A 72089-nucleotide genomic window follows, 5' to 3' on the forward strand; every position below is an offset into this window, starting at 1 on the left:
TTTACATATATGTTTTAAAGCACTCTCTGTAATGCATTGAAAAATAATGGGTCAAGAATGTAGTTTAGCCATCGAGGAGAGACTGCCTCCTTCTTGCAGATTTTGCCCCTGAATCCAAAACCACTAGCTCACTACAATCACTACCTCTGGAGACCATTATTCTTGGGACCTCTCAACCACAGTCCCTCTTATTTCTCGTACAACTATGGATAAAGGATTAAGTGGACTGAGGCAGCTATTTATTTTTATTTATTTTTTAATATCAATTTCACAGTTATGCATTTTCCTTATGGTTTCAGTAAGTTTCTTGTTTTCCTTGTCTTTTCTGCTTTTCTGTTTGTTTTACTTTCCTGTTCTTTTCTAATCTAATCTTATTATGTTATGATATATAGTCATTTAAAATGTTGTCTTGGCCTGCATCTTCTTATTTATCAATTGTCATTGCTCATTTTATCAGATTTTTAAACAATTTTCTAAAATACGGGTATTATCTATAAGTGGTATTACAAGCATTTCCAAGTTTCTCATTGCCAATTATATTACCCAAATAAACGAAAGAATGTACAACCTGGCTTGGAATGTCCCTTTAAAGGGACACTATTGTCACCAGAACAACTACAGCTTATTGAACTTATTCTGGTGAGTAGAATCATTACCTTCGGGCTTTTTGCTGTAAACACTGTCTTTTCAGAGAAAAAGCAGTGTTTACATTACAGCCTAGTGATAACTTCACTGGCCACTCCTCAGATGGCTGTTAGAGATCCTTCTTGGGTCATGGCTGCCTAAAATGCATCCAAACATTCAGTATCTCCTCCCTCTGCATGCAGACACTGAACTTTCCTCATAGAGATTAATTGATTCAATGTATCTCTATGAGGAGATGCTGATTGGCCAGGGCTGTGTTTGAATCATGCTGGCTCTGCCCCTGATCTGCCTCCTTGTCAGTCTCAGCCAATCCTATGGGGAAGCATTGTGATTGGATCAGGTCACCACTTCTTATGATGTCAGCAGACTGCTTGTTTTTCACAGCACGCAGAGTTACAGCTTCAGGCTTCAATACAGTAAGATTATGGTATATTTATGGAGGCATTAGGGGCCCAGGGGGGCTAGATGGTGGTTTTAACACTATAGGGTCAGGAATACATGTTTGTGTTCCTGACCCTATAGTGATCCTTTAAAAATGCTCAGGAACAAATAGACTTTTTCTATTACCCTTATTACTTTATTCCATTCAGAACCTGTGGTACCCCATCACAATTCTAACTATCTTAAAATATAAATCTATACCCATATCTACTCTATAGATTTTGACCATAAAATAAAATTAGTGTTGGTTAATAACTTACTGGTCACGGTGAGATTATATCGCTGATCACATCGGTATACCTGTTTCTTGACAAACAGATCTGCATTGTAGATTATTTGGTCTTTCATTGTCAGTTTAGCAATGACCAAGGATCCATCTTGTGTACTAGAAAGTCTTCCATTATAAACCGGATCTAGAACCTCTACAGGTTTCCCAGGGTAAGTATTGGCAAAAAAGTTTCTTTCTCCAACACAAACTTCCCAAGTCACAAACGTGATTCCCGTCAGATCCAGCTCCAAAGTAACATTTTCTCCCTCTACTCCTGTCACTTGTCTGCTTCTACAAGGCTCAGCGTTTAAATCGACTTATAAAAAAAAAAATACAAATAATTACATCGATACATTTATAAAAAATAAAAAAAAATACTTTCAGTGTTTGACTGAAAAGTTGATCTAATTTCTCTAGTTGCATTTTTTTTTTAGCAAAAGCATAAAAATGTAAAATTAAGGATAGATTTTTCTTGGCAGTGAGGCTGTGTTTGTTTACGGGGAAATAGTGATAGCTGACATGCTTCAGACGGTCTACCATACGGAGATGTGAAAAGACTTAGAAGTTTTCTTGCCAAATTCGTAATTCCAGCTTCTATTTGAGGATAGTTGTGCAGCTGACATTTGTCACACTATTTTGCACAAAAATTCAAGGTATTTGGGGAAATTGCTAGGCAGGGGAAGACACGGTCAACTGTTACCTAGCTACAACCATCACAGTCAACACATTCGTGTCACATGTAAGAAGGAAGCTACAATCTTGTCCATAATGTTTGCATGGCATTGAATTAAATAATCTCTGCACAAATACAATATGACAGGGAGCTAACCACCTTGGTATCAAATGTAGATTGCTTCTCCCCTCATTTAATAGTACGGGATATGTCATAGCTAATTAGGAAGGAGGAGAAAAATAGAGAGAATTACTGTCGATAAGGAAATTGATAATCATGTGGCCATTAAAAGAATACTACAAAAAATAAAAAATAGTAGATATAGCCAAAATAAAACAATGTAATTTCTTTTGCATGTTTTCTTTGGATATATGAAATCTTGGCTTGTAATAGCTGCAGATCTAGTATCTGCAGCTGCTGCATATCCTCCCCCCCTTTTCACAAATCATAGGCTCATGTAATACAGCTCATTGAGAAGTCTTTCAAAGGCCAGCAATCTGGGCAAGCACAAGCCTTTTTAGTTTAGTGAATACGGATATTGTTTTCAGTTGTGTCTATGGGATTTATGATTTTGTTATTTTAGAAAGTATAGATCATTACCAAATGTTTTAGCGGGACATGGTATATCAGCATATACTGTCTGTTCTGTACCGGGTTTGGATATCATGTCACGGATACTTTGATCTGCAAAACAAAAGAAAAGCGGTTACCTGGGATCATGTACAACATAGGAAAATGTGAATAAAATTCTCACTGTGACAGAAAGAACAATGCCAAACACTAAATATTACGTACACTGTATATTCTGTATTATACTATTAGCAACAACAAACAAACAAACTAGTCACTACAAACAGAAATCTAGCTCAAGGCATCCAGTTTTTTGTGGAATTTTCTGCATGTAATAAAGGTACTGTCAATAACTTTATCTACAACACAATATTATAATAATGTAAAATAAGTATTACTGATTACGGTGAGGTTATATCGCTGTTCACAGCGATATACCTGATTGACGAACATGTCTGTGTTGTAGACGTTTTGGTCTTCCTGGGTAAGTTTAGAAATAACCAAAGATCCATCCGGTGTACTAGAGAGTCTTCCGTTATACCGGCGATCTTGAATATTCAGAGTTTTCTCAGAGAATGTGGTCGCTATAATATTTCTCTCTCCAGTACATAGTTCCCATGTGGCGTGTGTGATCCCAGACTGATCCAATGGCAGAGTTACACTTTTCCCCTCCACACCCGTCACATGTCTGCTTCTACATGGCCTTGACTTCAAATTCTCTAAAACGGAACAATTGCAAATAATAATTATAAGAAATATAAGCATTTATACTTTTTTAAAAATTCTTTATTTTATTGTGCAGTTGGTGTACAGAATACGTTTGCCACGCCACGACAGCGGGAAAAAGCAAATTATAGCATACATTTTATGACAATGACATGGCATTCAAATTTCTTGCACATTTTTTGTTATTTACGCAATGGAACAGCATCAGTCGCTAAACATTTAAGAGTAAAACTAAGCAACCTTTCGAATAAACAGTACGATTATTGGAGTGTGGAGATTGTAGTAGCTGAAGTTTAGCATGCCTATATGACTGCTAAGTGGGTTCAGAGGTAATATGGCACTCAAGCCTGAGTACCTGCGGTATATGATTAGTGGTGATTATATTAGGTTGTAGAATACAAGTTGGATACAGGTATTCAATTAGTATCACCGATTGTAGTTGCATAAAAGAATAGTGTAAAAAAACAAAAACAAAAACAAACATGGTAGTGAACAAAAGGGCACGTGATCATGCGGTGGTTCGCAACGAAAGTAACCACGACATAGGTGTCAACCTGCTCTATATATGCTATTTTTTGAGAGTCACCATTAGAGTGTTGGAAGCAGCGCACATTATACTTAGGGCGGATCAGGTGACAATAAGAGTAAGCTAATGAGTACGCCCTATTTCATGAACTAAGGCTAATAAGCAGAGCCTGCACGAAGTGTTCGAGGGCTGCGTATTGATAGCCAGACGTCAGTTACGTGTATTAAGTGCTTACAGAGCTCGTGTATAGGCTCTCCATGGAGCCGACTAATGGGTGCCATCAGACATGGTTAGCTGTCTGGATGTGTGAGCATAGGCTCACGATGGCAACCAAACTGAAAAAGGGAGCATAAAATATAAAAAACGTATCCATAACAAATACAAAGAAAAAAGGCATAAAATATATCACAATATAAACAGTACACATACTTTTGAATGTGCCTTGTGTCCTGATCTAGGTCTTATATGTAGGGCCTGCATGTAGTGTGTGAGGGCTATATATTGATAGCAAGATGCCAGGTATATGTAATAAATGCGAAGATATCTAGTGCATAGACTTGCAATAGGGCCGACTGGTTGGTGTCAGCTGACACAACCATAACACAAGGATACATCTATAACAGATATAAAGAAAAAGGCACATCAAACTTAGAAGAATATGAAAAGTTTACATACCTATGAATGTGCCCTGTGTCATAATCTAGGTCTGATAAGCAGAGCCTGCATGTAGTGTGTGAGGGTTACGTATTGATAGTAAAATGCCAATTATGTATAGTAAGTGTTTGTAGAGCTAGTGCATAGACTCTCAATGAAGCCGGCTGGGTGTTGTCATCAGACAGAGCTAGCTGTCTGGCTGTGTGAGCATAGGCCCGCGGTGGTAACAAAAATGTAAGAGATAACAAAAAATATCAAAATACGTATCTAAAAATTACAAGGAACAACGGAGACTGAAATGTATAAAAATATAAGAAGTTCTCAAAACGTAGATTAGTTCCATATCATGCATAAGCGTGAGGAAACTTAACGTTACATGCATGCCTGGGTCCTCAGGTCATCGGGAGGTTTGTACGGTGTTGTGCAGTACGGTACTTTAGACCTACAGGGTATGTCTAGCTTCAGGTTGTGACCGTGGCATAGGGGTCTGCGGGTGGTCCCCGGGGTACAAACTCTGGGGCTTCAGCCGAGTATTTTCCTGGTGGGTGCAATTGGCTCGTTGGTCGCGTCGGCTGAGCCAGTGCATTCAAGGGGAGGCCAAGTAAACCCAGCTTCTCAGTGGCCTCTTGTATGTCGTGGATTGCATGCCTGTTGCCCCCAGCTTCTACCGTAAGGGTGCGCCCCGGTCCCCACCGGTACCGGATTTGTTGGAGGCCCAGGAGAGCTGTATATGGACTCATATGTCTCCTCCACGCCAGTGTACTGCCCGTTAAGTCCGCGTAGAATGAGATAGTCATTCCCTCAAAGGGGTATGTAGACTGACCTTTAACGACATCCAGGACCGCTTTTTTGTCCCTGAACGACTGGAATTGGAGAATCAGGTCCCCTGTTGCATTTGGTGGGGCAGTTGCTGGACGCGGTACGCGGAATATTCTTTCCAGGGTGGTTGCTTTTGCTGCCTTGGGCGTTAATAACGCTGTGAGTAGTCTCCTGACAAAATGTGGCAGTTCAGCCTCTGGGACGGTGTCTGCAACCCCACGTAGCTTTAAATTGTTTCGTCGGTTTTTATCTTCATGGGCGGCAATTTGTTGCTTGTGTTGCCGGTTCTTTTGTTGTAGGTCTCGGATCGCCGCCTGGAGGTCTGCAATCTGTTTCGCGTGGTCAGTGGAGGTGGCTTCCACTGCGTCCAGCCTGTTGGTGATGCCCTTAAAGCGGCACTGTCATGCCGAACTTACCTTTCCTCAATCTCTTCCTCTTCTCCCCCTCTCTCAGGATCTGTTATTCTTTTCTTCCTGTCTTCTTTAGTTTTCTTTAAAACCATAAGACAAAGTAGGGACTCTTTGTCTTATGGGATTCCTCCGCTTGACCAGCTCTGACCAGCGGAGGAGCAAAGTGTGCTTCATTTCCGCTGGTCAGAGCAATTTTCCCATGATCCCTAGCTTTCCTCCCAGTTCCCACAATGCTTCCTGTCAGTATTGCCGAACGTCCTGTCACTTAGACAGAACGCCGGCAAAACTGCCGAATTGCATCCTAACAGAATGAGAAGAGTTTCTCCATTGGTGTTAGGATGCAATTCGGTACTTTGTTCGGATCGGAATTTCATTCAAATGAATGAAACTCCGATGCTATTCATTGCTGTGGCTGCATCTTGCAGCCGCTTAGTAGATAACTCCCTAATTCCCACGGTATCAGGGAGCTATCTACTAAAAGGCTGAAAGACCTAAATTGGTCTTTCAGCCAAATTTACTAACACCAAGTAAAAATGACTTGGTATTAGTAAATAATATGCCCCTACTCGCTATACCGCGAGTAGGGGCATGTCTAGTAAGCAGTGAGCAGCCTGTGGCTGCTCACTGTAGAAAAAAAATAAAAAAAATATTGCCCCCCACCCCTAAATGACGGGTGGGGGCCGTAAAGTAAAATAAGGGAGGGAGACCTATTGTCCCCCCCCCCCCGCCCCCACCCCTGAGCGGTGGGTGGGGGCCATAAAGATAATGAGGGGGGGGGACCTACTGTCCTCCCCCCCGGCCCCCACCCCTGGGCGGCGGGTGGGGGCCATAATAGTAGTAGGGGGGGGGACCTACTGTCCCCCCCCCCGGCCCCCACCCCTGGCCGGCGGGTGGGGGCCATAATAGTAATAAAGGGGGGGTGGACCTACTGTCCTCCCCCCCGGCCCCCACCCCTGGGCGGCGGGTGGGGGCCATAATAGTAATAAGGGGGGGGGACCTACTGTCCTCCCCCCCGGCCCCCACCCCTGGGCGGCGGGTGGGGGCCATAATAGTAGTAGGGGGGGGGGGGGACCTACTGTCCTCCCCCCCCGGCCCCCACCCCTGGCCGGCGGGTGGGGGCCATAATAGTAATAAAGGGGGGGGGGGACCTACTGTCCACCCCCCCGGCCCCCACCCCTGGGCGGCGGGTGGGGGCCATAATAGTAATAAGGGGGGGGGGACCTACTGTCCTCCACCCCCCGGCCCCCACCCCTGGGCGGCGGGTGGGGGCCATAATAGTAATAGGGGGGGGGGGACCTACTGTCCTCCCCCCCCGGCCCCCACCCCTGGGCGGCGGGTGGGGGCCATAATAGTAATAAGGGGGGGGACCTACTGTCCTCCAGCCCCCGGCCCCCACCCCTGGGCGGCGGGTGGGGGCCCTAATGGAAAAAAGGGGGGGGGGACCTACTGTCCTCCCCCCCGGCCCCCACCCCTGGGCGGCGGGTGGGGGCCATAATAGTAATAAGGGGGGGGGGATCTACTGTCCTCCCCCCCCCCCGGCCCCCACCCCTGGGCGGCGGGTGGGGGCCATAACGATAATGGGGGGGGGACCTACTGTCCTCCCCCCGCCCCCACCCCTGGGCGGCGGGTGGGGGCACTAAGTAAATTCCCCCCCCCCCCCCCCCATCAAGGTGACTAGGGGTGCCCAAGCCCCTAGTCACCCACCCCCCACCCAAATAAAAAATGCCCCTACCTACCCCCCTCACCATAAAAAATAGTGAGGGGGGAATAAAATTGCTAACCTGTAAAGTAAAATTAAACTTACCATTCGACGTCTTCTTTTTTCTAAAATCTTCATTTTTCAGCCCCAAAAAAGGCCAAATAAAAAACCATCATAGCCGTCGAACTAAAAATAAAATAAAAAACCCGAGCGCAAAAAAAAAAACCCGACGAAAAGAAAAAACCCGAGCGCACAAAAAAATAATCCATCTTCACCCATGGAGGGCTCCGCGCAGACTGAGCTCCGCAGGGCGGGGCAAGGCTTATAAAGCCTTGCCCCGCCCTGCAATTAGCCTAAGAACACTCTGATTGGTGGGTTTAAGCCAATCAGAGTGCTCTGTCATTTTACAAGCGTGGGAAAGTTCTTTGGAATTTTCCCACGCTTGTAAAATGACACAGAGCACTGTGATTGGATGGCTTGAAAGCCATCCAATCACAGTGCTCTGTGTCATTTTACAAGCGTGGGAAAATTCCAAAGAACTTTCCCACGCTTGTAAAATGACACAGAGCACTGTGATTGGATGGCTTGAAATCCATCCAATCACAGTGCTCTGTGTCATTTTACAAGCGTGGGAAAATTCCAAAGAACTTTCCCACGCTTGTAAAATGACACAGAGCACTGTGATTGGATGGCTTGAAATCCATCCAATCACAGTGCTCTGTGTCATTTTACAAGCGTGGGAAAATTCCAAAGAACTTTCCCACGCTTGTAAAATGACACAGAGCACTGTGATTGGATGGCTTGAAATCCATCCAATCACAGTGCTCTGTGTCATTTTACAAGCGTGGGAAAATTCCAAAGAACTTTCCCACGCTTGTAAAATGACACAGAGCACTGTGATTGGATGGATTTCAAGCCATCCAATCACAGTGCTCTGTGACATTTTACAAGCGTGGGAAAATTCCAAATAACTTTCCCACGCTTGTAAAATGACAAAGAGCACTCTGATTGGCTTAAACCCACCAATCAGAGTGTTCTTAGGCTAATTGCAGGGCGGGGCAAGGCTTTATAAGCCTTGCCCCGCCCTGCGGAGCTCAGTCTGCGCGGAGCCCTCCATGGGTGAAGATGGATTATTTTTTTGTGCGCTCGGGTTTTTTCTTTTTCGTCGGGTTTTTTTTTTGCGCTCGGGTTTTTTATTTTATTTTTAGTTCGACGGCTATGATGGTTTTTTACTTGGCCTTTTTTGGGGCTGAAAAATGAAGATTTTAGAAAAAAGAAGACGTCGAATGGTAAGTTTAATTTTACTTTACAGGTTAGCAATTTTATTCCCCCCTCACTATTTTTTAGGGTGAGGGGGGTAGGTAGGGGCATTTTTTATTTGGGTGGGGGGTGGGTGACTAGGGGCTTGGGCACCCCTAGTCACCTTGATGGGGGGGGGGGGGGAATTTACTTAGTGCCCCCACCCGCCGCCCAGGGGTGGGGGCGGGGGGAGGACAGTAGGTCCCCCCCCATTATCGTTATGGCCCCCACCCGCCGCCCAGGGGTGGGGGCCGGGGGGGGGGGTAAGGACAGTAGATCCCCCCCCCCCTTATTACTATTATGGCCCCCACCCGCCGCCCAGGGGTGGGGGCCGGGGGGAGGACAGTAGGTCCCCCCCCCTTTTTTCCATTAGGGCCCCCACCCGCCGCCCAGGGGTGGGGGCCGGGGGCTGGAGGACAGTAGGTCCCCCCCCTTATTACTATTATGGCCCCCACCCGCCGCCCAGGGGTGGGGGCCGGGGGGGAGGACAGTAGGTCCCCCCCCCCCCTTTTTTCCATTAGGGCCCCCACCCGCCGCCCAGGGGTGGGGGCCGGGGGCTGGAGGACAGTAGGTCCCCCCCCTTATTACTATTATGGCCCCCACCCGCCGCCCAGGGGTGGGGGCCTGAGGGGAGGACAGTAGGTCCCCCCTCATTCCCATTATGGCCCCCACCCGCCGTCCAGGGGTGGGGGCCGGCGGGGGAGGACAGTAGGCCCCCCGTCCCCCCCTTATTACCCTTTTTTTTTTTTTTTTTTTTTTTTTTACAGTGAGCAGCCACAGGCTGCTCACTGTTTAGTGGACATGCCCCTACTCGCGATATAGCGAGTAGGGGCATTGGGGAGATTTTAATCTCCCTTGTGCTATTATGGGGGTCATATTGACCCCCATAGAGTGAGGGGGGGACCTGGGGGGCTTATGAAGTGGTGGGGAGCTCTGCTCCCTGCCGCTTCTATAGTTACATATTACAAGGAGGGAGCTGCACGCCGGTAGCTCCCTTCTTGTAATAAACTGAACGAACAAACTAACACTGATACACAGTGTTAGTTTGTTCGTCTGATTTTTTCTATTCATTCATTCGTCTGTCTGATGAATGAATGAATAGGTGAAATTCCCGTTCGCATGTCCAGGTGTTTCACTGGGCATGTGCGGGAATCTCACAGTCTGTGTAGTGTGGGTAGATGACGTGTCCCATAGGGACTTCACCTACCCACACAAAGATGGCGGCGCCCTGAATAAAGATCGGGCAGAAAATAAAGAATAAAAAATAGGTAATGTGGGGGACATAGGGGCATTTGGGGATGACTAGGGGGTCGATTGGATGTAGTTGAGGCGGGAGGGGGGTTAAAAAAAAAACGGAATTCGGCATGACAGTGCCGCTTTAATGTCCCCTCTAAGCAGGGCCACATCGTCCGCTATTTTTTTATGGTGATCAGCCATGAGGGCCCCAATTGCTTCCATGGTCACTGGGGTATGGGGTTTCGTGAGTGGCTGTGTCCGTGATGGTGTCGGGGTCGGCATAGACAGCATAAGGTCTCCCTCATCTTCGTCCGACGACCTGTCTGTGAAATCGGAGCAGCCGCCGTGCAGAGATGCCATTTTGGCTCCTGCAGCATCGTGAGCTTGCCGCCATAATTCCCCGATATCCATGCCCTGGCGGGGCTTGTCAGGTTTCGCCTTTTTAGCTTTCCTGCCCATCGTGTTTGTGGGGTCTCAGGGTCTCCCCGTGCGAGGTTTGGCGTGAGTTTAGATGCGGGTATTAAGGTTTATTTCGCTTCTTGGTCAGGAGCTACACGGCCATGCGACCGTCCGCTTCAGACGCTAGCAGCATTTATACTTTTAATTAAAGAGGTGGTGATTAGTTTCAAGAAACTATGGGTAAGTTAATGAAGCTGCAGGTCTTTGATGCTGCAATGGTTGGAAAATAGATAGGTCAATTGTGTTACTGTTTATCTGCATTTGCAAACAGCCTGTCATACAGATTTATCATACATTTGGAGCTTATATTAATTCTCATATATGGCTTTTCAAACTCAACGTTAAAGGGACACTATAGTCATTAAAACAACTTTAGCTGAAAGGGACACTATAGTCACCCCGACCACTTCAGCTCAATGAAGTGGTCTGGGTGCCAGGTCCCTCAGGTTTTAATCCTTCAGATGCAAACATAGCAGTTTCAGAGAAACTGCTATGTTTACATTTGGGGGTTAAGCCAGCCTCTAATGGCTGTCTCCCGGACAGAATTTACAATAAAGTGTAAACATTAGATGACTCTTTACAGGAAGTCTTTGCGAGTCACATGCAGGGAGGTGTGGCTAGCGCTGCATAAACAAAGTGATTTGACTCTTAAATGGCAGAGAAGTGAGCAGGGAGACTGAAGGGGCATGATCTTAACACCAAAACTACTTAATTAAGCTAATGTTGGTTTAGTGACTATATAGTGCCTCTTTAAGAGAGCTGTGCCCATGCAATAGTACAGTACAGCATCAAGTCATTTAAAGTGTTCTGGAAGATCTCTGTCCCTGACTGCACCTCCAAACATGCTCCCTAAAATGAGTGTCCCTTTTTGGTCATCTGAAAAGTTGGTAGGCATAGTTTCAGGTTCAGCGTAAATTTCTTATGTTAAAGGGACACTATAGTCAGAACAACTACAGCTTATTGAATTTGTTCTGGTGAGTAGAATCATTACCTTCAGGATTTTTGCTGTAAATACGGTCTTTTCAGAGAAAATGCAGTGTTTACATTACAGCCTAGTGATAACTTCACTGGTCACTCCTCAGATGGCTGTTAGAGATCCTTCCTGGGTCATGGCTGCCTAAAATGCATCCAAACATTCAGTATCTCCTCCCTCTGCATGCAGACACTGAACTTTCCCTATAGAGATTAATTGATTCAATTCATCTCTATGAGGAGATGCTGATTGGCCAGGGCTGTGCTTAAATTGTGCTGACTGTGCCCCTGATCTGCCTCTTTGTCAGTCTCAGCCAATCCTATGGGGAAGTACTGTGTTTGGATCAGGCTACCACTTCTGATGATTGTGTTCCTGACCCTATAGTGATCCTTTAACGTTTGCTTATATCTTAGCAAAGAAGCGATATACACCAGTGACTACACCAAGGCTGTAGATTGGGACTGTCCTGCCAATTCTGAGACTGCTGATAGGTATGAAATTATGAATGTTTAGTATTACTTTAAATAAAATTGTATACTATAAAATATCAAAATTTGAAAGTGTAATGTCTAGTAAATGTATGAAAACGCACCTAATTCCAGATATTTAACAAAGTATACACCATTACCAAATGCTTTAGCTTTAGAGATACATGGCAGGTTGGCATATAATGTCTTCCGTCTTGTATCAGGTTTGACCTTGTCATCATTTTCACTTTGATCTGCAAGAAAGAAATATGATAACATGTACAGTCACAATAGCAAACAATTCATTCTCGATGAAAACATTACATTAAATACCGCAACAAATACAAAGGGAAAATAAATGCATAACCCTGGACGTAACAAAAAACAAAACAAAAACTAAGGCAATTCATCCAGGCTGCAAACCTGTATAAAATTATTTGCATTAAAATTTTGTAAATATTCTAATATTTTTTTTAGTGAATTATTATTAATTTTTTAAATAGGAATGTTAAGCTAATGTTTAATTTGTTGCATATATATTTTGTATAATGAAGATTTTCACGTAGTTTGCATAGAGTTTACATAGAATTACATAAAAAGCAAAAAAAAACAACAATGTTTGCTTATATGAAAATGGTTTTATAATTCAACATTAGTGCAGAGAACTTACTGTTAACAGTGAGATTATAACGCTGGTCACATTGATAAACCCCTTCCCTGGGGGGCGGAGCCAACCGGCAACCTGAACGGCCGCACACTGCATGAGCTCCTGTGCTGCAGGGTCCAAATTCGACGATTAATGAAAAACTACCTGCTGGAAATTTTCACAAGTGCGATATCTGAACGGGTGAAACCAATACGGACATGCCGACATCAATCACGACACCCAACTCAGCCGGGTACCGCAGCAGCCACATGAGGCCTATCGGAGGCATGGGGGTAGGATGGCCACCTTCCCGCCAAACGCTTCCCGCACGGAACGAGAGTTATGCACTCACCCCCCCCCCGAGGACCGATGGGGGTTATCACGGTCTCCGCCGGACGGGGTACCCCGTGCACCGCATCAAGCGACGGACACCATAGACCCCCAACATGGAACGGAGCAAGGGGTCACCAAGATGGCGGTTCACTCTGACACGAGAGTGTCGGACAAGCGCTGGAAACAGCTTACTACAACAGGAACTATAGACCACACAAAGGACTCTATAGCATTAATCTTTGACCACTTCTGGGCCAAGTTGGAGGCATACCTACAGCCTGAGACACCGAACCGGACCCCACCCGCGCAGGTCAGAGCCGTCAGCAGTAGGGGGAAGGGGGTTACTCTAAAACCACGCGCCAAGGCCCCTCCCGGACCGGGAGCAACACTGGGTATATCCCAGAGGTGCCAGCCATACTGGCGGAGAGCAATGAAGCGACTACGCAAGCGACCGACTACATACCTCCGTACCACCCCAAAAGGGGCGACCCTGGGCCACACAGGACTCCAGGCTCATGGCTCACGAGCACCAGCCCCCACGAGGTTCCGGGGCAAGGGCGGACCCCCACACCTAACATGGCAGGGCTCTACCCAGCGGAGACAAGCCCCAGGCACCAGACTGGGGTCTAAGCGGCGCCCGACACTCACCGAGAACCAGGACCGCAGCACAACGCTCAGGAGGCAAGCCGGAAGGGGGCACACCGACCAAGACACCTGCACAGCCAACCATCCACATGGCCTGAGAGTACAGGGCAACCTCAGCACCACGACGACTCACCTGATCTTACTGGACTCGAGGGACTTATCGATATGCGATCTGCCAGAACCGACCACGGGTGTAGGCTGACACCCACTAACTCTCGTTGCCGCACGGCGGCCTGGACTGCCGACATGATTCTACATCTAAGCGGCCCTTGTGGACTATGTCCCTCCAACCTTTTATTTTTATTTTTATTCATATACTGGTATATCAATGCTAAATTTTATTTTATTTCATGTCTCTTTTATGTCTAAATCTATTAACAATGTCGTTGAAATGTATAGCATAGTCAGGTTGTAACTACCAGAATCAAGCTGCACAGCATGTTTAGCCAGACACAGCAAATCATGGATAGATACGTAAGCTTGAACAAACGAATAACATGCACTGTTATCTATCACTTTTATAACCAGCCTGAAGTTAATCCGGTTTTGTAATTTTTTCAGAACTCAGCATAGCCATAATTCATTGTTACGCATCTTTAAAACTTTTTAAAAAAAAAAAACAAAAACGTAATCTTAATAGTTCTTGACATAGTTCTACATTTTTATTGAATGCGCATTGTATTTTTCAGGAGCCACGTAAAACAAAAATCAGGCATTGTATCTCTATGACCGGTCATACAGCAATGATATTTACTGTTATATAGCGGGTGCCGACTGTTGTGACATGGCACGAGTACATATGATTGTTAACCCTCCACAGGCACACAAAAACACAGAATTTCAAAAATATCCTGCTAACGACACTGTTAAGCTGGAATGTGCCTGCATATTTAGATTCAATCATTTTTCATAACTAGTCTATCAACGACAAGCGCAAAAGGTTTTTCATTTGTTTTGCATTTATTTACTTCAGTTAACTCTTGATGATGCAATTGTTTAGTTCACACTACCTGTATAACTGTTACTTTATGCGTGCTATTAACCTATTGAAAAATTTGCTTAACATAAAATATAAAATGAGGCTGTCATTCGAAGGAGATGTACTACTGTGCTAAAGCGAACCCACTCTGTACGAAAACTGTGCATCCCCTTTTCTTTATTCTGTACCCCATCTGACTCCTGCCTCAATAAAAGAAAGATTGACAAAAAAAAAACCCTTCCCTGACGAACAGTCCTGTGGAGTAGACTGTTTGATCCTCCTTGGTTAGTTTACTGATAACCAGGGATCCATCTGGTATGTTGTTAAGTCTTCCAGTATACCTGGGATCTATAATCTCCATAGGTTTTCCAGGGTAAGTATGAGCTATCAAATGTCTCTCTCCATCTCCAATACAAACGTCCCAAGTGGCAAATGTGATTCTAGTTTGATCCAAGTGCAGAGTAACATTTCTCCCCACTTCGCCACTCACATATCTGTTTCTACAGACTGTGATTCCAAAGACACCTAAAACAGGGTAAAGATAATAAATAAAGATATGTTTGTATTACTAGAGGTTGATCAATTGTTCTAATAAGAACACTGAAATAGCTCCACATTCACATGAGTTGAGCATTTCAGTAGCACAGGGTCCTTTATTTAAATAAAGTTGTTATGGTGTTCCTTGTGTTCCTTTAAGCACATGTAGTACATCTATGTATCAGCTAAATCTGAAACAATATGTTTTCTAGCTCACAACATTGACAATGAACCATAGTTACATAGTTACATAGCTGAAAAGAGACTTGCGTCCATCAAGTTCAGCCTTCTTCACATATGCTTTTGCTGTTGATCCAAAAGAAGGCAAAAAACCCAGTCTGAAGCGCTTCCAATTTTGCAACAAACTAGGAAAAAATTCCTTCTTGACCCCAAAATAGCAGTCAGATGTCTCCTTGGATCAAGCAGCTATTACCCCACTAATTAGAAATTATATCCCTGTATGTTATGTTTTTGCAAGTATTTATTCAATTGCAGTTTAAACATCTGTATAGACTCTGACAAAACCACCTCTTCAGGCAAAGAATTCCATATCCTTATTGCTCTTACTGTAAAAAAAAACTTTTCTTTGCCTTAGATGAAATCTCCTTTCTTCAAGCCTAAATGTGTTACCTAGTGTCCTATGTATAGCCCTGTTAATGAATAGATTTCCAGATAATGGTTTGTACTGGCCCCAAATATATTTGTATCATGTTATCATATACCCTCTCAGGTGCCGTTTTTCAAAACTAAAGAGATTTACATTTTTTAACCTTTCTTTATAACTAAAATGCTCCATTCCTTTTATCAATTTTGTAGCTCGTCTCTGCACTTTTTCTAGTGCCATGATATCTTTCTTTAGAACAGGTGCCCAAAATTTCACAGCATATTCAAGGTGTGGTCTTACTAGCGATTTATAAAGAGGCAAAATTATATTTTCATCTCAAGAATTTATGCCCCTATTAATACATGACAAAACCTTACTGGCCTTAGCAACGGCAGATTGACATTGCATATTGCTACCTAATTTATTGTCTATAACAATTCCCAAATCCTTCTCGTGTGTGGTTATCCCTAGTTCACTACCATTTAGGGTGTAAATTGCTTGTGCATTCTTAACCCCGAAGTGCATAACTTTGCATTTTTCTACGTTAAATTTCATCTGCCATTTTAGTGCCCTGTCCCCCAATCTATCCAAATCCCTCTGCAGCAAGGCAATATCCTGCTCACATTTTATTACTTTACAAAGTTTTGTGTCATCTGCAAACACTGATACATGGCTTTCAATGCCCATTTCAAGATCATTTATAAATATGTTAAATAGAAGCGGTCCCAAAACAGAACCCTGAGGGACACCACTTACCACTTTTGTCCAGCTTGAAAATTTACCATTTATGACAACTCGTTGTACTCTATCCTTAAGCCAGTGTTCTACCCAAGAACAAGAATATTCATCTAGACCAATTTATTTTAGTTTGAAGACTAAACTATTGTGAGGAACCGTATCAAATGCCTTGGCAAAATCCAAGTAGATCACATCCACTGCAACACCCTGATCTATATTTCTACTTACTTCTTCGTAGAATGTAATTAGGTTAGTTTGACATGACCTATGTTTCATAAAACCATGCTGATTATTGCTAATAACACAATTCTTCCCAATGAATTCCTGAATATTATCCCTTAATAGCCGTTCAAATAATTTCCCAGTCACAGCTCACAGGTCTATAATTTCCAGGCAAGGATTTTGAACCCTTTTTAAATATAGGAACAACATCTGCCTTCCTCCAATCCTCCGGTACAATACCTGAAACAAAAGAATCTTGAAAAATTAAATACAGGGGTTCACTTATTTCCCCACTTAGCTCCTTAAGTACTCGTGGGTGGATAGCGTCAGGCCCCGGAGCTTTATTTACATTAATTTTCTTTAATAGCTGTAGCACCTTATCTCAAGTTATCCAATCACAAGTTATCTGCAAGTTTGTTGCATCAATCATCTGCATATCTCTTGCCATAGGATCCTCATTAATAAATACTGAAGAAAAAAAGTTATTTAAAATTTCTGCCTTTTCCTGGTCTTCATTGACTAACAGACCCATCTCTGTTTTCAGTGTACCTACACTTTAATTTTTTGTTTTTTTTAGAATTAATGTACTTGAAAAAAATGTTGGGGTTGGTTTTGCATTCTTTGGCTATCAATTTCTCATTTTCTAGTTTAGCCACATTAATTGCCTTTTTGCAAGTATTATTGGCTTCCTTATATCTTATATAGGATGCCTCTGATTTGTCCGATTTAAATGCTTTAAAAGCCCTTTTCTTATTTTTAATCTCTTGTTTTACTTCTCTACTAAGCTACATTGGTTTTAATTTGTTTTCTTTTATATTTATTACCCAATGGCACATACTGTGAAATGTACCTTTCTAATATTTGTTTGAATAGTTTCCATTTATCCTCAGTGTTTTTATCACTAAGGAGTTTATGCCAGTCGATATGTTGTAGATGTCACGTCTAAACATTTGTTATGAAGGAACACAACTGCAGATTTCTTATAGTTTGAATATTTATTATAAAAAGTAAAAGGTATTGACTTTAATTCCAATTTACAGGTACTGTAGCTTTAAGTAGTAAACGATAACTGAAGTCCATAATTATATGCACTGTAGCTTTAAGTAGTAAACGATAACTGAAGTCCACAATTATATGCACTGTAGCTTTAAGTAGTAAACGATAACTGAAGTCCACAATTATATGCACTGTAGCTTTAAGTAGTAAACGATAACTGAAGTCCACAATTATATGCACTGTAGCTTTAAGTAGTAAACGGTGACTGAATCAGAAAGAGTCCTTTAGTAGTATTAATTAATTAGGTGATAAGAAGTTACAATAGCTGTTCCATAGACTTTAACTGAAGTAGGACAGATGCAGCTAACTGAGACAAAGTATGAGTTGAAGTTAGCTGTAACGGGTTTGTTTTAACGAAGGACTTTGGAGACAGGAAATAACAGCTTTGAGATGCAACGCTTATCACAGAGGTTTTACTTAGCTTCCGGCACATAGAACACTGGTTCCCGAGATCTCCTCAGAGGCGGTTTATCCTGAATGGAGAGAGTTCAGCTTTAGTCGTGGATGAGGAAAGGTGAAGGGAACTTGAAGTCTTCCAGTCCGGTCCGGTAATAGAGGGCTTTCACAACGATGTTGCAGCCGGTTCGTGAGTACGGAACGTAGTTCAATAATCCAGCGTCGATCAGCTGGTGCGGTCAGATTAAATAGGGAGACCGTGTCATAAAGAGGTGTGGCTAAGCTCCGTGGAACCAGGAAGTAAGAGGATATTATAATTAAGGCATGACAGTAGAGCTGCCCTAATCTTATTAAAATTGGCTTTTTAAAAATTATACGTTTTAATATACCCCACATGCTTTTGCTTTTTTGAGTTTATTTCAAAAGTGACCATATTGTGATCACTATTTCCCAAATGCTCCCCTACTTGAATGTTGGTTAAAAGATTAACATTGTTTGTTATAACGAGATCCAGACAAGCGTCCTTTCTAGTTGGTGCTTGTGCCAGTTGTGACATAAAGGTGTCATTTAACACATTCAAAAACTGGATTCCCTTTGCTGAAGTACTAGTCCCTCTATCCCAATTTATGTCCGGGTAATTAAAATCTCCAATAATTAACGTGTTACCCTGATTGAACCATTTTCTCTTTCTCGTTAACATATATCTTTTGATAATTATTGAAATGTTAATGGATGACGGTGAGCTGTTAGCAATGCAGGTACAATCACAAGCTCACAGTTACAATACTTTTCAACAACACTTTCCCCATTATTGGTTCAGTTGAGTTCAGGGCTTGACAAATTTTGCTAGTAGTTAGTATGATGAAGGCAGACTTTCCAGTAGTGGCCTGCACACCTTACTTACCGTCTCTCACAAACTAATCAACTACACTCATACCACACCAGCCATACTCGCACACACATACCAAACATGCACATAACTGGCCGCTGACTCACATACATAAACACATATAGAAACAATAAGACAATCACAAACATACATAGATACATACATAACGTACCAGTCATTCACCTATACATGTATTAATACATACAGGCACACATGTGCATACACATTTACATAGGCAAACATACATTCAAAATTCATACCTAAAACACAATGATAAATTCACACAGACACAAACTTACAGATTTAGGTGTTCTTCTCTCTTCGACTGATTCTGTTGTTGGTGGTGAAGATGAAAAGAAGATGAGAGGCCTGCAGATTGTCCCTGGTGTTAGTGGGTGAGAGAGGTGTCTATTTAGGCAGAGCACTGGAATGATGTGATGCCCAATCACTTCCTCCCAGCACTGTCTGTCAAGATAACTCGTGGGAGTGAGAGGGAGCAGGGTAGGTAAGCTGTCTCTGCTATCAGATCACATAAAGAAAGCCTGCTCTAAATGCTATCATGGACCAGCCGCAGACCTCCCATCACCTTTCCCTCTTGATTGCCAAAAGCAGTTTGCATCAGGGAGAATGACTACAAGGGGAAATGTGTATACGTAGAGAGACAGCCACAGCAGGTCTTTTTTATTTTATCTTTGCTGCCCAATAGGGAAACAGACTGAGCACCAATCACTATTTTTGTGTCACAGTGGATACTGTCGAGCTGGACTTCATTATAGATCTTGCTATTATTTTTTTTTTTTATGACCCTGATTTATTTAAGTACAGTGGGACCTCAGTTTACGAATTTAATGCGTTCTCCGGGATGTTTCGTGTGGCGAAACCAACCTCGCCAATGTGAACTGGAGAAGCCTGGTTGCCAGCCTCCTGCCCTTGGACTATGGCCCTGCAGGTTAAACCGTTTATATTCCCTGCAGAAAGGCTTATTCGTGCCTTTCTGCCAGGGTGTTCGGTAGATTCCAGAACTGGCGAACGATGGACCCCCTGGGAGCTGGAGAGTGCCGCCAATTGACCGCACAGAAGCTGCGGTTAACCGCAGCTTAATTGACGAACGCTGGGTGGCCTTTGTTCGTTTGTCGAACACGTGGCGACGGCCATCTTACGAGTCCCGAACGGCCAGCGGTGTTCAGCGCTAAAACTATGGAACTAAAAACGGACACTTATTTGCGCGAACACCGTTGAGCCGTCCGCCCCCTGGTTCCTATTCGTGCCCTTAGGGTCAAACACCGGTTCATTCGGTATTTTGGAATATGTTACCCCAGATAGCTAAACCATGGAGCCCCACTATGTGAAAGACTTTGGCTCCATGGCGATTGAACTGTATGTATATGATCTGAGCGCCATTCGGTAATAATGTGCGCTCAGATCCAAGCTATCTGGGGATATGTAGAATGTATATATTTTATGTCCTAAATGTATCAGTAGGTAATTTTATGTATTTTACTGTCTTTTTGTCTGTCATGTGTGTAATGGAGTTTGCCTCTGTCCTAGGAGATAATTGGATTTCTTCCCCAATTATCTCCAGGCCAGAGGGGAGGGATTGGGAGGCATTGTGGGAGGTAACTCCTGTGTGATTGGTGTATTATGTAATTGTTGTAAATCCCTCCCTTGCATGGGAGAATCCTTTATAAGACAGTTGTGTGAATAAATCAGTGTTGTTCCTGCTTAACCCTCAAAGCGATGTGTCGTCTCGTTCTTTGGGGGAATTTGAATGTATGCCAATTGCCAGGAGTGTAAGCTGTTTTATGGCTTTTCCTGTTCGGCTGTTTCCAGTGTTCGTATGATTCCAGTTCGGGAGATTGGGTAATTCATGAATGTGCAGTTGGGAGTTGGTGAATTCGTGTAGTCTGCAGTTCGGAAGATTGGTGCTTACAGTAGCTGCCTGTGTATCTGGAAGGGGGATATCGCCTAAACGGTTTTTATCCCCTTGTGAGCGAAACGGTCCGTTACATTTCGTATTGCGAAAAATTCGTAAACCGAAACACGGTTTCCCATAGGAATGCATTGAAAATCAATTAATTCGTTCCGGAGGTGAGAAAAAAGTCAAAGTATTTTATCTGTTCAAAACTCTTTATAAAGTGCACTTTAAAGGCATGCATACTGTACAGGGACATGATTAATCAAGCAATAACATTTCAAACATCCAACTTTATGTTTTAAAACATCACACATCAACACACAGTAAAAGGCATGCAAACAACTAAGCTCAGCTCCCTACCTTTCCACTTCTTGAGATGCACCAAAAAGGCTCCAAAACCTGCTGCAAATGGCTCCAAAACCTCTCCAACACCTCCACACTACACACTCACGTGCTACCCACACTTCAGTATGCAGGGGGCGGAGCTATAAACCGGGACACTTGTTTCGTATTGCGAAAAAAAATCGTAAACCGAGGCATTTTTTTTTATGAATTTTCATTCGTAAACCGAATTTTTCGTTTACCGAGGCGTTTGTCAACTGAGGTTCCACTGTATTCTATTTTTCCCTAACGCGATGCACTGGCTCATTTCTGGTGTTCTGATACTGGATAGTCATATGTTCATATTGACCTCTTGATAACTTGACCGTGGCCCGTTTAGGATTACATTACAATGTGCTTACAATGATCTTTTACCACCTCGGAGCCTGGTAATCGAAACATTCTAAGTACATTGAGCTCTACAAGTCTACCTTTTCTGCTGTGCTAGTGGCTTCTGGCCTTTAATCTAATAAGAATAGCACTTTCTTCACTGCATCTTTGAGACCGAGGACTTTTTTTGTGTGCCATCTTTAATGTGATACTCTAAACACAATGACCACTAGAGAGAGTGAAAAGTGACAGAAATCTCATATCGACACTCTCAACCAATAGATAAGAACCAATGTTGCTCAAGTGAAAGTGCTAATGCAGATTAGAGAAGCATACATTTCACCATAACTGTATCACTGCAAGTTGAAAGGGCAGTATGCACCCCACAGAGCTCCAAATAAGTGTCAAACTGTAAATGGTCTGACCATTACCATGGGACAGCACGAATGCAATCCTGACACCCATGGGGGGAGAAAGGGGATAGCATTTTTACTTGCAGGGTATTCTTATTCACTACACTGGGTATTGTCTAAATTGGCAAATATTTAATATATAACTATATCATATTAAGAAGGCTTTATAGTTACATAGCTGAAAATAGACTTGCGTCCATCAAGTTCAGCCTTCCTCACATTTGTTTTTTGCTGTTGATCCAAAAGATGGCAAAAAAACCCAGTTTGAAACACTTCCAATTTTGCAACAAGCTAGGAAAAAATTTCCTTCTTGACCCCAGAATGGCAGTCAGATTTATCATTGGATCAAGCAGTTATTACCCTACATTGATATATTATATCCTTGAATATTCAGTTTTTTGCAAGTATGCATCTAGTAGCTGTTTGAACATCTGTATGAACTCTGATAAAACCACTTCTTCAGGCAGAGAATTCCACATCCTTAAAACACTTTTTTTTTGCTTAAAACACTTTCTTTACTGAATTCCTACTAAATGAGGGATCCGTTCCCATCAGCCCCTAAGTCTATGCTGGCACCATACCCACCATGGCACACTATAATGTTTATGGTGCTTAAAGTGAACTCTCTAAATTTAAAGAAGAGTAGCAAAAAATTAACCAACATAATACTAATTACTCTGGTAAGAAAACTAGGACTTCCCCAAAACAAAAAATATATTCAAGTATGTGAAAGCATGTGGTGTTTAGAAAACAACGTGTTATTATCCTATTATTAAGAAAAGTTTCTGTTCCCCAACTGAGGGGCTGTTTTCTATTTTTGGTCCATGACTGTTTCTTCTGGGGCTTCCGACTGGTTCTAAGAAAGTCACATTATTACATTCCTTCAATTAAAGGAACACTAGAGTGTTTGGAATTAAAACCTGTATTTGGAACGCTAAATTGCCCCTGTCCGTAGCTCTAAAAGTCCCCCCCATGAGCAATAACAATTTATTCATTTATTTTACTCACCTTTTTCCTGCTCACCTCTCTGACTCCCACAACATCAAGGAAGAGGCATGGCCTCCTCCACAATGGTCCAATAAAATGCTCCTCATAGAGGGAACCTGATGTTTGGCCTGAGCCTTGTGCACATCCAAGCTTCCCTTTAAGAAAGCATTGATTTCCTATGGGCTTCCATGTCACGCGACTGAGTTTTACTATGACAGTATGACAGCCACTAGAGGTGGATTTAAAGGAACACTATTGTATTAAGAATGCAAACCTGTAACACTATTGTTCCCTCTGCCACCCCTTACTTGCACCCTCCCATTGCAAATTAAGATTTTACATTTCATTTTTCATTTACCGGATACCAGTGCCGATGTCCCGCCTCCTATGCCGACGTCACGGCCGTTTAGGAACCTAATGCGCACGTGTGGCAAGCCCCGCACGCATGCGCTAATCAGATACAGAAGCGTCTTTAGTGGTTGTCAGTATGACAGCCACTCGAGGAAATTAAACACTGCAATATAAGCATTGTTTTTTCTGCAGCATGGCAATGTTTTACATGAAAGGGACATGGCAACCAGACCATTTGGTTGAGATATAGGCATCTAAGTGCCTATAGTGTCCCTATATTAGAAGTAGTAGAGACTTCACACATTGTCCTTTAGCGGCTTAATATAGGCATATATGTTTGATGGACATTATTGAGATCGCCCAATAGATGGCGCCCTTATACCATATATACATTAACCACCATAAACTCTTTCATACCTTGATAGCCACATTGTGGTATACTGCAAATAACTTACAGTCCCAGGGAAAGAGCTCCCAAAATACTCTTAATTATTTTTATATTTCACCAAGCGATCAAGGTAAAGAATACCATTATTTGGAAAGACTAATTGCTTCTAAAATAGGGCAGATCGAAAGTATTTCACAATGTCCATTATGCATTGATGATTATTCATGTACAATTTATTTGTAATACACAATACTGTGCCTTGTTAAACATTCAGATTTGTGTCTGTTTCATGGGTTTTAGCCGCCAGTTATAACCAATATGTCGTACTTTGTTTTTATTTACAGAAACCGTATGTATTCACGTTCCAGTTACTATGGTAACCAACAACGCTAGTAACACTCACTGGGCAGTTTTGAGGGACTAGGAACTCACGCGCATGCATGCACACAACAATTAGAACCCACACCAATTTCTGTGTACACATTTGGGAACTTGGAGGTGAGTACACGGTTTCTTCTTGTGTGTGGAATAAATATGTGTGTTAACACTGAAACTTTGTCAAATATTTTATGTAAATCTGAAACATTGATCTATAATAAAATAAAAAGTTTTTTTTTTTTAAATCAAATCCTAGAGTGCTGTTGGATTATTCTTCTGGATTAAGCACCAGATATTTTTTGGATTGGCATATCCTAGAGATTTCCTCTTAGTAGATAGATAATATACATTATATATATATATATATATATATATATATATATAGACATACACACACGCACGCACGCACACTATATTCTTGAACAAACATCGACTAAAGGAAAATAAAAAAAGATAGACAGTTACCTGACAATTCCAGAGAAGTTGCTGAAAAATAAAAATAAAATATATATATATGATAGAGTATTAGATCCAGTATTCATAAATTAATTTATTTTTGGAAACCTTTTTCAATCCTAAAAATAATACATTTCTATTTCACACTTGTTTAAATTTAGCTCATTCTAGTGGTTCAAGTTAAAGATGGCCGCTCCCAGGAGCACACAGTGGTATTTTCTATCATTCTAGCTCTGCCCCACCATCCCAAACACTTGCACAGTTATTCACTAAAATGAATTGTCATGAATTTCAAGTTTTAGGTCCATCAAAACTGAACTGAGAACGTAGATGACCTGGAGGATATTTACAATTCAGCTACGGTGTTATAAAATGTAAAATTAATTTTCAATTCACACAACACTTTACCATATTGAATTGTTCTGTTAGATGTTATAAACGCTTTTAGATTAGATATGTTTAGGTTTGGCTATTTTAACCTGAAATGTAAATCTATATTCTCAAGCTGTTGCTAATTAATTAATAACCCTGCAAGTGTTAATGCCAAACATTACCACCATATTCGTTAGACTGTAGAATTTAATCTACAAACTACCTTAGCAAAATAAGACGAAAAAAAATGTTCCTGACCTCTCTAAGATAGCAGTTTAGCAAATCATTCCTATTAAACATTCATTTAAGATACGGTATATCATATCCCAAACATACCAAGCTCTCTAACTGCAGCAAGCTCGATAATTTCTCTAAAAAAATATCCTGGTGCTTTACATGAACATTAATTATCAACATTTTATAATAAAGTTACAAATTAAGTGAAATAAAGCTTGTTTACTTACAGATTAAGATAATCCGTGACAGATAATCCACAAGTGACATTGTAACTGACAGGCGTATCTTCAAAACAGTCAACTACAAATAAAGGCGAGCTTTATATCTTACTTCCTATTTCTGTTTCATTTGTTTGGGGATTTGATTTTTTTTTTCCTGTTTGTTTTAATGAAATTGACAGTCAGGATTATACAGTAAAGTTACAGCTGAGCAAGAGAAGAAATGTATACAATATCAAAAGATAGAGTGCACAAGTGAGAGCAAATGGGATAATGAGTGGAATCCCCCAAACCACCTCTATAAAGCAAACTATATATAGATACATAAGGTGGAGCTGCAAGGCTGAAATATAATAGGAGTCTGGAAGGATACAAACGTAAAAGAAAATCGTGCAATATTGTCAGAACAAGCAATATATAAATCAGTAGTGATAGGAGTAGAACTGACAAGTGCGGAGCCAGCGCAGATGGACAAATAACAGGATGTCCAACTCCTTTTCTTTCTGATCCTGTGTTGGTGGTCCTATAAGTGGAACACAGAGAGTACACAAGGGCCTTTATTGAGTAATGATGGCTAAAATCACAAAAAAAGAATATATATATATATTTATTAAAAAGTGCCTAAATACCAAATGGTCAAGAGTATTCTATAAAGTATAAGTCCAGTAGTTAGTTCTAAATTTCAAAACGCGTTTCGCTCTATAGGGGCTTCTTCAGTTGGAACTAACTGAAGAAGCCCCTATATTGGGGCGAAACTAGTTACTATAAATACTGCAAGTTGTTAATCCAAAAACCTCTCATGGCAATTTAAAGTGTATGAGATAAATTAACACTAAGACTTGGTGCTTTAAAAGCTCCAATACAGTGAGCAGATAATTGTAAGAAAGTATACAAAGCAAAGTATTCCAAGATCCATGTTTTTTTCACGTTCATTTTTATTCCTTAACATACACATACAACTGTAAAAGATTAAGTGCTCACATTTCAATCAGGTAAACATATGGCATGCTTTTAAAACATGAAATATTGTCAGTTACACATACCAACGTCATACTGAATTGGTTTACACACAGCTTAAAACACAGACAATACATTCAAATCCAGAAATTCTCTAAACATGAATCATAACATGGGATACTGAAGTTGATTTATTTGCATTTATATATACAAACACACATGTATTTCAACACTTGTAAAAGGTACATCTCCCAAGCTTGCCTGATGTTTTATGGTTACACGGCTGAACGCTTCTTTACACTTATGTACGGGACTATCATGTGGACACATATGTATATGTATTTAAAGGGTCAGTCTAATCACCATAACCACTCTCTTACTCTGCAAACTAAATTATGCTTAGATGACCCGGATAGAATAGTTTTGTTTGTACCTGTAGCACCTATAATTGCCTACTCAAAGTAATAAAATAAACAACAGTATTCCAAAGAAAAACAAAGCTGTATTCCTAACACTAATGTGTCCTTCTGCACCCCCTCCCCTCCCACAGCACCCAGAGGGTTAAATAACCCTTGAATTAGCTCACCTTGTTCCAAGTAAGAGACAAAGGGGCTGGTAGGGAAGTATGAGACATACAAAGGGGCTACTAGACAAGAATTCTGGCACCAGCAATGTATAAGAATGCCACTGACACATTCATTGTAATTTGAACTGGTTTAGAAACTGAAAGAGAAGGCCTGAAAATAACTAATTTATATTTTACAGGGGCACTCTATGGCCATAACCACGACAGTGGCCTGTAGTGCTTATGGTGCCAGGAGTCCCTTAGTGCTGTCCCACAGTAGGAGTCAAACTGCTTTTGAATGATTTGATATTTACCTGGGTCCCCATGGCACCCTCAGTCCATCTTCTTATCTGACACTCCAAACGCCTACAGCACTTCAGCTTGCTGTGAAGAATGTGCCCTATTTGTTTTCATTTTACAAAAAAATAGAAATTGACACTTCTATAAATTAACCTTGTTACACTCCACTGGCTGTCATTCAGGGAACCTGTCATGTTATATCCTGGTAGTTTAGCTCACTGGAACTTTAATTGCCCAGAGCACCTGCCTTGCAAAGCGTTCTCATTGAGCTGCACTGGGAAGTCTGTGATTGGACAGTCACAGAAAGTCTGGGCGGGGGTAGAAGGGGAGGGCTTGCAAAGGTTGCAGACAAGAGATCTGCAGCTTTTGAAAGCTGTTTTGATATACCCTCAATGGGAAAAATGCACAATTAGATGCAAGCATGTTTTATTGGGGGTATAGCTACTAAATCTTTTTTTATTCTGGCAGTGGAGTGCCCCTTTAAAGAGGAAGTTCCCTTCCAATATCAATTCCAGCAGTGATTTATTGGTAGAGAGCATCAGCTGACATTCCCAGTCAATGAACGAAGTCCAAATATGGACAAATTGCTACATAATTTGCAGAAGTGGAACTTGCACTTTAGGTATATCACAATCAAAGGGCATACAGGTACCTAATGGTTTGACTCCTTACTGTGCGATGGTGTCAATGGAGCTCCTTACACCATTACCACTATAGCGGGCTGTAGGGGTTACACTGCTTATAGTGCCCCTTTAACTAGAAGAGGTAGCATGGTATTGAGGTGAATTTTGTTATGTGCCTTTATGTGAAAAAACTTTATTTATTTGCAAAGGTTCAAATGACAAAGCAGTTATGCCAAAAACATGATATAGACAATAAATATATAATGTCACCCTTCAAGTTGAAAGAAGTGAATGAATTAGGATTAAAAGTTTAATGGAATGCAATGAAAGATGGTCAGAACTCCAATAGGTGTGTGTAAGGTCCATTTGTGTCAATCTTCAGAACCTGTCTGTTTCCATATGTTCCAAACCGTAAGACAGATCCAGACTCCACCCATGGAGCATGAGCCACCAGTTCTTGTTGGCACTGAGTTACGAACTGGGTATACAATTCCATGCCCAGCTCCTTCCCAGCATTTGAATGGTACTGCATACCATGGCTTTTCACCTTTCCACCAAGTGTGGCCTGAGGGACAATGAGGACATCTCCTGGGAGGTCCTTGATTGAAACATGCTTGCCAGCATCGGTCTCACTTAGCTTCACATTCAGCAAGGAGTTCACTGGAGAAAACAAAAAAATCAAGATCCAATGAGGACAATTATTACAGGTTTTGTTCTAGCAAATTATGATCTGAAAGCTTTATCTAAACTCTGTTTACATCTGTGTTTGAAGAGACTATTTGTGGCAGTTACAAAAGCTAAAAGTAAGCATAGAGGAAAAAAACAAAAAAACTTGAATGTCAGAAGTCTAGCTTCATGGGTCAGTAACAAGAAATATATATTCATATTTAATGATGATGCAATTATTGCAAACAACCGTAAGCTGAATTGCCAGATCTTCCCCATATGGGGAAGATGCCTCGATCCAAAGATTAGGATAGATTCCCTTTCTTCCAACGAAAAGGACATATGGGCTAGGATATACAGGGCAGAACAAACAGAACATCACTAACGTGTTTCGTTCCTACTTGCATTACTAACTTTTCAGATTCATTCATTATCAAGGCACTGAATAACGCAATATGCTTTTGATAATAAATATACATTTTTATTTTAAGAAAATCATTTTGAGTTAAGTTTCAAACCTGAACAGGGGTAATAGGTTCATTTCAAATCTTTTAAATGTATCACCTTCCTCATCCAAACATTTCACTCCACTAATAAATTCTTAGGGCACAGCATCTTTTAAGAAGAATGTTGTGAATTTAAGCATCCACATAATCTTATGTTCACTTTAAAATTTTTCTAATAGATACAAAAATTAACTAAACTTTTACCAAGAAACCAAGCGAGTCGTAGTTTAACTCCTTATAAATCACATTAAAATGTCCAACTGCATTGTTTGTTCTTCTATTTGGCACTACTTCCACATTTTCTGCTTACATTTTTGAGTATGTTTTCTTCCCACTAGATTTTTCTTTCACAACCGATTCTTAGAATACAAAAGGAACACTGGAAGTATTAGATTTGTTACAAATAATTATTTTACTGGTATTTTCGTATCTTGAACAATTTCACCTATTTAAGAAGAGTCCTTCTTACAACTATCCATCCAATACTGTGAATCTTTATTAGAATCACTTTCTACCCCAAACATATTTGTCTACAATCATTATTTCCGGCATCATTATACTCTTTATTGGGCTGTGACATCTTGCTGTACGTCCCTAAATATGGTATTGTGGGATTGTCCCTTAAATTTTGACCAACCCTCATCATCACCTGTTTTTATTCCAGAAAAGGTTCCCAAGCCTTTTTTTGAGCAAAACCTGAAGCAGTATTTCCAGAAATTTTTCAAATGTAGTATTGTGTAGGAAATTCAAAATATGGTCTCATGCCATTTAGTGTCCTAGCAAGCTCCTCTGGTTGGTCCCTTAGCAAAGATGGCTCATGCTTGTTAAAGCCTAGTTCCTGACGCTCTCAATACCAATATGGCTGCAAAGCTTGACATGCAACCAACAATTATGGCCTCAAAGGTTTTCCTGATAGCACCTTAAAACAATGTCCTACGGATAGTTATCTTTATGGCCATGACTACCTCTGGGCCCGGAATACAGAAAAACCGTAATCAACATAAAATAGGCTTTGTAATCCTCCTGGGTAACTGCAGACTTTCTCTGATTTCTGAGAAAGAAGTAATCTTGCAATAGGTAATCCATATTTTTGGATGCTTGTGTTTCCCAAAATTGAGGGTAACCCTTATAGCTAAAAACATACATTTAGTTTCTCTGGAGATAAAGGAAAACAAATCACTTATCTCTTAACTTTCATCCCCTGATGAAATGTCCTCAAATGTCCACTGCACTGATTCTGAAGAAGCAGATGTAGGTACCTCAGTGATCACATGCACATGCTGGTAATTTGTGTAAATGTAGGCTCCAGTTCCAAGTGGAACCATGATGGCCCCAGGCCTACCAATGAGATGTAGGCAATGCTAAAAGGGAGCACTGCACATGGCCCTTTAAATCCATAGAGAACACTGAGGTTGAGCAGATTGTGCTCAGCAGCGGTAATTCTGGGCTGGCAGGTGCTCTATGGAGACCCCAAGCATTTGAACGGACCCTTACAGGGCCTCCAAGCATGGCACCGTGTTAATTGTGTTTAGTACTGGGCTTTGCCTGCCTTTCAGCATTACAGGGATATTTCTGTAATGCTGAAAACAGCCAGTAGATTGCGGCAACATACCACTCTACGGTTTTATCTATAAAGACCAACTGCGCATATCGGGTTAGTTGTAGAATCAGGGTTTGTGTAGGGCTAGTGTTAGTATAAGGGAAGGGTTAATGCTGTTTTAGGGTTAGGTGGAGTGTAGGATTAAGGATAGGGGTAAGGTAATTTAAACCCTTAAATTTCAGTGTAACAAACACATAGTGCAGATTCTAGGTATTGTTTTGGGGTTAAACTTACCTGTAAGTTCTGGAGATTGCAAAATGCAAACATCTATGCCATATGGAGGTAGTGATGATGGTGTTTATACGGTCTTTAAAATAATATTATATATATATAGAATAAATCTTGTTGAGATTGTAGTTATTTTGGCCCTAACTATAGCAATAACTGGAATGTTTAAACATGGTTACACAGTATTTTGCTGGTTTCACAATATTTTCTCACTGCCCATACAGAGGGGGGAGGTTTTTTTTAGATCTCTAAAAACATTTAAGCACTGCTCCTTTCATTAGAGACTTTGTGGGCAAGTTACAATTTCCTGGAAACAAATACCATGCCAACAGATTAAAAAAACAGAAATGAAAATGTCTTGATAGCTGCCCTGTCAGCTAACGGCTTTAAAGTTGTTTGAAAACAATAGATGTTAATGCAGGCTATTGATATAAATGTGTTTCTCTGAGATGGCCTATTCAGCTACAGGACTGCAGTAATTTAAAAAAACTTTATAAAATTATTTATATAAGTCTGAATAACTGTTTCCCAAAAAAAATATCCTTAAAGGGACACGGTAGGCACCCAGACCACTTCAGCTCATTGAAGTGGTCTGGGTGCTGTGTCCCTTTTGCACTTAGTGCTTCAATGTTAAACATTGCAGTTCCAGAGAATGTTTACATTGCAGCTCTAAGTCTGCCCTCAATGGCTGTCTACCAGACAGCCACTAGAGGGCTTCCGGATTCGTAACAGACGTTTGGTCTGTTATCTGACATTGGACGTCCTCATGCTCTGCATGAGGACCTCCAGCGTCAAGATTTTTCCCCACAGGAAAGCATTGAATAATAAGGTAAGTAAATAAAGTAAATAAAGGGTTTTTAACCGTTTATTTACCAGATAGGAGGGGGAAGGCAGAAGGATCGGTAGTGCCAGGAATACAGCTTTCTTTTCGTGGCACTACAGTATCTCTTTAACATCTGAAATGAAACATATATCATTTTAATAACCCCCTCTCCTGGCTCTGATAGATGTACCCTATAGTGTACAGAAGGGTTACAAAAAAGGTAGATCAAGAGATGTTGTAGAACTACATGAAGCTTTGTCTTTCTAAAGGCATGCAATGCATCATGGGAGTTGTAGTTCTACAACATCTGGGAAGCTACCTTTTGGTCACCTCTGGTGTACATGTTGCTAAACAGTGTGAAAGGTGGTGTTCTAGTATGCTACATGATATAGTTCCAAAAGTGGTGTCTTGCTAATGTCTGTAGCACAGCAAGAAAAAAAACAAAAAAAAAGAGCTTACCCATTTTAGGAATAACAGTGCTGTCTGCTCCTTTGAAGAAACAAAGATAAATAATCATGCCTTTCTTGATCTGTAAGGAGATAATTAATTACTGTCACTTATTGTGTATGTTTTCTTTTAATCAGATCCAAAGCATAAGTGAATTATCTAACCAGTGGAATGGTATACAGTGTGGCTACAATCCAATGTTCCTTCTTGTCAGCTAATTTTAGAGGAGTAAACTAGCAGTTAGGGTAGATGACGTGGAACTCCTGTATTTTACGTTGGTGATAGAGGAATTATAGGGGGCATATTATAACAGCATGTAGAGGCACCAAAGGATAGTTAACCAGAATAGATGCTACTGCAGATCCTGTTAAGAGAAAGAACCAAGATCCTCTAAACCAGTGGTCTTCAACCACTGGTCCGCGGACCGGCGCTAATCCGCAAAAAATTATTGCTGGTCCGCGAAAGCTTTCACCGAATTATACCGTCAAGTAAAAGCTTTTGTGGACAGGCAATAAATAGCTGCAAAATATTTCCTCTGTGCTATGCCTCTCAGAGATCTCCCTCTCCGACCCGCTACCACTGTAATGCTGGCAGCCAGCAGGGGATGGATGGAGGCCCCGGAGGAGCTCTAACCTGCAGTTCCGTAGGGTTCTCCTCTCCCGAGCTCGGAGCGTTGCCTCGGATACCATGGCAACGCTCCGAATTTTGCGAGAGTGAACTCTAGCGTAAGCTGCTAGAGTTCACTCTCACCACCTGGACCACCAGGGCTTCCCCACTGGACCACCAGGGATTGTCTTGTAGTGCCCCCCCTTCCTTGGCAAAGGTAAGGAGGGAGGGGGGATATCAAAATTACTATTTTTTAAATTAAATAAATAAATACATCTATATATATTTATTAATCTAGCCTCCAACCCCACCGACCCACAATCATTCTCCCCTATACACACACACACACACTGCCCCCCCATACATACACATACACACACACTGCACCCCCCCTCCCCTCCATACACACACACACACACACACACACATCACCCCTCACACATACCATTGGCTTTTATTTCTGTATGACACCAGTCTGCGAAATATTTCTCCTCTTTACACTGGGCCGCGGGTTCTAAAAGGTTACAGAACACTGCTCTAAACGGTTTCTATATTTGGAGAGATTTATTTAGGTCTTAAGATGTAACTTTTAGCCTAAAACACAAAAACCCTGTTAATCCTACTATAAGTGTCTGACAGGGTGATACATATGTTCATTTGAAGATGGTGAGCAACAAATAAATAAATGTGAATATGTTTCTATTTTCTATTATTTTTGCACCATAACTACTACACGCAGATGCGGGTTTTGAGGGGACCTGTCTCTGCTAGCCGGAATTGCTAGTGTTCCACTTATGTACAAACAATATCAATTTGATCCATATCATGCAAATATTTACTGTATTCTGCTTACCTAGCAACAGATTGTACTGAGCACCCGACTGTGATTTATCATATTTTTACAAGAATACTGAGTTATTTTTGACTGATTGGTTTGTTACCAATTAATCTTTTTGCTTATGTTTTCCCTGTTATGCGATACACATGTTCATTTAGTTTCATGCTTTTGCATGCAATAAATTAACTAAGTTACTCGTATATTGCTCACCTGAGCCAGTACATAGTAATTTTGGGGCTGTCCATTCCCCCATAAAGTCAGATGTCCACCTAATTGTGCTGAGTGAGAGTCTTCATTTTTCTGTGTGTAGGAGAAATCTTGGGCAGTGTTTTCAAATGGCTTTTTTGACTAAATAGTAGTAATTAAAGTGGTACATAATCATGTTGTGTTTATGGTACCAGGAGTTCCACGTCTCCATTCCACAGTAAAGAATCAAATCTTACCTGGGCTCCTGCAGTCCCTTCTCTCTTCTAAGATATTGATAAAGTGTAGTGTAGTAGCAATATCAAATTGTCCAATTTGGAGGGGGTCAGCTGATCAAGCTAAACCTCAAAAACAGTTTGACTTGTTACCGTGGAGCAGTTTGAGGGCTCCTGGCAGCATAACCACTACAACACTCTGTAGTAAATGTGTTTAAGTGATACAAATCACCACTGCCAGGTGTACATAGATGTTTTACTTCCATTTTATTCTAGCCCTTCCTGATAGCAGTCATTCATGTTAGGCATGATGACCCCCTTCCTCACCCCCCAAAAAAACTACTGGCTGAACATCACATTCACAACAGTTGTCGCGCTACGTATTAGCTAGCCTGCTCCAGGTACAAAAGCGCACAAGTTTGTAAGTCATTACTACCTCCACCCATTCTGCCTCGCTGTCCAAGGAGGGAGGTTTCACTTGTAGCCTGGCGTAAACACACTGCTGAAGAACAACACGGGCAACGACATCTATGCCAGCTTCCGCCATCTATACTTACAGATTTCCGTTGCAAACGGCAAAAGAAAACAAACAAAAAAATAAGGAACACATTCATTTGTGATTTCATAAATCGAAGTCATTTTCGTAGGGAAATATTTAAATATTTTAAAAAGGAGCACTGAGACCTACTAAATTACATTTAATTAAAATAAAATAATACATAGCTTGCATAAGGGTAAGTTTAGACTTATAAACTGCTACAGAAAAATTTAAATATAATTTAACATTTAAGTCAGAAAGATAACAGATATCACTGCATTAAACAGTATAACCTCCTTTATCTGCATGTTAAATATCATTGGTAAAATAATGTATCAATAAACAAGTGCCCAACTCTTATATCACACAAGGAATGATCCAAACTTCCTAAAAAAAACCACACAGACAGCAGCTTACCATGTGTCAGAGCAAATCAGCACTCTGTGGTCACATGACTGAAAGGTTGCGCCAGAGCGAGGCTTGGAACGCAGAGCGGAAATCCCCTACCACTTCCTGCATAGAGAGGAAAGCATGCGTTGCCTGGTGACACAACATGGCTGCCATCAGAGGGCTCCTGTCTGGGGTTAGGGTTATTCGACATGGAATCTCCCTTCCGTGCCAAAGGCTTTATCCCCGGTCTGATATCTGCACAAGCTCGGTAGGCATTTAGCTCTACTTAACTCCAGACTGAAATATTATATCATAAAATACTGCGCTGCGGACTATGTTGGCGCCTTGTACATAATAATACTAATAAAATATACAGATTGGGACAATGTGAGGGATTTACAGAGTCAGCAAGTAACACATCTAAATAAAAATTAATAACTGTGTGCCACAAACATCCCAGTACATAATTATACTAATAAAGTGTACACTGTAACTGTATGCCACAGATATCCAAGTACTTAATAATACTAATAAAGAGTACAGTGTAACTGTGTGCCACAGATATCCCAGTACACAATAATACTAATAAAGTGTACACTGTAACTGTGTGCCACAGATATCCCAGTACATAATAATACTAATAAAGAGTACAGTGTAACTGTGTGCCACAGATATCCCAGTACATAATAATACTAATAAAGTGTACACTGTAACTGTGTGCCACAGATATTACTGTACTTAATTATACTAATAAAGTGTACACTGTATCTGTATGCCACACAGATTACTGTACCTAATTATACAAATAAAGTGTACACTGTAACTGTGTGCCACAGATATCCCAGTACATAATAATACTAATAAAGTGTACACTGTAACTGTGTGCCACAGATATCCCAGTACATAATAATACTAATAAAGTGTAAACTGTAACGGTGTGCCACAGATATCCCAGTACATAATTATAATAATAAATTGTTCACTGTAACTGTGTGCCACAGATATTACTGTACATAATTATACTAATAAAGTGTACACTGTATCTGTATGCCACAGATATTACTGTACATAATAATACTAATAAATTGTTCACTGTAACTGTGTGCCACAGATATTACTGTACATAATTATACTAATAAAGTGTTCACTGTAACTGTGTGCCACAGATATTACTGTACATAATTATACTCATAAAGTGTACGCTGTAACTGTGTGCCACAGATATTACTGTAAATAATAATACTAATAAAGTGTACACTGTATCTGTGTGCCACAGATATTACTGTACATAATAATACTAATAAAGTGTACAGTGTAACTGTGTGCCACATATATTACTGTAAATAATTATACTAATAAAGTGTACACTGTAACTGTATGCCACAGATATTACTGTAAATAATTATACTAATAAAGAGTACACTGTAACTGTATGCCACAGATATTACTGTACATAATAATACTAATAAAGTGTACACTGTAACTGTGGGCCACAGATATCCTAGTACATAATAATACAAATAAAGTGTACACTGTAACTGTGTGCCACAGATATCCCTGTACATAATAATACTAATAAAGTGTACACTGTAACGTTGTGCCACGGATATCCCAGTACATAATTATAATAATAAAGTGTACACTGTAACTGTATGCCACAGATATTACTGTACATAATTATACTAATAAATTGTACACTGTAACTGTGTGCCACAGATATTACTGTACATAATTATACTAATAAAGTGTACACTGTAACTGTGTGCCACAGATATCCTAGTACATAATAATACAAATAAAGTGTACACTGTAACTGTGTGCCACAGATATCCCTGTACATAATAATACTAATAAAGTGTACACTGTAACGTTGTGCCACAGATATCCCAGTACATAATTATAATAATAAAGTGTACACTGTAACTGTATGCCACAGATATTACTGTACATAATTATACTAATGAATTGTTCACTGTAACTGTGCCACAGATATTACTGTACTTAATTATACTAATAAAGTGTTCACTGTAACTGTATGCCACAGGTATTACTGTACATAATTATACTAAGAAAGTGTACACTGTAACTGTGTGCCACAGATATCCCAGTACATATTTATACTAATAAAGTGTACACTGTATCTGTATGCCACAGATATTACTGTACATAATTATACTAATAAAGTGTACACTGTAACTGTGTGCCACAGATATTACTGTACTTAATTATACTAATAAAGAGTACACTGTAACTGTGTGCCACAGATATTACTGTACATAATAATACCAATAAAGTGTACACTGTGACTGTATGCCACAGATATTACTGTAAATAATTATACTAATAAAGAATACACTGTAACTGTATGCCACAGATATTAATGTACATAATAATACTAATAAAGTGTACACTGTAACTGTATGCCACATATATTATTGTACATAATAATACTAATACAGTGTACACTGTAACTGTATGCCACATATATTACTGTAAATAATTATACTAATAAAGTGTACACTGTAACTGTGTGCCACAGATATTACTGTACATAATAATACTAATAAAGTGTACAGTGTAACTGTGTGCCACAGATATTACTGTAAATAATTATACTAATAAAGTGTACACTGTAACTGTATGCCACAGATATTACTGTACATAATTATACTAATAAAGTGTACACTGTAACTGTATGCCACAGATATTACTGTAAATAATTATACTAATAAAGTGTACACTGTAACTGTGTGCCACAGATATTACTGTACATAATTATACTAATAAAGTGTACACTGTATCTGTGTGCCACAGATATTACTGTACATAATTATACTAATAAAGAGTACACTGTAACTGTGTGCCACAGATATTACTGTACATAATAATACTAATAAAGTGTACACTGTAACTGTATGCCACAGATATTACTGTAAATAATTATACTTATAAAGAGTACACTGTAACTGTATGCCACAGATATTACTGTACATAATAATACTAATAAAGTGTACACTGTAACTGTATGCCACAGATATTACTGTACATAATTATACTAATAAAGTGTACACTGTATCTGTGTGCCACAGATATTACTGTACATAATAATACTAATAAAGTGTACAGTGTAACTGTGTGCCACATATATTACTGTAAATAATTATACTAATAAAGTGTACACTGTAACTGTATGCCACAGATATTACTGTACATAATAATACTAATAAAGTGTACACTGTAACTGTGGGCCACAGATATCCTAGTACATAATAATACAAATAAAGTGTACACTGTAACTGTGTGCCACAGATATCCCTGTACATAATAATACTAATAAAGTGTACACTGTAACGTTGTGCCACAGATATCCCAGTACATAATTATAATAATAAAGTGTACACTGTAACTGTATGCCACAGATATTACTGTACATAATTATACTAATAAATTGTACACTGTAACTGTGTGCCACAGATATTACTGTACATAATTATACTAATAAAGTGTACACTGTAACTGTGTGCCACAGATATCCTAGTACATAATAATACAAATAAAGTGTACACTGTAACTGTGTGCCACAGATATCCCTGTACATAATAATACTAATAAAGTGTACACTGTAACGTTGTGCCACAGATATCCCAGTACATAATTATAATAATAAAGTGTACACTGTAACTGTATGCCACAGATATTACTGTACATAATTATACTAATGAATTGTTCACTGTAACTGTATGCCACAGGTATTACTGTACATAATTATACTAAGAAAGTGTACACTGTAACTGTGTGCCACAGATATCCCAGTACATATTTATACTAATAAAGTGTACACTGTATCTGTATGCCACAGATATTACTGTACATAATTATACTAATAAAGTGTACACTGTAACTGTGTGCCACAGATATTACTGTACATAATAATACCAATAAAGTGTACACTGTAACTGTATGCCACAGATATTAATGTACATAATACTAATAAAGTGTACACTGTAACTGTTTGCCACATATATTATTGTACATAATAATACTAATACAGTGTACACTGTAACTGTATGCCACATATATTACTGTAAATAATTATACTAATAAAGTGTACACTGTAACTGTGTGCCACAGATATTACTGTACATAATAATACTAATAAAGTGTACAGTGTAACTGTGTGCCACAGATATTACTGTAAATAATTATACTAATAAAGTGTACACTGTAACTGTATGCCACAGATATTACTGTACATAATTATACTAATAAAGTGTACACTGTAACTGTATGCCACAGATATTACTGTAAATAATTATACTAATAAAGTGTACACTGTAACTGTGTGCCACAGATATTACTGTACATAATTATACTAATAAAGTGTACACTGTATCTGTGTGCCACAGATATTACTGTACTTAATTATACTAATAAAGAGTACACTGTAACTGTGTGCCACAGATATTACTGTACATAATAATACTAATAAAGTGTACACTGTAACTGTATGCCACAGATATTACTGTAAATAATTATACTTATAAAGAGTACACTGTAACTGTATGCCACAGATATTACTGTAAATAATTATACTAATAAAGTGTACACTGTAACTGTGTGCCACAGATATCCCTGTACATAATAATACTAATAAAGTGTACACTGTAACGTTGTGCCACAGATATCCCAGTACATAATTATAATAATAAAGTGTACACTGTAACTGTGTGCCACAGATATTACTGTACATAATTATACTAATGAATTGTTCACTGTAACTGTATGCCACAGGTATTACTGTACATAATTATACTAAGAAAGTGTACACTGTAACTGTGTGCCACAGATATCCCAGTACATATTTATACTAATAAAGTGTACACTGTATCTGTATGCCACAGATATTACTGTACATAATTATACTAATAAAGTGTACACTGTAACTGTGTGCCACAGATATTACTGTACATAATAATACCAATAAAGTGTACACTGTAACTGTATGCCACAGATATTAATGTACATAATAATACTAATAAAGTGTACACTGTAACTGTATGCCACATATATTATTGTACATAATAATACTAATACAGTGTACACTGTAACTGTATGCCACATATATTACTGTAAATAATTATACTAATAAAGTGTACACTGTAACTGTGTGCCACAGATATTACTGTACATAATAATACTAATAAAGTGTACAGTGTAACTGTGTGCCACAGATATTACTGTAAATAATTATACTAATAAAGTGTACACTGTAACTGTATGCCACAGATATTACTGTACATAAATATACTAATAAAGTGTACACTGTAACTGTATGCCACAGATATTACTGTAAATAATTATACTAATAAAGTGTACACTGTAACTGTGTGCCACAGATATTACTGTACATAATTATACTAATAAAGTGTACACTGTATCTGTGTGCCACAGATATTACTGTACTTAATTATACTAATAAAGAGTACACTGTAACTGTGTGCCACAGATATTACTGTACATAATAATACTAATAAAGTGTACACTGTAACTGTATGCCACAGATATTACTGTAAATAATTATACTTATAAAGAGTACACTGTAACTGTATGCCACAGATATTACTGTAAATAATTATACTAATAAAGTGTACACTGTAACTGTGCGCCACAGATATCCCTGTACATAATAATACTAATAAAGTGTACACTGTAACGTTGTGCCACAGATATCCCAGTACATAATTATAATAATAAAGTGTACACTGTAACTGTGTGCCACAGATATTACTGTACATAATTATACTAATAAAGTGTACACTGTAACTGTATGCCACAGATATTACTGTACATAATTATACTAATAAAGTGTACACTGTAACTGTGTGCCACAGATATTACTGTAAATAATTATACTAATAAAGTGTACACTGTAACTGTATGCCACAGATATTACTGTAAATAATTATACTAATAAAGAGTACACTGTAACTGTATGCCACAGATATTACTGTACATAATAATACTAATAAAGTGTACACTGTAACTGTATGCCACAGATATTACTGTACATAATAATACTAATAAAGTGTACACTGTAACTGTATGCCACAGATATTACTGTAAATAATTATACTAATAAAGAGTATACTGTAACTGTATGCCACAGATATTACTGTACCTAATTATACTAATAAAGTGTACACTGTAACTGTGTGCCACAGATATTACTGTACATAATAATACTAATAACGTGTACACTGTAACTGTGTGCCACAGATATTACTGTAAATAATTATACTAATAAAGTGTACACTGTAACTGTATGCCACAGATATTACTGTACATAATTATACTAATAAAGTGTACACTGTAACTGTGTGCCACAGATATTACTGTAAATAATTATACTAATAAAGTGTACACTGTAACGGTATGCCACAGATATTACTGTACATAATTATACTAATAAAGTGTACACTGTAACTGTGTGCCACAGATATTACTGTAAATAATTATACTAATAACGTGTACACTGTAACTGTATGCCACAGATATTACTGTACATAATTATACTAATAAAGTGTACACTGTAACTGTGTGCCACAGATATTACTGTAAATAATTATACTAATAACGTGTACACTGTAACTGTGTGCCACAGATAGTACTGTAAATAATTATACTAATAACGTGTACACTGTAACTGTGTGCCACAGATATTACTGTAAATAATTATACTAATAACGTGTACACTGTAACTGTATGCCACAGATATTACTGTACATAATTATACTAATAAAGTGTACACTGTAACTGTGTGCCACAGATATTACTGTAAATAATTATACTAAGAACGTGTACACTGTAACTGTATGCCACAGATATTACTGTACATAATTATACTAATAAAGTGTACACTGTAACTGTATGCCACAGATATTACTGTACATAATTATACTAATAAAGTGTACACTGTAACTGTGTGCCACAGATATTACTGTAAATAATTATACTAATAAAGTGTACACTGTAACTGTATGCCACAGATATTACTGTACATAATTATACTTATAAAGTGTACACTGTAACTGTATGCCACAGATATTACTGTACATAATTATACTTATAAAGTGTACACTGTAACTGTGTGCCACAGATATTACTGTAAATAATTATACTAATAAAGTGTACACTGTAACGGTATGCCACAGATATTACTGTACTTAATTATACTAATAAGGTGTACACTGTAACTGTGTGCCACAGATATTACTGTACTTAATTATACTAATAACGTGTACACTGTAACTGTGTGCCACAGATATTACGGTACATAATTATACTAATAAGGTGTACACTGTAACTGTATGCCACAGATATTACTGTACATAATAATACTAATAAAGTGTACACTGTATCTGTGTGCCACAGATATTACTGTACATAATAATACTAATAAAGTGTACACTGTATCTGTGTGCCACAGATATTACTGTACATAATTATACTAATAAAGTGTACAGTGTAACTGTGTGCCACAGATATCCTAGTACATAATTATACTAATAAAGTGTACACTGTAACTGTGTGCCACAGATATTACTGTACATAATTATACTAATAAAGTGTACACTGTAACTGTGTGCCACAGATATTACTGTACTTAATTATACTAATAAGGTGTACACTGTAACTGTGTGCCACAGATATTACTGTACTTAATTATACTAATAACGTGTACACTGTAACTGTGTGCCACAGATATTACGGTACATAATTATACTAATAAGGTGTACACTGTAACTGTATGCCACAGATATTACTGTACATAATAATACTAATAAAGTGTACACTGTAACTGTATGCCACAGATATTACTGTACATAATTATACTAATAAATTGTACACTGTAACTGTGTGCCACAGATATTACTGTACATAATTATACTAATAAAGTGTACAGTGTAACTGTGTGCCACAGATATCCTAGTACATAATTATACTAATAAAGTGTACACTGTAACTGTGTGCCACAGATATTACTGTACATAATTATACTAATAAAGTGTACACTGTAACTGTGTGCCACAGATATGACTGTACTTAATAATACCAATAAAGTGTACACTGTAACTGTATTCCACAGATATCCCAGTATATGATGATACTAATACAGTGTATACTATAAATCTATGCCACATATATCACACTGCATTATTATACTAATTTAGTGTACTAAGTATTAAAGGGTGAGTATAGTCACCAGAACAACTACAGCTTATTGAATTTATTCTGGTGAGTAGAATCATTACCTTCAGGCTTTTTGCTGTAAACACTGTCTTTTCAGAGAAAATGCAGTGTTTACATTACAGCCTAGTGATAACTTCACTGGCCACTCCTCAGATGGCTGTTAGAGATCCTTCCTGGGTCATGGCTGCCTAAAATGCATCCAAACATTCAGTATCTCCTCCCTCTGCATGCAGACACTGAACTTTCCTTATAGAGATTCATTGATTCAATTAATCTCTATGAGGAGATGCTGATTGGCCAGGGCTGTGTTTGAATCATGCTGGCTCTTCCCCTGATCTGCCTCTTTGTCAGTCTCAGCCAAGCACTGTGATTGGATCAGGCCACCACATCTGATGGTGTCAGCAGGTAGCTTGCTGTTCTGAGACAAACAGCATGCAGAGTTACAGCTTCAGGCTTGAATACAGTAAGATTTTACTGTATTTACGGAGGCATGAGGGGTCCAGGGGGGATAGATGGTGGCGTTAACACTATAGGGTCAGAAATACATGGTTGTGTTCCTGACCCTATAGTGTTCCTTTAACGTGTACACTGTAACTGTATGCCACATACACCACAGTACTTAATTATACTAAGTAATGCTGTGTACACAGTACATCGTTAAATATGCTTCTACTGGCTGTATTCCTGTTTACCCGGCAGCCATTACAGGTGCTTCCACTGTGAGAACCAAGTCATACTTCGTTCTCGCAGCTCAATTCCAATAGGAGTGCAGCTCTGCTGCGCATATGCTTTACATCCTCAGTTTTTCTCTATGGGGAATATTGGATTGGATATTTTGCTTTACATCCTCAGTGCTTCTCTATGGGGAATATTGGATTGGATATTTTGCTTTACATCCTCAGTGCTTCTCTATGGGGAATATTGGATTGGATATTTTGCTTTACATCTCTGTGCTGGAAAAAAAATAAGTAAATCTTTTTTTCCAATTTCTGTTTAGATTTGGCAGGGGGTGAGGGGGGAGCTTCATCTAAGTAAAGAGGTTTGTATTCCTTTAATGACAAAGTAGCTGAATTTGAATGAAGCACGGTTTACTTTTGGCCTTAAATTTGAAACTCTCTTTAAAATCCTGACAATTCTCCCTTTAGTGAATAACCCTGATTGTGTTTGGGAACTGGGGATCTAAAACTTGTTGTGGTTTTCATATAAATAATGAATTACCGGTATACACTTTCATTTCATGCTGTACCTATATAGAGTGTGGAATCTCGAGATGACAAGCTCAAAGAGAGGCAATCCCAGATCATGTCTCGTGGGTTGCCGAAGCAGAAGCCAATTCCTGGGGTGAAGCATGTGCTGGTTGTTGCATCAGGAAAGGGAGGTGTTGGCAAATCAACAACTGCGGGTAAGTGCGTCATTTTATATAAGATAATGACATATTTGCATGTTTTCAAAAGCATTTCAGACAAATTTTCTGCATTTCTATTTTGTTTTAAGCAGAAGATAAAAGAATGTAAACATTGCGTTTAAATAAAATAAATCGAATGCATCCACTTTACAATATGGTCACAGCACAGATTTTATTATTTGGAGGTAGAAAACATAACTGGTTAAAAATACATTTGCCCTCCCGTTTTCCTGGCACTGCAGGATCCTGCAGTGCCCCCCTCCTTCCCTCCCGCCCCCATCCCAGGCCGCTGAAGGGGTTAAAGCCCCTCCAGGTACTTACCTGACATTGGTGCTGGGCCAGACTCTGCTCACGCTCCTCCCCCGCCAACATCAGCCGGTAAGGGAGACCTAATGCGCATGCGATGCAATGGCCGCGTGCATTAAACCTCCCAATAGAAAAGCATTGTTCAAAGGTCGGTTTGGATTCCGGAAGCCCTCTAGTTGCTGTTTGATTGACAGCCACAAAGGGTAGACTTAGAGCTGCAATGTAAGCATTGCAGTTCTCTGGACCTGCAGTGTTTTACATTGCAGCACTAAGTGCAAAAGGGTCACAGCACCCAGACTATTTCAATTAGCTGAAGTGGTCTGGGTGTCTGAAGTATCCCTTTAAAGGGACACTATAGTCACCAGAACAACTACAGCGTATTGTATTTGTTCTGGTGAGTAGAATCATTACCTTCAGGCTTTTTGCAGTAAACCCTTTCTTTTCAGAGAAAATGCAGTGTTTACATTACAGCCTAGGGATACCTCCGCTGGCCACTCCTCAGATGGCTACTAGAGGTCCTTCCTGAGACAGTGCTGCATGCAGACCCTAAACTAGTAACAGTAGGAAAAGGGTTCCTGACGTGTTTCAGGATACACTGCTTGCTCATATTTGCAGTTTTGGCACTTTAGCAATGATTTCTGAACTATTTGAGTAACTGATGTGTCTTAACAGTAATATATTTATTTTCTAACAGTGAATCTGGCATTGGGAATAGCAGCAAGCAAACCTGTGAGTTTTCATTTCTTGTTGTCACTGCTTCTAATCACTCCTCACAATGCAGTCTCTGCTATGGAATCCTGTTGTATGTGGCATGTGTATTGCTGGCTTAAAGGGGTACTGTAACTTCTCAAGGTTTTTGTGCAAATGTTTTAGCTTTATGTATTAATTTTTCACGGCTCAAAATTTCACAATAAAATAGTACAAGGCTCAAAATTTAAAGTCCTTTGCTAATAACCAGGCCTGATAGTTTGTGCCACTGCACACCTCTTCCTGCCACATGACCACTGGGAAATGGCAAGGCATCCACGTGAGCTGCCAATTTGTGACTTTCACAGCATCTGTCAATTCCCAGCATGCATGTGTAGGCTAGGCGTTAAAGGACGCTTTGTGCCAGCTGCCTTTCTAATGTCTACTGCTATGTTAAGACCTATGGTACACCGCTGCAGAACTTGTGGGCACTTTAAAATGAATAATTTTGATGATATAGCAGCAAAGAATGAGCAAGTTAGAATAAATACAGTGGAAATAACATTTCCCACCAGTCTTTGTCACATAGATGAACAAGCGCAGAACTGCCTTCAGGGTTTTACTTATTCTAGAAGCATGAAGCTACTGATTCTCTGATGTAACCTCGCTATTGACATCTATAGATATCAGCTGTGCAGCCACCTTTCCAATACACTGCTGCTTTAAAAGAGCTCAGGAAACCTAACAAGGGGACCCGTATATTGTTACTAGCCAAGGTCGAATCTAAATTCGCCAATGACTAGTGGATGAGAAAAAGAATTTGATCCCGGTTATTATTCTATCCAGCTCTGTTATTTGGTATTGTGGTATGTGCCCTAGCACAGTGGGTTTCAAACTTTTTAACCTTCCATAGATGTATTGCTAGATACTTCCATCGAGGAACTCTGCATGTCCCATCAATATTAAAATGTCATGACAAAATACTGCTGCTGTGATACTCTTTGCTGGTGTTGACCCCTATTTGTTGTATCGCTACGGAATCTGTTGGCGCTATATAAATGGTGATAATAATAATTGAAAATATTCTAAATATTACAAAAAAAACCTTCCCATTTTGACATTCCGGCAGTGAACTCTTCTTAGAAAAAGTTGGCACCTGTCAGCCGATCACAGCTCTCTCATTGTTTTCAGTAAGATTATTGAGCGTTTCTCAACTGGGGTGAACTTGTAGCTGCAGAGATTTGTAAAAATTGCTACAGCTATAACTCAGAAGGCAGACAGGGACAAGGGACTTCCCTGAACTATTACTTATTTAAGGAGCATAAAAGTTTTACTTAGACTGTCACTTTAATAGCTGCTAACATCAGTGATACCCATGGGGATACACGTACCTAAATAAATAAGGTCTATTTGTGTGTTTATGGAATTTAGGTGAAAGCAGTGGGTTTACTGGATGCTGATGTTTATGGCCCATCCATCCCGAAAATGATGAATTTAAAAGGGAACCCAGAGTTGTCTGATAGTAAGTATACTTTGTTTGAGCATTCTGTTTGCTTACACGTACACCTTCCGGTTTCATGGGGTTTGAGAAAGCAAGGGAAATATAGCGCTGCTTCTCCTAGACTTGTGATTTCAAAACATGCACCTCCGTATATAGCTTTAAATTGTATAATGCAAGGCTCACCATTTCTACTCTTACTCTGCTAGTAAGGCCTAAAATTAAGTGGCCCATGCAACGCTCATCTCGCAACTCAATCTCTTGGATTGAACAGCCCCGCAGCATGTGCAGCCATCCTGCCCCCAAATGACCTTCCAGCATCTGACAATTCCTAGGATGTGGGTGTCTGTGCACTTGATATTTCTAGTCTTTAACCACTATGACATCAACAAAAGTAAAAGATGTCCTAAAAAAATAAATATAAAAAAAAACAAAAAAAAAACACAACCTGTTAGATATACCAGTTTATTTGCAAGAAATAGTAAAAGGACCACTCGGGCACCAAAACCCAGAGTCCATTGGCACTTTTCTTATCTTTAAGTGTTAAACCATTTGCAAACCGTTTCAACACTCGAGTAGCTTAAGTAGCACTAATAGGTCGAGACTATCTGCTGACACTATCAGCCTATCATTGACCACCCATAGCGAGTAATGCTTCAGAAAAATACATATTTTTCCAAAGCAATACTCGCTACGGGCGGCCAGTGGCGCTCTCAGCCAATCACTTCTGCTCAAAAACAGACAGAGGAGACGAAGCTGGATCAACTCCTGTGGGGAAACGGTTAAAGGTATACTCCAACTAATAAGTTAAAAATAATATAAGTTATACAAAGTAATTACCCCCCCACCCCAAATAAGTTATAAATAAATAAATAAAGCCAAACTGGTCAAGTTCTCCCGCAGCCTGACTGATCCTCCTCCATGCATGTCACTCCCCATCTCTGGAGAAGGTATTTCATGATTACTTGTGTTTAGTGTATGGGATAACTGTGGCGAAACCAGCTTCGCCACTGTGAACTGGAGAGGCCTGGCTGCTGGCCTCCTGCCCGCTGACTATGGCCCCTGGACGTGTTGCACTTTAGAAACTATATTTGGGCAGGTAATAATTTGTATTGCTGCTGCTGGCCCTTTAAAAGCAGCGATGGACATATTGGAACTTTTGGGACTACTGTACCTTTAAGACTGTGGAGCGTAGTACAGTAATCCTGCCTTTAATACTTTAATGTCATGTATGTATTGTTGTATGCAGTTAACCTGGGTTATATATATATGTACAGCATTCATCTGATTGTTCGGTAGAATCACTCCATTCATTGTATGGAGGAAACTACCGAACAACCAGACCACCCAGGACTAAGTGTGCCTCCAATTACCGTTTGCAACAATGTTGCAAACAGGTAATTGGCAATCCATGTAATGTACTATGTGTCCTCTGGTTGGCCGCCATTCGGGAAACAACCACGTGGCGGCGGCCATCTTTAACTGCCGAACAGCGGTGTTTTGCCGTCGAGTGTCTGGAACTGAAATCGGACACTCGACTAGGCAAACACCGCTGAGACCTCCAGACTTCCAGGATTTCGTGGGGAAACTACCGAACGGCCCGCCGTACGGTAGAAAGAAACATACGAACTAGGGGATTCATGCGAATCCCCCTTAGTCTCTATAACCCAAGTAATTCGTATGTTTCATTCACCTGTTTGTGACCGACCGCAGGGCCAAAATGCATGGAACTGTTTTCGGATACTTTACCCATGCGGTCGGTCAATACTTTAAAGTCCCATAACTCCTGAACCATTTATCCGAATGGGCTGATTCTTGCATATGTTGTCCCCCTGAATAAGGGCTATCAGGGGATACCTGTTTTGGAGGTGTATCATATGTATTTGGGGTACATCCAGGAATTGGGGAAAAAGGTGTACAGTATAATTGTGTTAAGTGTTAATCTAAGGGGAGGAAATGTGGGGGAGGTACATCCATGTGATTGGTTAATTTCATCCTCCCCCTGGGAGTGTCCTGTATGTACTTGTTGGTAATAAAAGCCAAACTGGGTGTCCCAGTCTTGAGTCTTGCTTAACCCTCAAAGCGATGTGTCGTCTCGGTCTTTGGGGGAATGGGATTGTATGCTGACTGCCAAGAGTGTAAGCCGATGTCTGCTTTTCTTGTTCAGCTGTTCCAGTGTTCGTGTGGTTCCAGTCGGGAGAATGGTGTTTGCAGTAGCTGCCTGTGCATCTGGAAAGGGGATTATCGCCTAAACTGGGTTTTATCCTCGTGTGTGTGAAACGGTCCGTTACAATTGGTGGCAAGCGGCGGGATCGTTCCTACAACCAGAGGGACAGCTACAGACAACACTATTTCTGGATTACAAATTGAGGGCAACGCTAGTATCCGTACAGCGACCCTATCTACAAAGGAACTCAGAAAATGGAGGAGAAGTTGCAGGATAGATTGTACGGTTCCGTACTCCGGAGGTCTAGAGCAATGTCAGAAGAGGACATGTTGATGTACAGAGAGACTGCCAGAGCCGAATTGTGGGACGAAGCCCTAGAGGAAGTACAGTATTCACGAGGGGATCAGCGCCGCAGCAGAAGGCAGCGAATTCTGGCTAGAATGGCAGAGCGGATGCCCCTCCTGAGAAAACAGACCACAGAAAAGTGGGTGACTAGACTCGAGATTCTAGTATACGCAGAACTGGTGCTCGACGACGCATACCAGGCGCTACAGTGGTACGCGGCTCAGTGTGTCCCCAGGATGGCAGAGTATGAGTTCCCAGAAGGCGGAGAATACACTGGCCCCGGTCTATTTTGGGATAATAGTGGTGACGAGGACTTTGGGGAAGATGCCGACTATCGTTTTTGGGACCTGTACGGCATCCGGGAGAACATGCTGGGTCTCTTTGGCGCTGTGGACCTCGAGGCAGACTTACGATATTTGGTCACCCAGGAATGGAACCTGGAGGGGGATTACCTGCGACTCATCAATGAGGCCTGGGAAGAGACAACCGGTCCTCCCGCCCAACAGCAACCAGCAGTACCCGAGGTAGCAGAGTTCCTAGACTGGTCCTGTGAGCAACCCCAGGGAGATGAAGGTGTCGTCCTTCCTCCCCAGTGGCAGCGTACACCCCAGGGAGATGAAGGTGTCGTCCTTCCTCCCCAGCGGCAGGCTGAGTTACAGGGGGCAGAGGTTGTTGTTCCTGGCCCCCAGCAGCAAAGTGATGTGCCGGGAGGGCAGTGTGAAGTGAAGGGAGAGGAGAGCAGCGTCCTCCCTCCCCAGCGGCAGTGTGTACCCCAGGGAGATGAAGGTGTCGTCCTTCCTCCCCAGTGGCAGTGTACACCCCAGGGAGATGAAGGTGTCGTCCTTCCTCCCCAGCGGCAGGCTGAGTTACAGGGGGCAGAGGTTGTTGTTCCTGCCCCCCAGCAGCAAAGTGATGTGCCAGGAAGGCAGTGTGAAGTAAAGGGAGAGGAGAGCCGTGTCCTCCCTCCCCAGCGGCAGGGGGTGTCTCAGGGAGCAGAAGGTGCAATCCTTCCTCCCCAGCGGCAGTGTGTACCCCAGGGAGCAGAAGGTGCCATCCTTTCTCCCCAGCGGCAGTTTGCCATCCAGAGAGAGGAACTTGTTACACCCTCTCTCCCACGGCAACCTAACCCACCAAGGGGAGATGTTAAGCCCCACAACTGTACAGATGGGACCGTAGTCTCTGCACTTACAGCACAAGGGATAGGGACGGTCGGTCCTGTTCCCCAGCCTCAGTGTGATGGATCCAAAGGGGAGACAGTCGGTCTCCCCCTCCAGCAGTCGAGCTGTGCACCTAAAGGGGAGACAGCCAGTCTCCAGCAACCAGACGTCCACCAGACTACTCCCGTGGTAGTGCTGGCAACAGGACAGAGTACCGCTGGTCTCTGCCCCCTCAGCAACCCACCAAGGCAGCCTACCCGTCTCCCACCCAGCAGGGGTGAAACACCAGAACTTGGACAAAATCCTTCCTCACCCAGATGTAGTAGCCGGTTAGTGTGGGTGGGCTGCTCTGTTATTTCTGTTTTGTGGGTGGGTTGCTGGACTAACCAGGGCACTGACCGGCAGAAAGTCAGTTACCCTGTTAGTCTAATTGGCAAAGGGGAGAAATGTGGTGAAACCAGCTTCGCCACTGTGAACTGGAGAGGCCTGGCTGCTGGCCTCCTGCCCGCTGACTATGGCCCCTGGACGTGTTGCACTTTAGAAACTATATTTGGGCAGGTAATAATTTGTATTGCTGCTGCTGGCCCTTTAAAAGCAGCGATGGACATATTGGAACTTTTGGGACTACTGTACCTTTAAGACTGTGCAGCGTAGTACAGTAATCCTGCCTTTAATACTTTAATGTCATGTATGTATTGTTGTATGCAGTTAACCTGGGTTATATATATATGTACAGCATTCATCTGATTGTTCGGTAGAATCACTCCATTCATTGTATGGAGGAAACTACCGAACAACCAGACCACCCAGGACTAAGTGTGCCTCCAATTACCGTTTGCAACAATGTTGCAAACAGGTAATTGGCAATCCATGTAATGTACTATGTGTCCTCTGGGTGGCCGCCATTCGGGAAACAACCACGTGGCGGCGGCCATCTTTAACTGCCGAACAGCGGTGTTTTGCCGTCGAGTGTCTGGAACTGAAATCGGACACTCGACTAGGCAAACACCGCTGAGACCTCCAGACTTCCAGGATTTCGTGGGGAAACTACCGAACGGCCCGCCGTACGGTAGAAAGAAACATACGAACTAGGGGATTCATGCGAATCCCCCTTAGTCTCTATAACCCAAGTAATTCGTATGTTTCATTCACCTGTTTGTGACCGACCGCAGGGCCAAAATGCATGGAACTGTTTTCGGATACTTTACCCATGCGGTCGGTCAATACTTTAAAGTCCCATAACTCCTGAACCATTTATCCGAATGGGCTGATTCTTGCATATGTTGTCCCCCTGAATAAGGGCTATCAGGGGATACCTGTTTTGGAGGTGTATCATATGTATTTGGGGTACATCCAGGAATTGGGGAAAAAGGTGTACAGTATAATTGTGTTAAGTGTTAATCTAAGGGGAGGAAATGTGGGGGAGGTACATCCATGTGATTGGTTAATTTCATCCTCCCCCTGGGAGTGTCCTGTATGTACTTGTTGGTAATAAAAGCCAGACTGGGTGTCCCAGTCTTGAGTCTTGCTTAACCCTCAAAGCGATGTGTCGTCTCGGTCTTTGGGGGAATGGGATTGTATGCTGACTGCCAAGAGTGTAAGCCGATGTCTGCTTTTCTTGTTCAGCTGTTCCAGTGTTCGTGTGGTTCCAGTCGGGAGAATGGTGTTTGCAGTAGCTGCCTGTGCATCTGGAAAGGGGATTATCGCCTAAACTGGGTTTTATCCTCGTGTGTGTGAAACGGTCCGTTACAATAACCGATCTCTCTTTAGCTTGCTATGGCGAAACTGTAGAAAGCTGATTTGGCACAAACTTAAAGGTAGATCCCCGGGGATTGTAGAACTACACATACCATGATGTTTGGCCAACTTTTTTGTTTTTGTAGTTCCAAAGCTGGAATTCCTCCCTTTGACCACCCCTGTTAATCTGTTAGGGATCTGAGGCTGCATTTATCTTGTAAAGAAAAATGGGCTGGATTCAATTATCACATAAGGTTGGTCTTGCAGTCCGTGGGAGAATCAGTTTTCACTAAATTGAAATAAATGTGTTTGTGGTTACTGGACACAGCCCCAAATAATTTCTTAAGGCAGAGATTCCAACTGATTACCATTTTATATTATTAATAATAATAATAATACCAACAAAAACTTAAACATAGCATAAGTAAGCTAGTAATAATACATACAATGAATATCTAGCTTCCCAGTTTTCTGCATGGGTTCTGCATCTTAATAAACAATACGTTTGATGACTTTCTACAACTTGTGCTTCTTAAATTCTGTCTACCTGTAGGTATGTGCCTGCACAGTTAACATCTCATCCAGGGTTATTCACGAAAGTGAGAATTTGTGGTGAATTTAAAAGGAATTTCAAAATTAAGATGAAAATAACCGAACGGAAAAAAGGCAGCTATGCTTTGAGTTTGAATCCTCTGGCCTTATATTTGAAATTCACTTTGAACTTGGAGCACTTATTCCTGAGAACTGTGTTAAATGAGTGTAATGACATCTAACTGCTTTGTTTTCCTCCCTATTTTTCTGACTAATAGGTGTAACATTTCAGAATAGCTGCTCGTTCTACTTGTTTTCTTATTACATTTTGAAAGATGTTAGCATATTCATATTTATTTTGGAGAGTTAGTGGACGTGTTATTCATATTCTGGGATTCTTACCAGTTTCATTTTTCTTTCCCAGAGAACCTGATGATCCCTCTGATCAATTATGGCATCCGATGGTGAGAGTTTCCCCTTGTTCTGCCATTTCATGCAGTGAAGGTTCTAGGCTTCCCGTGTCTTTGCAGAGATCTTATAGGCAGCTACAAACCAGCCACGTGTGAGAATTTAGCACAATTTGGCAGTGCTAGCTTTGCTTATTTGCATTATGGTAACATGGTGATATGGCCTAGAAAAGACAAGAGTTAAGAATAAATTCCCAGTACATCTGGCTCTAGCACAATGAATTTAAAATTGTTTTTATCCTCTACATTCATCCACTTGATTTTTTTTTGGGTTGTCTGATTCCTCTGTAATGCATGTGATCCTTTTTATGATTGTGTTACTGTCCCTTTAAATATGGATTCAGACTAGAAGCTTTGCCTGGAGATAATAAATGAGGTATCTGTGGAGATATTTGTGAGTTACCATGCTGTGCAAGCCAGAAACTGTTTAATTTTTCATGGACATATATAGAAATGTTCCGTCCCTGTAAATCACATGCTGGCTTACTGACGGATAAAAGATAAAGTGAACGAATGATTCGGATGTATCAGATATATGCCCCCGTATTCACTAAATGAAAGGCATACGATATCCTCCAAAATGTGACTGGGCACTGTGAGTCAGAGCAAAATACTGTCATATTGTTTGACTTCGCAAATTTGTAATTGACATTCCTCTCTCTGCCAGCATGTCCATGGGCTTCCTGGTGGAAGAGACTGCGCCAATTGTGTGGCGAGGGTTGATGGTCATGTCTGCAATTGAGCGGCTCCTGAGGCAGGTAAGAGTGTTTGGTACATAGAGTAGGTGTACTGACTTGCATTACTGGGAAGATGTTAACGTCTGTTGCAGTGATTAATATTGTCTCTGAGCTACATGTCCTTTGATGCCCTTTGGCTTTTCTTTTTCATTAAGCGTAATCTCAGTATCTACAGGTGTTGAGCTACCAGTTCTTCAGAGGATTTCAGCATTGGTTTAATTTTGTCTGTTCTGATGCAGGATAAAGAGAGAACCAATTTGAGCCATACTATTTTCACCTGTTAATTGGATTAGATTAGATTTGATGTTCATAGAAATCTGATTCGGGATTTCATACCTTTAGTCTGTGATTCAGTCAGTTTCCTTTGTTACATATCTTGTCTTGTGAGGCACGGTGTGTACGTGTAGTTAGTGTGGTACATTGCTCATTCTGTGTGTTTTGCTTAATGTCTTGTTTCAGGTAGAATGGGGAGAGTTGGACTATCTGGTGATTGACATGCCACCAGGAACTGGAGACGTTCAGTTGTCTATTACTCAGAACATCCCGATATCTGGTAAAAGAAACAAGTTTAAACCCCAGCCCAATACCATTAAGGCTCTCCCAGTTACAAACTGTGATTGACTAGTTGTGTTCAGACCAGGACTGTTACCATTTCTAAGATTAATTTAACCCCCAAACTGCTGGAATGTCCAAAATAGCAGGCTATGAACATGTAGTAGTAGAGCTGCATACGAATACAACATATATTTACACAGGCCTTGAAAGAACGGTCTTATAGACCTATAATGCTGCATTGATTCCTTAAACATGACAGTGTATGAATCGCTGCATTGCCCTCCAGCTGGGCTGTTTGTTAGAAGTGTGTATGTTACCTAAACCAGCCTTAAGGTTTGTACTCAAACCTAGAAATCTCCATATGCAAGCTCTGGCAGACTAACAGTTAAAGGTCTGTTGTGTTCTCCATTGTGAGCCAGAGTTCAGGTCAGTGAATGATCTCAGCGGAGGACAGTAGGAGAGAGCTCTTATTCCAGGCAGTGAGTGGGAGTTCAGTGACTGAATGATTCATCTTCCCAGGAGCTGTGATAGTCTCAACTCCCCAGGACATCGCTTTGCTGGATGCTCGCAGAGGAGCCGAAATGTTTCAGAAAGTCAGCGTTCCTGTAAGTGTCAGCGCTGTGTGCCAAGGCATCCTCCGATGATTTATGTTTCTGAGAGTAAAGAAGGACTTTATACCAGTCAAATGTCAATACAATTTTATCTGCAATAAAATGACTCGCTGTATTTCTGTAAAGCAAGAATTGACACTCCGGTGTTTGGTGAAGCCACCCTTTTTAAAGACTTATATTGATAAAGGCAGCAGGAAATGACTTTTTATTAAACACATTGCTAGAATTGTTCTAATGTAGGTTGGTAAATAACATTGGTGCTTGAGAAATTAAAGGTAATCTTAATGTGTGTTACTCCTAACCCTAGTAATTATAAGTGGGATCAGCAACTTTCTTATTATTAGGCCACAATTATTCATATCTCTGGCCTTACTCCATCATAATTCTAGCCACCAAAAATCAGACCTACATTTTTTGACCATTTTTATGTCCATCCAGGGGACCTCACTGAATGTTGAGTGTAACCAATCTTATTTCAACTCTCAATTAGCTAATTATTTACTGGTCTCCTTCTTACGGCAGGTACTTGGTCTCATACAAAACATGAGTGTATTCCGGTGCCCAAATTGTCATCACGAGACACATATCTTTGGGTCAGAAGGTACACAGCGTCTGGCAGAGTCGTTGGGCTTGGATGTCCTTGGTAGGATCATTGATTCATCGCACGTCTTACATGACTGTGTAGAATAGAACTATTTTGCTGACGTACTGCTTTTCTCGTTGTAAAACAAAACATCAGTGGTCCGTTAACCAATTTCCTAGATGCAAATATTGTACTATACTTGTTTAATCTGCATTCTCTTCGCCATAAAGTCATGATTTTATATGAGTTGTACAGGAGAGGACAAAATGTTAATGTAGTAGGGTTTGTGAAAGATTCCCACTTTATAAGACATTTTCAGCGTTTATAGCTGCAGTATGTGTCTGTCTTACAGAATATTTGAACTTTCATCAGCTCTTAACTCATCAGTTATTGTGACGAGTGATTTACATCTGATGATCACAAGTATGTGTGCTCAATAAAACGAGCACTTACTGTCCAAGATGGATGTAATGCTACATGAAGTATGACTTTTCTTTGTCTTCCCAGGAGATATCCCTCTGCATATTAATATAAGGGAAACTTGTGACCTGGGACGGCCTATTGTGGTGTCTGATCCAAATAGCAATGAGGTGAGAATGAATACGGGTACAATAACCTGTACCATATTTACCCAAGTGTTGAAAATGTAAATTGTCAATTGTTATTCCAGGTAAAACAAAATAATCTTCTCCCTGCAGGCCAAGGCATACTTGGATATTGCCAGAGAGGTGATAAGCAGAATCTCCTAATCAGACATTTGTAAAAAGATTTTCACTGTCGTGTATTGGAGGAGACGTCTGTTCTAGGTACCTTCTACTGTCTACTGTCTTATGCAAGCACTGTTAAAACGGGAGTTAACTTATTGTTCTTATACAACTGGCATCAAGATGGAAGAGTGGATATTGCCATATCATAATGTTAAATACAGTATTCTAGCATATCTGGGGCGTAAGGAGCTCATTTAGCCTTGTTCTATAAGAACACCAGAGAAAGTTGTGAGAGCCACGATTGTAATCTATGTGGTTTTTCAATATCATCTACACAATTTAATATCCAGAATCGGGAATTGTGTATAATGTGCTTTTACATCAGAACTGCTGGAACTAGGGTGATCAAAGTCTTTGGTTATGAAAACTAAAAAAAAAGTTGGATTTACTATATGAAGTTTTTAGCAGCAATTTCGTGATTAAGTACACATACAGTGTGTGTGATGCTTTGTTCACACTGGAGTACTAGTTAGTTTTTTCTTGTTTGTGTTTTTTTTTCTTTAGCTCATACATTTTATCAGTCCCCTCTACTATTGTGTAGTGAAAATCGAAACCTATACTTGTCAGGTCACCAATACACTTCCTATGTGAGTTATATCCCTGTGTGTTGTGTCGCACTGATGGAAGAACCAAATATCCATTGAGATTTGATTTAGTATATGTCTAGTTTCCTGCCATTGAGTGATACGTAGACGGACATAACGTCCATGTACTTTGAAATGTCACCGTTGCCTATTGTTCGCTACACTTTGCAAAATAAAATCATTTGATGATATTTGATGATCTGGATCAAGGACAAGTGCATTCGAGAACAAAACGACTAATTTTACAGAAGATTGACTGGTACTGTCCTAAAACACATCCATACGAAAACAAAATGACATTGGAATCAAGAAGACCTCGACCTACAAAGAATATAAAGATGTTTATTGACTTTAAGTGCAAGATAAATTATATGTGTATAACTTGTGAGTTACTGTGAACTGTTTGAGCCGTTTCAGTTGCCATAGTAATTTAGAGATATGCGGTGTGCTGTGTGGATGGAGAAACCCAGGGTCCTAGAGTGCAATAGAAGAAGGAATAATAGGTATTGCAGACATTAACTGCTGTCCAATATTTCTGTCTGGTTACTTTGCCTTTTTTTTCCTTCAGTTAGGGAGTGCTTCTAATCGGCCTTCCTTTTCTTGTTGGTTTATGTTAGTGGTGGCACGTTCAGCATTGATAATATTCGGGGAGAGCAGGAGGCACAGGTTAAGTAAAGATAATAAGATGGTTAGCCAGGGTTAGTGACACCATTCTCAGATTAGTGTTGTCTGGCTGACTGGCTACAAAGTTCCACAAACAAAGCAATTTAAGTTCAGTACACAATATCACTCAACCATGTTAACAAAGGAACGTTGTGCAACAACGCTGTCTGCACAGGGTGACACTGTATGTCACAGGTAAGCAACCGGTGTCAAATGGCAGTAAGCTTGGCGGGAGCGCCAACAGAAAATGGTGGCAATGTTCGGGCAGTGTGACAGTGTGATGTCATCTTAAAATTGAAAACTATATACGCATAGAAGCAATGTTATAAATATGCAATCTAGATGCAAATAACGACGCTTTGAAATGCTGAGCAACCAGGATGAGTCGTGTAAACCTAGTTTAAATGTTTGTGATTTGCAGTAATGGTTATGTGGCTGTGTGTATCGAATAATCTCAGTAAAACTGATCATTATTAGCTCACAATAAAATTGCAATCACTGCCTACTAAACCGTTGTACATATTTTACTATTGGAAGGATTGGAAAATACTTGGGCCTACAAATTAAAATATTTTGGAGTTTTTCATTTCTTGATTGTGATTTATGTTTCAAAGCAGTCGTGACATTGAATTGTGTTAGATTACAGAAATACGCACATGTTTATTTACTAAAGAGAAAATTGTAGGGAATTTATAGTGAATTTTAAAGCAAAGTTGGCATGTAGAAGTTTTCCATTTTGGCAATATTGGCCTTAAATTTTAAAATTTACATTGAATTCCAAAACATTCTCTCCTTATTGAATAACCCTGACAATTATCTACATAATGGCTATTAAAAAAATATGTGCTTTTAAGAAGTTCTGTAATAGTATATAATTATGTACTTTGATGCCCACTACAAAAGCTAACCACCAGAGGGTGCAACTCTACTGGGACTCTATTACTGTTAACATAACCGGCAAATGCTTTTGCATTTTGCTTTGTACCAAGTTAGATTTGTGGTTATTATTAAAGGGACACTCTACTGCCCAAATAAAAAAAAAGAATCACTGTTTAGTAGCTATACTCCAGATGAAACCTTCCATGCATCTAATTATGCATGTTTTCATTAAAGCTATATCTATAAACAGCTTGCAAACACTGTAGTTCTCCTGTCCGCAGCCTTTGCAAGCCCTCTCCTTCTATCCCCACCCAGACTTTCTGTGACTGACCAATCACAGACTTCCCAGTGCAGCTCAATGAGAGGTTTTTGCAAGGCAGGTGCTCTGGGTAGTTGCTGCTTTTTAAGTTCAGTGCAAATAAGATTACCCAACCAGGAAGTAATAGGACCTGTTGCTGCTTAAAAAGCCAGGGGGGGGAGTAACCAGTATAATTTACAAAAGTTTCAATTTCTATTGAAATCTGCGCTTTTTCAAAATGAAAAAAGAGGACACAATCTTCACACATACAGCTTTTCTGCAAGATCAAGTGATCTAAGGGTCTGGAGTGTGCCTTTAAGAGGCAAAGTAAAGAGGTTGCTGCACAGTCTATTGTTTTTCTTTTGATCATTATTTTTATTATTGTTAACTCCACCTCCGACAGAATCATTGGGGCGTCCATAGCCTGCCCAGAATAAGAGTTACGAGATGTTAGTTCTGTGCATATTTGGCAACTGCTGTCACCTCCACTCCCCCTACCCCCTTCCCTGTCCTTTCTAGACCTTCAGAATTTGGTGAAAACCAAAACAATCTTGGGATTGATTGTGGGAATTGATCAACAGGTATTCTGCTCACGTATAATTAACTCTATTTATTGAATCCAAAAATATATTCCCATGCTGGATACATGCCATTGATGGATAATTCTCTCCTAAAAAGTACCATCCAATACAAACAGCAGTGTAGCTATAAACCGTTTATTAAACAAAATAAAAGAACAAAAAAAAACATAACCCATTGCATTTCCGTAGATGTGGAACTCCTCACGCCAACTACGCAGGTTGACAAATATGGGCACAATGTTAGCGCCACCCCAATCCCACATCTGATTGAAGAATTTTTAAAATAAAAGTCTACAGACAAATTGTGCAAGATAAACATCTGGTACTTTTCTGGGGATGTCACTTTAAAAACAACATGTTGATACTCTTATTAAAGAAATACCTGTCAGAATCCAGTTGATCTTTTTCTGTGCTGAGATAATTGTTCTTATGCGACATGCACATTTCAATATGTTATGTTTTTTTTTTTTTTTAATAAACTAAAATGTTTGGTAACTTTGTCCTTTTTCACAGCATGCATGGTATTCATGTCACTGTATGTTTAATTGGCCTATCTTTTTTTGATCCGTAGGAATGCTGTTTGCCCAAATTTCAACTTAGTAAATAATAGTAAATTGTTAGACGTGTCCCTTGAAGCAGGGGTGGGGTATGAATTTAAAACATTCCAGTTGTGTGTAATTATGTTAGTGCATTTGCACTTGATTCAGATGTAATATTCTACGTGGACATACAACACACTACTCAAGGCTAGAGCCAACAGACAATTATTATTGATTTTGACAACACTGTGTAAATCAATCATGTCAAACTCAAAGTCTAGCAAGGGCCAAATAAACAAGGTTTAAGTTTATGTGGGCCGCAAAAAACAAAAAAAAACAATTAAAGTTTTCACAGAAACGTAGGTTTATTTAGAAAAGTACAATATAAAAAAACTCACGCTTCCCCCTCTACTAAACCACAGCATCCCCTCTACTAAATCCCAGTCCCCCCATATACTAAATCTTAGTCCCCCATATACTAAATCCCAGTTCCCCCTCTACTAAATCTTAGTCCCCCCATATACTAAATCCCAGCACCCCCTCTTCTAAATCCCAGTCCCCCCCCATATACTAAACCAGCCTCTGGTATACCCCAAATAGCGCCGTCCGCACCATGTGCCAAATCTGATCCTCCCGCTACTTCTTGAAGCCCTGTGAAGGTGGAGCATGTCGATGTCATGTCGGAATGTGACGTGGCGTTGCGTGCCTCCGTGCACCTCCAGGGACTCCACTGTCCAGTCGCAGCCAATGCAACACTGACCAACACACACACACACACAATGACACACACAAACACTCACATACTCACTGACAGACACACACACTCACAGACAGACAGACACACACTGACAGACATGCACACACACCCATTTACACATTTTTGCACTCACATTTTATTTATTGCTCCCTACCATTGGGAGCTGGTGTGGGCCCTCTTCTATTTGGAGCTCAGCCTTCCTGTTCTTTACTGCTCCCTCGTGCACAGTTTAGTGATGTCGTGCGCCGGAATATGACGTCATATTCCGGCAGCCGCCATCACTACAGACAGCGCGCAGGAAGGCTGAGCTCCCTCGCTGCCGCCAGGAACCTCTGCTGCCCGGCCGGGTAGCTTTCAGCAGAGTAGATACCTGCAATGTGGAGAAAGCAGGTGCCTACTCTGCTTTAACACACTAAGATTGCACTCGCGTCTCCGCAAAGATGTCCATTGTGGGCCGCAAGTTTGGCATGCTTTGTGTAAAGGATTCAGATCAGACCTATACAGTCTATACGTTGTATTGCAAATAGCACGGTCCTCTAGGGTAAAAACATGCACAGTCTTTTGAATTAACATAAATCCAGGCACTTTATTGTTGAAATTCAGCAAGGAGACTGCAGCAAATGAAAGAAACAATAATGTAACAGAAATCCCTGCAAACAAAATCCTAGCTCGTCTGAGCCCTTACTAACATTAAATTCCCTATCTCTCAAGGGTTACACCATGACAATAACAATACAGGTTTCACCAGCCTAGTGTCTTGTCAACTCTCTGCAATCCAGTGCTCAGTCTACCTCCTGCTTCCAGCCCTCAAAGGAGAAAATAAACAGTCTCCTCTACCTTTCTACCAGGGAATTATGTATTTCCCCTTCTGCAGCTGAGCAATGGGTTGGAGACAATCCAAAACCCTGGCCTGGACCTTATTTCTCCCACTTACTTGTAAACTGAGGAGTGGAGCACCGACCCACCCTACTCTACGAATACTCCACCCCAGGGGCCCACATCTAAACATTCATTTATGTGACATACAACGCATACTCCCCCTGGGGTTAAATGTCATATGACTCTCTGAACAATTTAATGGAAATATAACCTCCCTCACAAACAACACCATTCACCTTATCACAACGTGTAACATCTTGCCTACATTCTATAGAGAAAGCAACAAAGATTTTAAATCCATTAGTATACAATAAAGGGTCCTTTAGATTCATTATGACAGATGTCCACTAGGTTAAATCTACAACTTAGAAATACCTAGAACAAAAATAAAGTTACTGCACATCCCAGGTCCCTATGCACATTGAAATAACAGGAGGTTTTAAGTTCCACTCCTGAGACCATTAAGGTGTAAGCTCACCTGTCCCATCAAAGCAAACTTCATAGGCGAGTCCTACACAAACAATTCACCTTGCTGCTTTTAGCTTAGAGGGTAACATCTCTAGAAAGGTGGAAAGGGGCATTCTTCTGAACCCCTATGTACTTTTTAACTGTAATAAGGTACACATAGGTAGGGGGCGGCAGCACTGTAACATGGCTGTGCAACACTGATGCAAATACAGACACATATTCTTATAAACCGCAGCATACTTTTTTTTTACAATCTTTATTTTTCGTTTGACAAGTTAGTAGTATAATAAGCATTGCCGTAATGGACCATCGTAAAGGGACACTATAGTCACCAGAACAACTACAGCTTATTGAATTTGTTCTGGTGAGTAGAATCATTACCTTAAGGCTTTTTGCTGTAAACACTGTCTTTTCAGAGAAAATGCAGTGTTTACATTACAGCCTAGTGATAACCTCACTGGCCACTCCTTAGATGGCTGTTCGAGATCCTTCCTGGGTCATCGCTGCCTAAAATGCATCCAAACATTCAGTGTCTCCTCCCTCTGCATGCAGACACTGAACTTTCCTCATAGAGATTCATTGATTCAATTTGTCTCTATGAGGAGATGCTGATTGGCCAGGGCTGTGTTTGAATCATGCTGGCTCTGCCCCTGATCTGCCTCCTTGTCAGTCTCAGCCAATCCTATGGGGAAGCATTGTGTTTGGATCAGGCCACCACTTCTGATGATGTCAGCAAACAGCTTGTTTTTATTAAGGCAAACAGCATGCAGAGTTACAGCTTCAGGCTTGAATACAGTAAGATTTTGCTATATTTATGGAGGCTTAAAGGGACACTATAGTCACCTGAACAACTTTAGCTTAATGAAGCAGTTTTGGTGTATAGAACATGCCCCTGCAGCCTCACTGCTCAATCCTCTGCCATTTAGGAGTTAAATCCCTTTGTTTATGAACCCTAGTCACACCTCCCTGCATGTGACTTGCACAGCCTTCCATAAACACTTCCTGTAAAGAGAGCCCTATTTAGGCTTTCTTTATTGCAAGTTCTGTTTAATTAAGATTTTATTATCCCCTGCTATGTTAATAGCTTGCTAGACCCTGCAAGAGCCTCCTGTATGTGATTAAAGTTCAATTTAGAGATTGAGATACAATTATTTAAAGTAAATTACATCTGTTGGAAAGTGAAACCAGTTGTTTTTTCCATGCAGGCTCTGTCAATCATAGCCAGGGGAGGTGTGGCTAGAGATGCATAAACAGAAACAAAGTGATTTAACTCCTAAATGACAGTGAATTGAGCAGTGAAATTGCAGGGGAATGATCTATACACTAAAACTGTTTTATTTAGCTAAAGTAATTTAGGTGACTATAGTGTTCCTTTAAGGGGCCCGGGGGGGCTAGATGGTGGTTTAAACACTAAAGGGTCAGGAATACATGTTTGTGTTCCTGACCCTATAGTGATCCTTTAAGTTGCAGACGAATTTGCATTGAGACAAAGCAGGCATCCACACTTATATATACACATTCAACACGAATCTCATTATACAATGGGTCATATAAACAACTTGTTTGTATTAGTCTAATTTTCTCGTTTAATGAAGAAACAATTCTATTCATGGTTCCTGTATTCGGCCCATCTGGCATGTACAATACCATGGAGCGTCTACAGTTTCTTCGCATCTGGTCTGCGCCACAGCCCCGAGCGAATCGGGCGTAGTATAGGCTTAGCAATGAAAATACCGGTTCTTTAATTAACCGCATACATCTTTACCAGTTCCCTGTGCCACCCTCGTTAGGTAGTTGCTAGGCAAAGACTTTCCACTGCATTATACATCCACCATTACTTACTAATGTTAAAGTTGTTAGCGGCTATGACATATGGTAATCTTAAGTGTGGTCATTAAGCTGATTTAGTATGTAACTCGTAGGTAGCGTTCGGGTGAGATCTGCATCCTCCCGATGTGCCTGCTGTTTACTATTCACAGGCCCGGATGGAGTGTATGTATATACAGTCAAAGCCTATTCGCCTACTGTGTGCCCAACATGATAGCTCTACCATATTGTTGGTAGTCAGGGACGTGTTGCCCAGCATACTTTGTAACCCTTAATAAACTTAGATATACATGTTGGTTATATCACAGGGTTAATCAGTAAACTTAAAATTTCAGCAAACTTGCAAAACTGACGCTAAAATAGCCAATTGATGACTTCAGCTGATTTGGAGAATTTTTCCAAATTGGCCTAAATGTTGTCATTCATATTTAACTTGCTATAATTAAGAGTAGTAAATAAGACTGTATGCCTAAATACAGGGATTTCTATTACAGAGTCAGTGTTTCACGGATCTTCCTGTCTGGGATCTGTGGATGTCTGAGAGCTCTGAATATACTTTTTTACCTTAGCATTGTAGTCACGGATGTACACCTGTGATCCTGTGTTTTCGTATTGTACAGAAAGCTTTGTATAAGAACACAAAGAAGAAAGCCCTTGTGTGTATTACACTCCGTGCATTTATTTGAATAATAATTCCCTTACCAACATGAGTAGGATCAATGCACATCAGATGACATTCGTGCTATAATTAAGAGGAAGCTTAGATAAAAGCAGCATTGCAGTATATACATTATTTTGAATCTGTGTGAGCATTTGATATGCCACATAGACTGCTGGTTATTACGATACAGAAACTAAGCCCTAGGGATGGCTTTTGAACTTGGACAGGAAAAAAAAAAGCATTAAATTAGAGAGCGCAGAGATTCCTTTTAAATTAGTCACTGGAACTCTATTGCTGTAGTTTAACCATGGATTGCCTCATTACAGATAACCCCAAATAATACAGAGAAAACAGTCACTTCTCTGGAAATTGCAACAACAAAAAAATGTAAATCACCAAATAAGCTGCATTAACCTTATTTGTTTCGGTCTAAAGTGGACCAATCATGTTTTTTTTCTTTATTGTGGTTTTCCTTATGTCCTCTATATTTTAATGATTGTACTCCCCCCTGCTTCCCAAGATTCGATCAAATATGTTGATAACTGTTGTTATGGCCATTTGGCCATAATTGAAATGTCTCTATGTATCTTCTTGATGCCACCAATCTTCTATGGATAATTGGCATTAAGTACTGGTTGGACTTAACGTTTCTTTTCCAAAATATGTGATCACTCTGCTTGTGGATCTTTCATTTCCTTGAACTCCCTCTCTGAACTGAGCCTTTTCCCCTACTCCTTACTTTGAATTAGAAAGCTTTATGTTCTGCCTTTTACAAATTCACTTCCCTGCACAAGATAAGATGTCTACTTCCTCAGAAGATCACTCTGTAAACGCTTCAAGATCTTTGAATCGTCTCTGATGCCTTAACACTAAACTACACATTTTCTTTTTACGTTCTTTGGCCTCTTAAAATGCTGATGTCTCTTTGGAAGAGGCTGATAGAACTATTGAAACGTAAAATTTGCCAAATCTCCTCGACCAGATGGCTTTACATCCACTTATTCTAACAAGCTTAAGCAAACCTGATTTCACGTCTCACCCTTCCTTAATTCCTGCATGACTGGTGAGAATGCATCATCGACTGAAATGTTGACATCTAAAATTGTTGCAACGTCTTAACGTCAGAAAGGTCCTGCATGTAAAACGTATTATCACAATTTTAAATATTTTTTATATGGTGGTTCCTGTAATACAGGGTGGGCCAAAATTCAGAGTAGGATAACCTATTTGCTAGTAGTTCATTTTTTGTTGCAGGTACATAGTGTTTTGAGATTCATAATGGGTAATTTCATGAAGGAACCATGAATTAGCCAGAGAAAACAATAACTTGATTCATCAACTCATCATGTATTATGAAGCACATATTAATTTAAAGGGCTTCATCCGTCTGTCATTTCTGGGGTACAGATAATCCACGGTTAATTCATCAGCACTAATTGCACCCTACCAAATGCAACATCTCGCGGGAAGTTGTCGGGCAGAACTTTGAGCGTTAGACCCTCAAACATTAACTAATGTTATGAAAAATTTAATTTAAAGAGCCTGACTTTGCGAGGTGGCAAATGGAGCTGATTTAAAAGATGTCATCTTCCATACCTAGTCAAACAAATCTCCATATGTTAAGCATTCATTGTATGTAATATCATTGACATTAGTTCATTAATAGAAAAGTTATTGACTCCTCAAACCCTTCTCTGAACTTTGGCCCACCCTGTACCTGATGTAGGCCTGAGGATTTAGACAATATTTACAGGGTATTGAAAGTTACTAATCTAAAAGTTATTCTTCTCTGTCTGGGTACCTTGGCCCCTAATCCATTGTATTGATCACTGTCACAGACTCTCAATGCCTGTTGCCTGGGGATATTTCTTGTATGAATGGAAACAGATTTTCTATGGTTTCAGTTGACATTGATATTACTTTTACTAGCTATTTCCTAGTTTGGCGTAGTACACAGAGATGATGGCCCCTCTCACCACTAAGTTTCACCATAACCTTGTTTTTTCCCCAATCTTTTTGTCCTAGCTGTTGAGACATTCATAACACCAGCACAATAACCCTCTAATACTAAGGAGTAGTGATGTCCCGAACAGTTCGCCGGCGAACATAGTTGTTCGTGGCAAACGCGGCGGGCGAACATATGCGATGTTCGGTCCGCCCCCTATTTGTCATGGAGGTGGGAGGGTCTGGGAGGGAGGGTCTGCTGCTGATTGGCTGGAATGTGTCTGCTGACTGTGAGGTACAGGGTCAAAGTTTACTCAATGATGACGAATAGGGGGCGGACCGACCATCGCATATGTTCGCCCGCCGCGTTCGCCGCGAACAGTTCCCGGCGAACTGTTCGGGACATCACTACTAAGGAGATGATGATAAAGAAACAAATATATAACAATATTGTAAATGTTGTGCTGCTGCAAGTTACAGCTTTCCCGGGCCACTTCCAGATCTGTTCTTTGTGCTTTCCAAATTTGATTTTACATATTATATCTGGATTTGCCATCAGTCAAGCAAATTGGAGTGGTAACCATTAGATACCCGCCATGATGCAAAATTACACTAAAGTTGGGCTTGACGTGGTCAATCGAAAAATCTTTAAGCATCAGTATAATTCCAACTTGCATTGTTATCTGGTTATTCAAGGAAGGGTAACGACCCACCAGGGCTGTGTTTGGTTCTTAAACTCAGTAATATCTCTCCCTTACATGACTCACATATATATTAAGGGTGAGAGCAGGATTCGGTCAGGCCGGTAATGGAATGGGGGCTTTAACAGAAATAAACAAGAAGTCTAAGGCAAGTTACCCAAGTAAGGTACAGGCAGAAATCAGAGTCACACAGTCCAGAAGTCTGAGAGAGGACAGGCGGCAAACAGCAAGGTCAGGAGTCAAGCAAAAGTCAAGAAACCAGCAAGGACGGAGCATTGCGTAAACACTGCTAGGTGTTCTGAGGCAGGCATCAAAATGGCCAAATGCTGACTGGTAGGTGTCCTCTGTTTATAAAGGACTGCTCGATCACATGACCGGGTATCACCTGCAGGCGGGGTATCCAGGGGTCAATCAATTAGACTGTGGGACTCACCACCATCCTGGCCACATCATCGTCTTTGCTCTGCCTTCATTCACATCCCTCCGACATGCCGGCTGTTTTCCCTGCACGGCAACCGCATTCTTAGGTGAATGGAGTGACCATCGCACCTTCATCAACTGTGGAGCGAGGTGTGGAGGCTGCTGGTTGGTGTGCAGGAGCCGCAGGCACCATGACTGCCATGGACCGACCTCCAGGGAGTTGCATGAGCCCTGGGACTGGTGAGTACTGGTGGTTTATGTGACAGCTTCATACTCACATTTTCTTCTCTAGTAACTAAAATGCTGTGGGGGTATTTTTGCCCTCCTACTCCTAAAATCTGCGCAGTATCTATGAATTATTTAACGGTATTAATCAGAGACCTTGTCTAGAAGTTTGCCATGTCTCCTACACCCAACCCATTATATTCTATGACCGCCTGATTCTTTTCTCCATATTACACTACTCCTTGAAGCTGTGTAAATAGATCTAATATGAGCTCTTCTGGACGTAGTTCACGTCATATAGTCATAGTCATATAAACGTCATATATCTGGAAGTATCACCCCATATAGTGGGATAGGAAGTATCTCCCTTCAGTAGTGGGATAGGAAGTATCTCCCTTCAGTAGTGGGATAGGAAGTATCTCCCTTCAGTAGTGGGATAGGAAGTATCTCCCTTCAGTAGTGGTATGGGAAGTATCTCTGTTCAGTAATGGGATAGGAAGTATCACTCCATATAGTGGGATAGGAAGTACCACCCTTCAGTAATGGGATAGGAAGTATCTCCCTTCACTAGTGGGATAAGAAGTATCACTACATATAGTAGGATAGGGAGTATCATTCCATATGGTGGGATAGGAAGTATCGCTCAATATAGTGGGATAGGAAGTATCGCTCCATATAGTAGGATAGGAAGAATCACTCAATATAGTGGGATAGGAAGTATCGCTCCATATAGTGTGATGGGAAGTATCACTCAATATAGTGGAATAGGAAGTATTACTCCATATAGTGGGATAGGAAGTATTCCTCCATATAGTGGGATAGGAAGTATCCTTCCATATAGTAGGATAGGAAGTATCACTCAATGTAGTAGGATAGGAAGTATCTCCATATAGTAGGATAGAAAGTATCACTCCATATAGTAGGATAGGAAGTATCACTCCATATAGTGGGATATGAAGTATCCCTCCATATAGTGGGATATGAAGTATCACTCAATATAGTGGGTTAAGAAGTATCTCCATATAGTAGGATAGGAAGTATCCCTCCATATAGTGGGATAAGAAGTATCTCCATATAGTAGGATAAGAAGTATCACTCCATATAGTGGGATAAGAAGTATCTCCATATAGTGGGATATAAAGTATCCCTCCATATAGTGGGGTATGAAGTATCACTCCATATAGTGGGATATGAAGTATCACTCCATATAGTGGGATAGGAAGTATCACTCCATATAGTGGGATAGGAAGTATCCTTCCATATAGTAGGATAGGAAGTATCACTCCATATAGTGGGATAGGAAGTATCACTCAATATAGTGGGATAAGAAGTATCTCCATATAGAAGGATAGGAAGTATCACTCCATATAGTAGGATAGGAAGTATCCTTCCATATAGTGGGATAGGAAGTATCACTCCATATAGTGGGATATGAAGTATCACTCCATATAGTGGGATATGAAGTATCACTCCATATAGTGGGATATGAAGTATCACTCCATATAGTGGGATAGGAAGTATCACTCCATATAGTGGGATAGGAAGTATCACTCCATATAGTGGGATATGAAGTATCACTCCATATAGTGGGATAGGAAGTATCACTCCATATAGTGGGATATGAAGTATCACTCCATATAGTGGGATATGAAGTATCCCTCCATATAGTGGGATAGGAAGTATCACTCCATATAGTGGGATAGGAAGTATCACTCCATATAGTGGGATAGGAAGTATCACTCCATATAGTGGGATAGGAAGTATCACTCCATATAGTGGGATATGAAGTATCACTCCATATAGTGGGATATGAAGTATCACTCCATATAGTAGGATATGAAGTATCACTCCATATAGTGGGATATGAAGTATCACTCCATATAGTGGGATAGGAAGTATCACTCCATATAGTGGGATATGAAGTATCACTCCATATAGTGGGATAGGAAGTATCACTCCATATAGTAGGATAGGAAGTATCCTTCCATATAGTAGGATATGAAGTATCACTCCATATAGTGGGATATGAAGTATCACTCCATATAGTGGGATATGAAGTATCACTCCATATAGTGGGATAGGAAGTATCCTTCCATATAGTAGGATAGGAAGTATCCTTCCATATAGTAGGATATGAAGTATCACTCCATATAGTAGGATATGAAGTATCAATCCATATAGTGGGATATGAAGTAACACTCCATATAGTGGGATAGGAAGTATCACTCCATATAGTGGGATATGAAGTATCACTCCATATAGTGGGATATGAAGTATCACTCCATATAGTGGGATAGGAAGTATCCTTCCATATAGTAGGATATGAAGTATCACTCCATATAGTAGGATATGAAGTATCAATCCATATAGTGGGATATGAAGTATCACTCCATATAGTGGGATAGGAAGTATCACTCCATATAGTGGGATATGAAGTATCACTCCATATAGTGGGATAGGAAGTATCACTCCATATAGTGGGATATGAAGTATCACTCCATATAGTGGGATAGGAAGTTTCACTCCATATAGTGGGATAGGAAGTATCACTCAATATAGTGGGATAGGAAGTATCACTCCATATAGTGGGATAGGAAGTATCACTCCATATAGTGGGATAGGAAGTATCACTCCATATAGTGGGATAGGAAGTATCACTCCATATAGTGGGATAGGAAGTATCACTCCATATAGTGGGATAGGACGTATCACTCCATATAGTGGGATAGGAAGTATCACTCCATATAGTGGGATATGAAGTATCACTCCATATAGTGGGATATGAAGTATCACTCCATATAGTAGGATAGGAAGTATCACTCAATATAGTGGGATAGGAAGTATCCTTCCATATAGTAGGATAGGAAGTATCACTCCATATAGTGGGATAGGAAGTATCACTCAATATAGTGGGATAGGAAGTATCACTCCATATAGTGGGATAGGAAGTATCACTCCATATAGTGGGATAGGAAGTATCACTCCATATAGTGGGATAGGAAGTATCACTCAATATAGTGGGATAGGAAGTATCACTCCATATAGTGGGATATGAAGTATCACTCCATATAGTGGGATAGGAAGTATCACTCCATATAGTGGGATAGGAAGTATCCTTCCATATAGTAGGATAGGAAGTATCACTCCATATAGTGGGATAGGAAGTATCCTTCCATATAGTAGGATAGGAAGTATCACTCCATATAGTGGGATAGGAAGTATCCTTCCATATAGTAGGATAGGAAGTATCCTTCCATATAGTAGGATAGGAAGTATCACTCCATATAGTGGGATAGGAAGTATCACTTCATATAGTGGGATAGGAAGTATCACTCCATATAGTGGGATATGAAGTATCACTCCATATAGTGGGATAGGAAGTATCACTCCATATAGTGGGATAGGAAGTATCACTCCATATAGTGGGATAGGAAGTATCCTTCCATATAGTAGGATAGGAAGTATCACTCTGTTATGGTACTTTTTGCAGTAAACCAAAATGTTTAAATGTCTATCTGTTCCTGTCCAAATTAATAAAATAAATTGCATATATACGCTGAAGTAATTAAGTCTGACACACAAGGTTCAGGTTAAAATAACTTCGAGAAAATTTATTGGCAAGTGATTAAAAAGCGGACACGCAGGTCCTTTTAAGAGACATTTTACGTCATCATTGCTTATTAGAATATCAGTAAATAAACATCATTAATTGGATTAATTGTCAAGTGTCGGGATTAGTGTCCACCTATCAATATTATTAATTGGCTCAAAAGACTAAGTGGTTAATCCCGTGTCCACCCACCAAGAGGTGGGATTTTTCTGGACACGGGTGGGGGACAAGGGGTCTTGAGCGTCATTTTACACGGTCGGTGATCTCAGGCCTCGTGGCCAGGTGCAAGGTCTCTTATGAATAGAACATTTCATTACTACTGTGTTCGCATGGCCTTCAAATTATACTTTGTTGCAAATCTAAGGAAAAGTCAGCAATTCCTGTGTTAATCATATCTTTATAGAAAAT

The 72089-nt window shown here is 40.3% G+C and overlaps 3 protein-coding genes across 5 annotated transcripts; 1 reads left to right on the forward strand and 2 right to left on the reverse strand.

Moving 5' to 3' along the window:
• Positions 1 to 1293: 1293 nt before the first annotated feature.
• On the reverse strand, positions 1294 to 25465 carry LOC134582569 (uncharacterized). The gene is made up of 8 exons (XM_063439246.1): positions 25346 to 25465; positions 24519 to 24539; positions 14704 to 14993; positions 12536 to 12575; positions 12027 to 12119; positions 2996 to 3316; positions 2628 to 2711; positions 1294 to 1670 (listed from the first exon to the last, which is right to left on the reverse strand). Exons 1-8 carry the CDS (start codon positions 25383 to 25385, stop codon positions 1294 to 1296), a joined length of 1266 nt encoding a protein of 421 aa, XP_063295316.1. The 5' UTR covers positions 25386 to 25465.
• A 1916-nt stretch (positions 25466 to 27381) lies between these two features.
• On the reverse strand, positions 27382 to 34924 carry DTD2 (D-aminoacyl-tRNA deacylase 2). 3 transcript variants are annotated; one of them, XM_063438913.1, is made up of 4 exons: positions 34870 to 34924; positions 34351 to 34461; positions 32064 to 32133; positions 27382 to 28441 (listed from the first exon to the last, which is right to left on the reverse strand). In XM_063438913.1, exons 1-4 carry the CDS (start codon positions 34870 to 34872, stop codon positions 28116 to 28118), a joined length of 510 nt encoding a protein of 169 aa, XP_063294983.1. In that variant the 5' UTR covers positions 34873 to 34924; the 3' UTR covers positions 27382 to 28115. The 3 variants fall into 3 exon arrangements, with proteins under 3 accessions (XP_063294983.1, XP_063294985.1, XP_063294984.1); XM_063438915.1 differs by lacking the exon at positions 34870 to 34924 and adding an exon at positions 34808 to 34817; XM_063438914.1 differs by lacking the exon at positions 34870 to 34924 and having other exon boundaries at positions 34351 to 34473.
• Positions 34925 to 34986: 62 nt separating this feature from the next.
• NUBPL (NUBP iron-sulfur cluster assembly factor, mitochondrial) lies at positions 34987 to 58977 on the forward strand. The gene is made up of 11 exons (XM_063439437.1): positions 34987 to 35110; positions 44347 to 44494; positions 45498 to 45532; positions 46922 to 47012; positions 53350 to 53389; positions 54060 to 54150; positions 54589 to 54682; positions 55204 to 55289; positions 55818 to 55938; positions 56386 to 56468; positions 56577 to 58977. Exons 1-11 carry the CDS (start codon positions 35006 to 35008, stop codon positions 56625 to 56627), a joined length of 945 nt encoding a protein of 314 aa, XP_063295507.1. The 5' UTR covers positions 34987 to 35005; the 3' UTR covers positions 56628 to 58977.
• The last annotated feature ends 13112 nt before the right edge of the window (positions 58978 to 72089 follow it).

This window comes from Pelobates fuscus, chromosome 13, assembly GCF_036172605.1.
Source record: "Pelobates fuscus isolate aPelFus1 chromosome 13, aPelFus1.pri, whole genome shotgun sequence".
NCBI lineage: Eukaryota > Metazoa > Chordata > Amphibia > Anura > Pelobatidae > Pelobates > Pelobates fuscus.

Bases quoted from the DNA above. Each gene is read 5' to 3' on its own strand.
- LOC134582569 (XM_063439246.1), bottom strand. From the start codon at position 25,385: ATGTCACTTGTGGATTATCTGTCACGGATTATCTTAATCT. The intron at 12,576-14,703 runs TTTTTTTTTTGT...CCCAGGGAAGGG, and splicing joins GACTGTTCGTCAGGGAAGGG to GTTTATCAATGTGACCAGCG. The intron at 1,671-2,627 runs GTAATGATCTAT...TTTTTTTATAAG, and splicing joins ATGTCCCGCTAAAACATTTG to TCGATTTAAACGCTGAGCCT.
- NUBPL (XM_063439437.1), top strand. From the start codon at position 35,006: ATGGCTGCCATCAGAGGGCTCCTGTCTGGGGTTAGGGTTATTCGACAT. The intron at 44,495-45,497 runs GTAAGTGCGTCA...ATTTTCTAACAG, and splicing joins TGGCAAATCAACAACTGCGG to TGAATCTGGCATTGGGAATA. The intron at 56,469-56,576 runs GTGAGAATGAAT...TTCTCCCTGCAG, and splicing joins CTGATCCAAATAGCAATGAG to GCCAAGGCATACTTGGATAT.
- DTD2 (XM_063438913.1), bottom strand. The intron at 32,134-34,350 runs GTAGTAATGACT...ATCTCCTTACAG, and splicing joins GCGAGGCAGAATGGGTGGAG to ATCAAGAAAGGCATGATTAT. The intron at 28,442-32,063 runs GTAAGCTCTTTT...TGTTTTCTCCAG, and splicing joins CACTGTTATTCCTAAAATGG to TGAACTCCTTGCTGAATGTG.